We start from the raw sequence: 71864 nt of genomic DNA, 5'->3' as shown, positions 1-71864 counted from the left end.
ACATGGCATAGTTCATCAATATTCTTGTACTTATACACCACAACAGAATTCTGTTGTTGAACGCAAACATCAACATTTGCTCAATGTAGCTCGATCTCTCTTGTTTCAATCGAATATTCCTTTAGCTTATTGGAGTGACTGTTTACTAACTGCAGTTTTCTTGATTAATAGAACTCCATCTACTGTTTTGAAACATATTACTCCTTATGAACTTCTTACTAAAAAGAAACCGGATTACTCTTTTTTTAAAAACTTTGGTTGTCTTTGTTTTGTTTCCACTTTACAAAAAGATAGGCACAAATTTAGTTCTCGTGCTACTGAATGCGTTTTTCTAGGATACTCTTTTGGTTATAAAGGCTATAAAGTTTTGCATCTTGATACTAATATTGTTTCTGTGTCTCGAAATGTTATTTTTCATGAAACAATTTTCCCTTTTCAAAATGTCAAGCATGCTACTCATGATGTGGACTTGTTTGGTGATGTTATTTTGCCATTATCTGTTCCGATTAATGTTTCTGTTCCTGCATTATCTGCACCATCTCATGCATCCACATCTGCTTCGTCACATGCTTCTCCACCCGATACACACTCTAGTGTCATTGTTCCGGTAACAGAGACTGTTACTGCGGATACTGGTGAGGTCTCATTACCAAGTGCCGGACCACAACGGACTACTAAGGCTCCAGGTTACTTATCTGACTATCATCACTCTCTTAACAAAATTTCAACTTCTTCTCCTTTGAAACTCTCTACCACTCCTTACCCACTTTGTTCTGTTTTATCCTATTCTACTATCAATCCTTCCTATCAGTCGTATGTTCTTTCTATAACTCTTGAAACAGAACCCAAATCTTTTAAACAAGCTATACTATCTCTGAAATGGACCAAAGCTATGGATGTGGAATTGGATGCTATGGAGCAGACAGGGACTCTTTCTGTTGTTTCATTGCCACCGGGTAAGAACGTTGTTGGCTGCAAATGGGTTTATACTATTAAGTATAACTCGGATGGCTCTATTGAGCGGTAGAAGGCCTGTCTCGTTGCCAAAGGATATACACAGCAAGAAGGTGTCGACTATATTGATACATTTTCACCTGTTCCTAAACTTGCTAGTGTCAAGCTTGTTTTAGGTTTGGCTGCCAAGAAGGGTTGGAACTTAACTCAGATGGATGTTACTAATGCATTTCTGCATAGTGACTTGGAGGAGGAGATTTACATGAGTTTGCCTGAAGGATATACACCGACATCTGGCGTTCTACCACCAAATCCAGTTTGTAGACTTCACAAGTCTCCTTATGGTTTGAAGCAAGCCTCTCGCCAATGGTACAAATGTTTATCTAAGGCGCTTCTTGATGAGGGGTTTGAACAATCTCCTGCTGATAATACGCTGTTCGTTAAGGAAACTAATGTCTTCTACACTGCAGTGTTAGTTTATGTTGATGATATACTCATTGTCAGCAATAATGATGCGGCTGTTATGAGCATCAAATCGGCTCTTGCTCGACAATTCAAGACTAAGGATCTAGGTCCAGCGTGTTTCTTTCTAGGCTTGGAGATTGCTCGTAACTCAGAAGGAATCTCTGTTTGTCAGAGGAAGTATTGTTTGGACTTACTGGCTGATTCTGGTCTTCTTGGTTGTAAGCCAAGATCAACCCCAATGGACTACAAGAAGGTCTTGACTAAAGGTTCATGTACGCTTCTCTTTGATGGTCGGCCTTATTGGGAACTTGTTGGTCGCCTGTTATATTTGTGCATCACACGCCCCGATATTACATTTGCTGTGAATCGCTTGAGTCAGTACTTGTCTTGTCCAACTGATGTTCACTACAAAGCTGCTCTTCGTATTCTGAAGTATCTCAAGAACAATCCTGGACAAGGTTTATTCTTCTCTGCTCATACGGATATATGTCTCAATGGTTTTTCTGATGCTGATTGGGGAACCTAATTGGAGAGTAGGCTTTCTATCACTGGTATGTGTGTGTTTCTGGGTACTTCTCTTATTTCTTGGAAGTCAAAGAAACATGATGTTTGCAGTAGCAGTAGCACATAAGCAGAGTACAGAAGCATGGCAGTCACCACGAAAGAACTTCTCTGGCTTGATCAGATGTTGAAGGACTTGCATATCAAGGTTGATTGTCCTGCAAAGCTGTTCTGTGACAACAAATCAGCAACGCACATTGCCAATAACCCAGTTTTTGACGAGCGCACCAAACATGTTGAGATTGATTGTCACATCACTCGTGATCGGATTAAGAGTGGTTTTCTGAAGGTTCTACATGTCTCTACTGAAAACCAGCTGGCTGACATCCTCACCAAACCGTTGCAGCCGGCTCCGTTCTACTCTATTCTCAACCGTTTATCAGTTTCAAGCCTCTTCCTTCCACGGGAAGCTTCGGCTTGAGGGGGGTATACTAACATATATATATTGTATAGAATTAGAAGAGTACTAAGCTTCCTTTTACTTAGTACTTATACTTGTATATATACTCTTGTAAGTGTACACTTCTACGGTTAATGAGAAATCTCTTTTACAATCTTAAAGTGTTAATAAATATGGGTCTCTAATGTCTCTAAAGTTTGGATATGTCTCTGCTGTTGTGGCTTTAACTCCCGATACGGTGAAAGATGTCTTAAATTCGTTTGATGCTGATTGTTGTTCGAGACCTTACATGACATATCCTGCAAGAATTACATACAACTTAAAAGATCTTGCATTTTCTTTCTATAGCAAATATTGGAGAGAAGTACGAAAGATGACGGTTGTTGAACTCTACACCGCAAAAAGGATATAATCATTTCAACATATAAGACAAGAAGAAGTTGCCTCTTTTGTCCAATTCATGATACATCTGCTTCATTGGAGAGACCGGTCAACTTGAATCGCAAGTTAGTGAAACTCTCTGGGAGTGTGATTTGTAAAGTTGGATTTGGGATATGTCTAGAAGGAAGCAAACTTGAGAATGCTTATGAGGAAGTCATTTAAGGAACCATGGAGGTGCTAGGGAGCTTCGCAGCAGAGGATTACTTCCAAGTTGTTGGTAAAATCATTGATAGGATCACAGGGTTACACAGCAAATGTGAGAAGGTTTTTAAGGCAATGGATTCATTTTTTGATCAATCTATACAAAATCACCTAGAGGATCCTAGTATTAAAGATGATATCATTGATTTGCTCCTAAAGATGGAACGGGAGAGACTGGACTTGGAGAATTTCAACTTACCCGAGACCACACCAAAGGAATTCTATTGGTAAGTTATTTTAACCTCTCTTTCAATAAATTTGTTTCTTCACATAAATTTGAAATCTTTTGTATTTAATTATTTCAGAACCTTTTTATTGCTGGAGTAGACACTTCTGACAATACTGTGACATGGGCGATGACGCATATGATTACAAACCCAAGAGTTCTAAAGAAAGCGCAAGCTGAGGTCAGAGAAGTAATAAAAAACAAAGACAGTATCACAGAAGAAGATATAGAAAGACTCGAGTATTTGAAAATGGTGATCAAAGAAACATTAAGGATAAACCCACTTGTGCCACTACTAATTCCAAGAGAGGCTTCAAAAGATATAAAGATCGGAGGTTATGACATTCCAAAGAAAACATGGATCTATGTCAACATATGGGCTGTTCATAGGAATCCAAACCTTTGGAAAGATCCAGAATCTTTCATCCCAGAGAGGTTTATGGATAGCGAGATTGACTATAAAGGTTTAAACTTTGAGCTCTTGCCATTTGGTAGCGAAAGGAGAATGTGCCCATGTTTAGGAATGGGTATGGCTTTGGTACATGTGACTCTCATCAATATTCTCTACCGTTTTGATCGCTTCCACAAGGAATGGAGGTAAAAGATGTTGATCTTGAAGAACCATATGGACTTGTGAGTCCTAAGAAAACTCCGCTTCAGCTTATCCCCATCCTTACCCAATGGACTTGACTTCACTTCACTTTATAGTTTCATCGTTCAAACTAAATAATGTGAAGTTCTTATACCATATTACTGTATCATAAATAATGCAAAGATCTTATACCATAACCATATCAATAAAATGTTTCTTCAATCCGATATCTTGTAGCGTGAAGACAAACCGCTATAAAATAAGAAAACAAAATCTGTATAAATCATTGAAAAATAAAAAACTCAAACCGTTATTTTATAAACTAAACCGGCATATAATTTTGTTTTAACTATAAAATCTAAACCCTGACAACTTCATTTGTAAACCCAAATCGACATATAATTTTTTTTAATTATAAAATATAAACTCTAACCATCTCATTTGTAAACCCAAGCCGACACATATTTTTGTTTTAATTGTAAAAACTAAACCCTAATCACATCACTTGTAAACTCATACTGACACATAATTTTGTTCTAATTATAAAATCTAAATCATAATTCTCATTTATAAACTCAAACCGATATATAACCTCGTTTAATTATAAAATCTAAAGCAAACCAATAATTTTTTTTTTAGTTAAAGGTATACAGAATTTTGTTCCTTAATTTGTTTACTTTTTAATTTAATTTTGATTAAATTTTAAAATAAAATATTATATAAAAAAATATAATTGGTAAAAAATTGAAGAGGCGAACAAAAGATTCACCCTAAATATGTCAAAATCAAATCATAGATACAATGACTTTTTTTTTTCGGAGTCTTTACAGAACTTAGGACAACAATACGGGACACTTCTCATTTTCTCTCAGAATTTAATATGATAGCGCTTGTCACAATCATGCTATCATATTAGTCATCTCCATTTAACCAATTTTCCCTCTCTGGAATTTGGGCCGTCTATAGATACCACCAAGTAATGTAGATTATTGGATATGAAATGTCGTAGAGCCGTGTGGGGTTTAATGTATCAGATTTGAAATCATGGTATTTCAACTATTTCGTAGCATCAACCCATAAATTTCAATCTTTTCGTAGAAAATTCTAATAAGAATTGGGTGGACTTTTCCCGGGGAGAAAAATCCTATTCAAATTTAGATATGTTGAATAAAATTGTGGTGGTAAAAATAAGTTCATTAAACATATTTGAGGAATAATTTCAGTAGATATTTATTCAGCTTCGCTATAAAATGAACGTATCTTCAAAGCATTCCAATTAGGCACATACATAAAAAGAAGCAAACCACACAGCCACATATCCTAATTCATTTTATCCGTAGAAGCAAACAAATTTTCTCTCTTTCTCTCTCCTTCGACCCACAAACTTTTAAGTTTAAGGTAATTTGTGGATATCTCTCTCCATATGTTTTTGATTATATTCTCTTATATATAAATTCTAAGATTTAATTGGTGATACACATCAGAACCATTTTTATTTTACATATATAGATTTTACGGTTTCCTAATTTAGTATTCAAGTTATATAATTTATATATTTAGAATATTCTTTATATTTGATACAGTAAAAATATTAGAATTGAACTACAACAAAAATCAATGTAAATTTAAGAAAAAACAACAACATAAGAGCCATATTTCCCCAAATTTTCTTTATACATATATATACATTAATAATTTATACAATTATAAAATTTTAGTATTGAACATGCAATCTTATTATTTTATAGAATTGTTTTGTTGTATTAATGGTATCATTCCAAATGTGAAATGTTTAGAAATACCCCTTTTGGTTTACCTCTTTTCAAAAATTCCACTTTTATCTATCGACTTTCAAAAATAGTTTTTATTAAATTAAAAATTTTATAAAGTTTTATAAGGTTTATAAGGTACTTATGGATAGTAATTACTACTCAAAGACTCAATTCAAATATTTATAAGATTTTATAAATTTAAAGTTTTTATAAAGTTTTAAAAAATATTTATACGATATTAATAAAAATATATAAAATTTTACACACATATAATGAACCATAAAAGAGGACATCAGGTACACAGCTCGGAGAGCGCCGGAAGTCCCTACTAGAATCCAGGGACTGTGCCCCTTGAACAGAGGAGAGGTAAATGGGGCAGGTCCCGGTCAGTCTGTGTTAACATCAACACCAATGTGATTCCCATGAGCTTCTGAGCCGAAAGCCCCCGAATCTTCGCCCGCCCGTTTCACTTCCGCGCCGGAGGAAATGGGATTCGAACCACTTTCTTGTTCCTATTAACAAAATATCCCCTACTCATTGTGCATATTATCTGCATATTCTATATCATATAGTTGTGTATATTTTTTATAAGGTTACACATATTTTGATAAATATCATATATGTGTATAAAGTTTTAGGGATTGGACATTTTTGAAAAGTGGTATTGGAAAAATGTGTTTTTTAAATTCCCCATTACAACTTACTTTTATAGTTTTGTTAGAATTGTTTTGTGATGAAATTTTTTTACAGTATTTACATAATAAGATAGTGTTCAAAATTACATTAATCTAACTAAGGACCATAACATTTTTTATTAATTTATAGAGATTAGTAGTTTATTAAATATTAATTTATAGAGATTTTACTGTAATTAGGGTGCTTCTGTGGTTTTGGTTAGCGCCGTTTTTCTTTTGTGGTTAGTCGTCCACTTGACATGCTATCCTATTTATTTTTCTCTAAAGGTTATGAAATATTCAATTAACTATAAACTATTCACTTTTTATAAACTATTCATTTGTGTGTAGGAAGCAAAATGAGTTTTTGGTGGTATATCATTGTTGCCTTCTTCTTCTTTTTATCTATGTTCATTGTAAAGAACACGAGAGCAAAAAGGAAGAATCTACCTCCCGGACCACCAAGACTTCCTATAATTGGCAACTTGCACCAACTGGGATCAAAACCTCATCGTTCGATGTTCAAATTATCCAAAAAATATGGACCCCTAATGTCTCTTAAGTTTGGAAGCGTGTCTACTGTTGTGGCATCTACACCAGAGACAGTGAAGGAAGTCTTAAAAACGTTTGATCTAGAATGTTGTTCGCGACCTTATATGACTTATCCTGCAAGAATTACACACGATTATAAAGATCTTGCCTTTTCTTTCTACAACAACTATTGGAGGGAAGTACGAAAGATGACAGTTGTTGAGCTCTACACTGCAAAAAGGGTAAAATCATTTCAATATATAAGAGAAGAAGAAGTTTCATCCTTTGTCCAATTCCTTAAAGAGTCTGCTTCGTTGGAAAAACCAGTTGACTTCAACCAAAAGTTAGTGAAACTCTCTGGGAATGTGATTTGTAAAGTTGCATTTGGGATAACTCTAACAGGGAGCAAACTTGAGAATACTTTTGAGGAAGTCGTTCAAAGAACCATGGAGGTGGTAGGGAGCTTTGCCGCAGCAGATTACTTCCCAGTTGTTGGTAAAATCATCGATAGGATCACAGGATTACATAGCAAATGTGAGAAGGTTTTTAAGGCACTAGATTCATTTTTCGATCAATCTATAAAGCATCACCAAGAAGATGAAAGTATCGATGATGATATCATTGCTTTGCTCCTCAAGATGGAAAGGGGAGAAACTGTGCTGGGAGAGTTTCAACTAACTCGAAACCACGTCAAAGGAATTATTCTGGTAAGTATTGGGAACCTCTCTATCTGAAAATTGTATCGTTCACATGTTGCCTAAAGTTTAAATATTGTGTCCTCTACTCCTCTTGATTATTACAGAACCTTCTTCTTGCGGGAACAGACACTGCTGCCAATATCGTGACATGGGCGATGACACATTTGATTACTAACCCAAGAGTTCTGAAGAAAGTGCAAGCAGAGATGAGAGAAGTGATCAAAAACAAAGATGATATCACCGAAGATGCTATAGAACGACTCGAGTATTTGAAAATGGTGATCAAAGAAACATTTAGGATAAACCCAGTTGTGCCACTACTAATTCCAAGAGAGGCTTCAAAAGATCTAAAGATTGGAGGTTATGACATTCCAAAGAAAACTTGGATCCATGTCAACGTATGGGCTGTTCATAGGAATCCAGACGTTTGGAAAGATCCGGAAGCTTTCATCCCTGAGAGGTTTATGGATAGCGAGATTGACTATAAAGGTCTAAATTTTGAGTTGTTGGCGTTTGGTAGCGGAAGGAGAGTGTGCCCAGGTATAGGAATGGGTATGACTTTGGTACACTTGGCTCTTATCAATCTTCTTTACCGTTTCGATTGGAAGCTTCCTGAAGGAATGAAGATTGAAGATGTTGATCTTGAAGAATCTTATGGACTTGTTAGTCCTAAGAAAATTCCACTTGAGCTTGTCCCCATCCTTACCCAATGGACTTGACTTCACTTCACTTTTTAATTTCATAGTTCAAAATAAATAATGTGAAGATCTTATACCAATATTACCATATCATAAATAATGTGAAGATATTATACCAATATTACCATATATCAATAAAATGTTTGTTCAATCCGAGATCTTGTAGCGTAAATAGAACTTCTTCGGGACCATTACTACTGAATCAAATGACAGAAACAAAAAGGTCGTGTATAAAATTTAACTAAAACAAGAGCTCAGCACTCACAGTTGGATGACGACATTGTCTTCTCCTTTCGCCTCTACTGCATCGGTTTAAAGAATTAACATTCTCCGAACTCCGAAGTACCTTCTTGTCTGCTTCCGGAATCTTCTCTTCCTTTGATCTCACCTGCCTGCCTGCCTCACCTTTGTCTCGTTTAGGCCGGGCCTGCAATTAGCTCAGCCGACAGAACACAGTTGCAAAAGAAACCTAACTTATGAGCTTTTACTGTAACAGAGTAAAAGTCAGTATTCTGTTCGTAGCTTCTTACCGAAGCGAGCAAGACGGTTAACCCAACTAGGGAAGGGATATCAACAATTCCACTAATTACCAAACAAAACCTAACTTTCGCCAGTAATGTCTCCACACTTTTAAGTTTTATCCCATGCACACCCAACGTGTTTAATTTTTTTTAAAAAATATGTGAATATTCATTAAACTTGAAGTTTTCAGAAAATTACAAAAAGCTTGATACTTAACTCGTCCATTGCCAAAAAAGATAAAAACAAGGAAGGAATTTGAATGTCAAATTTTAACCAAATCAATAGCAGGTCTTTAAAATTCTTTCTCTTCTTGTTTGCCAAAATGGCGTCCCTGATTTGTCTATCCAGCCCCTTGAACAGGGTTTGGACAGCTGTAGCAATGTTGTTGTGATATTTGGTGTTTCGTTCCCTCCATATAGCATAGAGAGTGTCTTGGGCAGAGCAAGTCGACGCAAGCATCTCGGCGCTATATGATCGTTGACGTCCATCCAGGATGTAAAAGCTTCCCAAGTGTGAAATGAGAAACGCCTGCATCCTAATCGCCTTGTCACTTCAACCTAAAGCTCCTCACTAACCTCACAACGGAGGAACAGGTGTTCTCTTGTTTCCAGATACATACCACAAAGACAACAGTTAGGATCAGTATTCAGACCCCACCTAACCAATCTTGCCCTTGTTGGTAGTCGATCTTGGTGCATTAGCCACAACATGAAAGCTTGTGGAGGGATTCCTCCCTTTGAGCCAAACTTGAGCAGTCCACGAAGGCAGGATCTTGTCTTGGCCTTAAGATATCCCACGTCTTTTTTGTGGAGAATTTTGTAAGTTCCTCTGTACCACACATCCAGAAATACTCATCAGACTCATGAGTGGGAAGAGGCGAACTTACAGTTGTGAGAAAAATATGGAGATCCTCCGCCTGGGGTGACCTTGCTGGACGGAGTTTCCAGCCCGTAGGCAACGATGCCTGAGCAACTTTCCCATGGATTGGGATGCTTGTTTGAGCGGGTCCTGTAGGACCTAAATACGTAATTAATAGTCCATGAGTCATGCCAGAAACTAATTTGCTGCCCATTACCCAATCTTACTTTAATTCTAAAAATTAATTTAACTTATTATTGTAATTTTGTAAAACAGAGTAAAAATAAATGTATTCAAAAATATATTTTTGAAAAGGGATATTTTTAAGAGGATATTTCTAACGAATTCTCAATAATTTTAGTCAGCTATTTGATATATAGTTTTAGTCAGCTATTTGATAGAGTTTTAGTCAGACAATTTTCAATATCACAACTCATATTAATCTATATATATCTTTTTGAACTACATTTTGGATTCTACCCTTTTATTTGTACTATTTAAAAAATTATTTACAAATTTAATCCCTAAATATTTTTCAAAAATAGTATTACTTCAGATTTTGTTTATTAAATATTTTACATTCCATTCCAACTAACAAAAAATTACAGTAAAATTAATATGGAAACATAAACTATGATATATTTAACCACACTTTCTATTGTGTTTTGAAGATATTATATCTCCGAATCATTTGCAAACAAAGAAAACAACAATTTGATTCCCATTTTGTTTTCTAATACCTGTGAGCTTTGATTTTTAACGTAAGAAGAACTTCCATTCACATTAATTTAATTCTTATAATTAATATATATAAACTTGATAAAATTTTAAAGTATTACGAATAAGTAAAATTTAAAAGTTTAAAATACTATATAATATGGTTATATAGTAGATGAGTTATAAAGATGATGTTCATATATTTTACCATGTTTTCCCTTAGTTTATTCACATCTTTTGCATCTTTTGCTAGCCATTTTCACCATGATTGAATAGCTTTAGGACTAATCATGCATTAGAGTTTAGTTGCATTGCATTTGCATCTTTTCATGCATAATCAGGTGATTTTGGAGCTTAAGGAGCATGGAAGCAATGCTAAGGAGAAGTGAAGCAATCATGAAGGGAAAGCAAGAGAGTTAAGGCTGAAGAACCAAGGTCCAGAGTCCAACTCGATCGCACACTCGACCAGACACTCGACCGTGTGCTGAGGAGAACTCGACCGAGTGGATGATGCATGAGAGAAGCCAGCTCGACCTGCCACTCGACCGAGCACGGGTCGAGTTGACCGAGCCGTTGACTATTTTGTCTTTTAGTATTTTAAGGGCTTCCACTCCCTTTCCTATATAAAGCCTTGTACCTGCAGTCACCAAAAGAGTCCAGCTTTTTAGATATTCTCTAAACCTAGTTTTTACCTTTTTGGGAATTATTCCTTTTGCACTTTTATTTTTCTTAGATCTTGTACTTGTTTTTAAGGAGAAAAGACTAAATTCTTCAATATTGTTGGTTCCATAACTTTCTTAATATTGAGAATTCGAGTTTGATTCTTTCTCCAATATTATAGATCTTTGTTTCATCTTTCTAATGATGCAAGTTTCGTATTTTTTTGGGTTTTTGACTTTGTTCATCATGTGTTCTTGTGAGTAGTTCTCTAGGATCTTGAGGATGGGTTAGGCTGGATTGATCTTGTCGTTTGTTTGATTTGGTCAAGCTTGATTGTTGTAGATCTCTTCTAGGCTAGATGTTCTTAATGCTGATCCTATATCTGAGAATGTAGGGTTTGATTTTAAGCATCTTAGCATCACACCAATGTTTAAGAAGCATAGATAAGGCTAGATCTAGAGCTTACCATTAGGATTGCTAAGAGATTAGAGGTCTTGTTTGGTTTGAGATGTATTGCTTAATGCCTGCTTGTGTAGACTCTTTACTATGTGAGAACAAGTCTAGAGATGCATAAGTTTGATTGTTTCTTGCCATGAGAGTGGATGAAACTTGTCTTAGATTTATATGTCTAGAGATTGGCTCATAGTTTGCTTGAGATTTGTTGACCAAGTTAGATAACCACAATGATTAGTTCAGCCCATGAATCCCTCCTCAGGCCCTTCTTTGTTTATTAATTTTTAAGTCTTAATCCTGTTGCTTGCTTGTTGTTTGATTCGTTTTTGCATTTCTCTGTTTTTATTGTGTTGCTCTGTTTTTGCGTTTAGTCCAGCTCGACCCTGCACTCGATCTACACTCGATCGAGTGCTTGCTCGAGTTCTTCCCCAGAACATTGGTTTATGATTTGTAGTTGTCCTGTCTTATCTCTAGTCTCATTCTATTTGCATTTCTGTTGCATTTACTTATTGTCCTGTTCATTATTGTCTTGCATTAGTTTATTTATTGTAGTTTCTATTTCTGTTCTAGCTTCATATAAGTCATAATCATTCTGTTCCATTTACATTTAGCATCTAGTTCTTGTAGTTTACTTTCTGCATTTTGCATTTTCATCATAGGATTGTTAATGACAAACAACCCTTACATTTGGCTTGACTTAGTCTCATATGCATGTCTTAATCGTTCACAAACACTCAGATAGGATTGACACCTCTTATACTGCAACTGCATAAGGGGAATTGAAACACCTTACCATCCATTCATTCATAACTCACCATTAAATATATTCATCATAAATCACCCACACATACAAACCTTGTTTCAATTTGGCGCCGTTGCCCATTTGAGTGTGTTTTTGTGACATTTAGGATCCATATTAGTCTAAGATTAAGTTCGTTTATACACTTGTGAAGTTGCTGGATTCGAATCTTCTGTTGCTGGGTTGTCTTGAGTTTCAGGTACCCATTCGACCAACCACTCGACCACCACTCGACCGAGCAGTGATCGAGCACCTGATCTAGTCAGAAGCCATCTCTATTTCGACACCACTTCCCAGTCGCCTTAACCGCCTACACGAGCCTGAGCTCAACTGTGTACCTGTTCGAGTCTGTACTCGTGTCTGTTGATGCACACAAGGTCTAAGGGGAAAGACAATCTTCAAAAGCCTCTTGACAACATCCATAGGCTGCAAAAGGGTTTGGGAAATCATAGAAGAAGAGTAGTTCAAGTTCAGCAAGAGGATCAAGTCATCATGGAGCAACAAGCTAACCATGAGCAGAGACCTAGGCACATTGGTGCTGGAGATGCACCCAACACACACAACCAAAGAGCTGGTATTGTGCCTCCTACAGTTCCTAATAATAATTTTGAGATCAAGAGTGGATTGATCTCCATGATTCAAGCCAACAAGTTCCATGGGTTGCCAATGGAGGATCCACTAGATCACCTTGATGAGTTTGACAGAATCTGTGGTCTTACCAAGATTAATGGAGTGAGTGAAGATGGATTCAAGTTGAGGCTCTTCCCATTATCACTTGGAGACAATGCACACCTTTGGGAGAAGACTCTTCCTACTGGAGCAATAACCACATGGGATGCTTGCAAGAAGGCTTTCTTAGCAAAATTCTTCTCAAATGCAAGGACGGCTAGATTGAGGAATGAAATTTCTGGGTTTGCTCAAAGAAACAATGAAAGCTTTTGTGAAGCTTGGGAGAGGTTCAAAGGATTTCAGACTCAGTGTCCTCACCATGGCTTCAGCAATGAGTCCCTACTTAGCACATTGTATAGAGGAGTGCTTCCCAAGATCATGATGCTTCTTGACACAGCCTCTAATGGCAACTTCCTTAACAAGAATGTGGAAGAAGGCTGGGAATTAGTTGAGAATCTTGCTCAGTCAGATGGCAAATATAATGAGGACTATGACAGAACCATAAGGTCATCATCAACTGATCAAGAGGACAAGTACAAGAAGGACTTGAAGATGGTCAATGAGAAGCTTGACAAGATCCTTCTTAGCCAACAAAAGTCTATTCACTTCATTTCACTTCATTGGTGAAGAAGAGGTTCCAGTTCAAGAGGGGGAGACTGAATTTGCTGAGCTATGTTACATGCAAAACCAGGGTGGATTCAAAGGCTACAACCAAGGAGGGTTCAAGAACAACAACCTCTCCTATAGGAGAACCAATGTAGCTAATCCACAAGACCAAGTGTATCCACCTCAACAGCCTCAACAACAACAAAACTATGTCCCCAAACAACAACATCAAGTGTTCCAGCCTCAGTTGTGTCCCCCACCAGGGTTTCAGACTAACCAAGGCCAAGAACAAGACTTAAGAGCTATGATGCAACAGTTGTTGATTGGGCAAACACAAGGAAAGATTGAGGAAGCCAAACAGTTTGCTGAGTTGAATCAAAGGCTCACATCCCAGTATAATGACCTTAACATGAAGTTTGAAGGTCTCAACTCAAGAGTGAAGTATATGGAGAGCAACATTGCCTCTACTTCTGCTCCTAAACCCAACCAACTCCCTGGAAAAGCTGTTCAAAATCCAAGGGAGTTCACTGCAAAAGCCATCCATATCTCTGATGAGGAAGTCACTGAGGACAGTGATGTTCAAGATGGGGAGGATTGGTCAATTATTGAAGCTTTGAGTGAAGTTTGTGCAGAGAAATCTGAATTCGACATTGCACTCGACCAGGTACTCGAGCTAGCACTCGACCGAGTGCCTAATCGAGTGGTCGATCGAGCTGAAGGATCAGGAGCTGTTAAACCTGCTAAGTACATTCCTCCTGCTTACAAACCACCTCTACCATTCCCAGTATGTTTCAAAGCACAAAGGATCAAGGAATTAAGGGAAATAATTGAGAAAAAGGAGATGTTGGCTAAGCAACAAAAGGATGAGGAAGCTTTGAAGGAAGAAGCTGTGGTTGAGAAACAAAAGGAAGTGATGGCTATACAAGAGATCATCATTGCTTATCAAGAAGAGGAGAGATGACCTGCCTTGGAACAGTATGAACCTTATCCTCTCTATAAAGATTTTTTGCTTGATATGTCAAAGAAGAAGGATCAAGCTCAAGATGAGAAGGATCTTGAGAACCTTGGAGGAGTGATCATCCCAATTAAGCTTAAGGATCCAGGACCATTCTATCTGCCTTGCACAATCAGTTACCTCCACTACAACCAATGCCTTTGTGATTTGGGAGCTTCAACTAGTGTGATGTCATACTCCATAGCTCAAAAGCTTGGGAGAACTGATTTCAAATCCACCAACCTCCATGTATGCCTAGCTGATGGGTCAAACAGAGAAGTAGTTGGAAGGTTGGAGAATGTCCCACTCAAGATAGGGAAGGCAAGGGTTCATACAGATTTTGTGGTCTTAGAGATGGACAAGGAACCTGAAGATCCAATCATCCTTGGGAGGCCATTCTTAGCCATTGTTGGAGCAGTCATTGATGTCAAGGAAGGTCTTGTGACCTTGAATATTGCAGAGGGTATAGTTATGAAGTTCAACATCTATAACCCAACCAACCTTCCTACCATAGATGATAAGCCTTTTACTATCAAGGACAAAGGTGGTCAAGAGGTCTTAAGTGATAAAGCAACTCCAAAGGCTGAGCTCTCACTTCAAGAGGATTCAGTGGAGAAGCTTAAGAGGTCAGTTCAAGAGCTGACTAGTATGGTTGAGGATCTCCAAGTTAAGCTGAACAAGAGGTCTTTGAAGAAAGCAAGACCAAGGCTCAAAATTAAGAAGAAATATGGTTTGTGTGCTAAGGGTGAGGTGATCAAGGATCAACTTCACAGTGACCAAGAGGTTCCAGGGAGGATTTCATCACCTCCTTGGTATCTAGACCAAGTCTAAGAAGGAAACTAAAGTCAAGCTTAGTGACTCTAAACAAGCTCACTAGGGAGGAAGTCCCTAAGGTATCCTTTGTAAATATGGTTTAATTTCCTTGTAGTTTTGATGTGTTTTCTTTTATATTTGTGTTGGACAGGCTTTTTAATATAAGTGTAGATGGGTAAAGAGAGATTTGGACTTGGAGAAGGAGAAATGCAAGCCCACTCGACCAGCCCACGAGAGGTACTCGACCGAGCTGGAAAAGAAGTAAGGCCCATTTGATCATCAATTCTCTAGAACGATCAAGTGGAGGGAAAACAAAGAAGAAAAATTTTGAAATTTCAAAATTTGGTCAAGGTGCTCGACTGTGTACAGTCGAGTGTGGGGTCGAGTGGCAGCAAAAAGTAGGTCAAAGATTCTCAATTCAAATTTGAATGGTATGGACGCTCCACCCTTGTCTCCTTGTCCCCTTAGCTTCTTTATATAGAGCTTGCACGAGATTATACCTCTCACACTCTCTCATTTGCTCAAAACAACTAAATTCAAGTTTTAAAATCTCTCTCAAGTTCATCTTTTGCTCAAGCTTTGTTCTTTCAAGTTTTTGGGTCACTAACCTATTAACTTTGAGCTTTGAGTCTATTCCCTTCAGTTCTTTTTGAAAATGTCTTCAAAGATCACCAGGAAGTCTCAACAAACCGCTGCAAGTGCCATGGAACGTCGTGATGCTGGCCTTGAATCAAGAGGAGAAGCTGGAAAGACAACTCGACGCCCCACTCGATCATGCACTCGACCGAGTGGTGGTTCAAGCAGTCAGTCGAGCCAGATGCCGTGTCCAAGGAGAGAGTCAGTTGAGGAAGATCCTGAGAGGACTGAAAGTGAGGAAGAAAGGGAGCCAACTCTCAATGAGTTCATGAGGAGACACAAGGCCAAAGGGAAGAGGCCAGCAGTTGAGGTTGAGCAAGAGGAGAGTGAAAATGTGAGTGAGGAAGAAAGTGAAGAAGAAGAGTTAGGGGATGATGGAGAAGCAGAATCTTGTGGGTTGTCAAAGAGGCAGCTTTATGATGTTTTCATGAGAATGGAATTCCTGGGGACTAGATATCCTCACAAGGAAACCATGGAGAAGCTTGTCATTGATGAAGATGTGGAGTTTCTCTTTGAGAAGAGTAACTTAACCAAGTTCATGGGGCTTTGCATGGAGGACTACAAGGAAGGAAGTTGTGAGTTCCTAGCCACTGTCAAGCTGACTACATATGCAAGGAAAGATGCTGAGTTTGGAGCTGGTCACATTGCTTTCACAATCAAGGGGAAGAGGTATGATCTTTCAATGAAGAAGATAGCAAATGTGTTTGGATTTGAGGTTGGGAGCAATAGAAGTTTGATGATTCCAAGAGAAGAACTATATGCTGTTTGGGAAACCATTGGGGACCATAAAATCTACTCATCCTCCAATTCCAAGAGCTCAAGGATAAGGAGTCCAGTCCTAAGGTACTTCCACAAAGCTCTTGCCAACACCTTCTTTGCAAGGAAGGAAACTGGGAATATCAATGAGGGAGAGCTTAAGATGATTGATATGGCTCTCAATGGGATCATCCTCAAGGCAAGAGATGGGACCATTATCCTTGGGAGCACTGTGGAGACTGACCTTGCAATGTTGCTCATAGACCATATGATATATTTGAGAAGTTGGGTAGGCAAGTTGGAGAACAAAGGCTCAAGAGGAGCACTAACCATTGGAGGCATCATTACTCCAATTCTACAAGCAGCTAAGGTCCCACTTAGAGGAGAAAGGGTCTCACCAAGATGGATTGACTCAAGCTACCTCACCTCTACTCTCATCCTGGCCAAAAAGATGCATCAAGGAAATCACATTTTCAATTTTGAGCTTCCAACACCTGGGAAGAAACAATTGATCTTGCCTAACCAAGAGTTCACCACCATTCAAGAAGGAGCCAACATTGACTTTTGGCCAGCTGAGGAGCACTTGTTTGATAGAGTAGTTCAAGCTAGAGTTGAGGAAGCTGGGAATGCACAAGTGGCTGATGGGGAGGAGCAGTTTTATTTTGAGGATTATGAGCCCAACCCAAGGGATAGTAGAGGAGTGAGGGAGACTGCCAAGAGGTTGACTCTTTTGCAAAAGTGGAGCAAGTGGCATGGGAAGAGGTTTGATAAGCTGAAGAAGAAGGTGACCAACATGGCTAAGTCTATCAAAGGCTTAAAGAAGGAGATTGCTGAGCTGAAGAGTGGAAACTCATCTCCAAGCCATTCAAGCCCTTTGAGGAGAAGTAGCTCAACTAGAGCACTTTCAAGAGTTGCAAACCCTTTGGAACCAGCTAGGGCTTCAATGTATGAGCCAAATCAGAGGAAGAGGAGCTCAAGTACCTGCGAACAACAGTCTTCGAGGCACTCGACCGGGTCACTCGAGTGCCCACTCGACCGAGCACCCTCGACGTACTCGACCGAGTACCAGTCCAGATCACCCTATGGTTTCCCACCACCAGCTGCTTATCCAGGCTATCCAGGTTACCCTCCCATCCCACCTCAATACTTCATGGATCCAGCTCTCTACTAGCAGTTTTGCCAGCAGCAGGCTCAACATTTTGACACACGCGGTCCAGCTCGACCCCCCCACTCGAGCATGCACTCGACCGAGTGCCGGTCGATCGCCGTCGTCGAGCTGCCCCAATCTCCATCTCCAAGTCACCAACAAGACCCCAACTACTCCTTTGACATCATGCAAGAGGATGTGGACAACTTCTTCCACAACCCTTGAGGTACCACTATCACTTTCACTTGTAAATACCATTGCATCTCATATTATGTTTTGTTTTTGATCTTGAATCCTCTTACAAATTTCTTTCAAATAGAGGACTGTGTGATTTAAGTTTGGGGGAGGTTTTGAGATAGCATTTGACATTGTGTTTTGTGTTCTTATTTCAAATTTTTAGCATCCTCATATTAGTATTTGCATAGCATCTAAGGCATAGAAAAACCCTAAAAATTTGAAATTTTTTTGCAAAAATCTTTATAAAAAAAAGAGTGTTCATGTAGTTTGCATTGCATATTAGGATCTTGTTTAGCATGTTTCATATAGGATTGTGTAATATTTGCATTAGGGATCTATGATGAGTTTTTCTTGTTAGCTTGCTTATTCACTAGACTAGGATCAATGCCCAAGTTAATAGTACTTTGATGCTAGTTGAGTAGTTAGAAGCATAAGATTGAACCAAGCCTTGAATTCCTGCATTGCATTTGGTCTATATTGAAGCATGTTGTGACTTGATACCATTTCCTATTTATACGAACCTAATATTGAATTTTAATTATCAATGTGTGCATTGCTTTAAGCTCATGGATACCATATACATATTTGGATCATCTTTCTCCTTTTTACCACTCTTGTTGATCCAAGTAGCTGATTAAACCTTTAAAATCAGTTCCCCTACCCCTTAACCAACCCTTCTTTCAAGCCATGTTTATTCTTGTGTGTGTGAGGCCTATTTTTGGGATTGAGCTTGGTAGAAAGTGTTAGGTTTGAACTGAAAAGAGTAAAACCTTGTGTAGTTCTAGTTTGCATTTTTCAAACTAGATAGGACTAGGTGGTTCACTTGTTGGGTTTGGGACTTGGCTGTTTTGAAAGGAAAAGAGGAAAAAAGGAAAGAAAAAGGGTAGAGTCTTTAAGAGGAGAATGTGTTTAAGCAAAGTCTAGTGAAAGGATGGGAAGTAAAAAATTGTTGAAGATGGTTCTAGTTAAAGAAAAGAAAAGAAAGAAAAGAAAAGTCTAGCAAAAAGCTTGTATGTCTTAAGAATAAGAAGAAAAGAGAACCATAGCAAATAAGTAAGAATCCCCCATCCCACTAGAAAGATCAAATAAGAAATCTCTCCTAAGACTTGAAAACCAAAAGAGAAAAGGGTGAAAGAGAAAAGAAGAAGTTAAAGGGTAGCACTAGGATCATTTGGGTTTAGATTGATAGGATAAACACTTTGGGTACCTTTGGGTAGACAAGGTTTTGTTCTTGTATGTGTCTAAGTGTTCTTACCTTTAGCATTCTTCTAAAGCTCAATCCATTTTATGAGAGAACCTTGATATTGACAAGCCCCACTCTAAAAAGAGACCATCATTGTCTCAAAACCTTTATCTCCAAGCCAAATGAGTTTTAAGCATTGCATAGAATTGATTCATGTTCTTGATTAATGTTAAAGGAAATTGTTGATTTGAATGCATGTGGATATCCTAGGCTCAAATCAGTAAAGGTTGTGATATGCTTGTCTAAAGTCTTTAAGTACAACTCATTCAACTTGCATCATAGTACTAGTAACTTGGACATTAATTCTAGATGGTCTATTTGCAAGCTTTAGGAGCTGAGATCCCACTTTCAAACCTCACATACCTTCTTATGTCTTGTTTATTTGCTTGAGGGCAAGCAAAGACTAAGTTTGGGGGTGTTGATGTTCATATATTTTACCATGTTTTCCCTTAGTTTATTCACATCTTTTGCATCTTTTGCTAGCCATTTTCACTAGTATTGCATAGCTTTAGGACTAATCATGCATTAGAGTTTAGTTGCATTGCATTTGCATCTTTTCATGCATAATCAGGTGATTTTGGAGCTTAAGGAGCATGGAAGCAATGCTAAGGAGAAGTGAAGCAATCATGAAGGAAAAGCAAGAGAGTTAAGGCTGAAGAACCAAGGTCCAGAGTCCAACTCGACCGCACACTCGACCAGACACTCGACCGTGTGCTGAGGAGGACTCGACCGAGTGGAGGATGCACGAGAGAAGCCAGCTCGACCTGCCACTCGACCGAGCACAGGTCGAGTTGACCGAGCCGTTGACTATTTTGTCTTTTAGTATTTTTAGGGCTTCCACTCCCTCTCCTATATAAAGCCTTGTACCTGCAACCACCAAAAGAGTCCAGCTTTTTAGATATTCTCTAAACCTAGTTTTTACCCTTTTGGGAATTATTCCTTTTGCATTTTTATTTTTCTTAAATCTTGTACTTGTTTTTAAGGAGAAAAGACTAAATTCTTCAATATTGTTGGTTCCATAACTTTCTTAATATTGAGAATTCGAGTTTGATTCTTTCTCCAATATTATAGATCTTTGTTTCATCTTTCTAATGATGCAAGTTTCGTATTTTTCTGGGTTTTTGACTTTGTTCATCATGTGTTCTTGTGAGTAGTTCTCTAGGATCTTGAGGATGGGTTAGGCTGGATTGATCTTGTGGTTTGTTTGATTTGGTCAAGCTTGATTGTTGTAGATCTCTTCTAGGCTAGATGTTCTTAATGCTGATCCTATATCTGAGAAGGTAGGGTTTGATTTCAAGCATCTTAGTATCACACCAATGTTTAAGAAGCATAGATAAGGCTAGATCTAGAGCTTACCATTAGGCTTGCTAAGAGATTAGAGGTCTTGTTTGGTTTGAGATGTATTGCTTAATGCCTGCTTGTGTAGACTCTTTACTATGTGAGAACAAGTCTAGAGATGCATAGGTTTGATTGTTTCTTGCCATGAGAGTGGATGAAACTTGTCTTAGATTTATATGTCTAGAGATTAGCTCATAGTTTGCTTGAGATTTGTTGACCAAGTTAGATAACCACAATGATTAGTTCAGCCCATGAATCCCTCCTCAGGACCTTCTTTGTTTATTGATTTTTAAGTCTTAATCCTGTTGCTTGCTTGTTGTTTGATTCGTTTTTGCATTGCTCTGTTTTTATTGTGTTGCTCTGTTTTTGCGTTTAGTCCAGCTCGACCCTGCACTCGATCTACACTCGATCGAGTGCTTGCTCGAGTTCTTCCCCAGAACTTTGGTTTATGATTTGTAGTTGTCCTGTCTTATCTCTAGTCTCATTCTATTTGCATTTCTGTTGCATTTACTTATTGTTCTGTTTATTATTGTCTTGCATTAGTTTATTTATTGTAGTTTCTATTTCTGTTCTAGCTTCATATAAGTCATAATCGTTTTGTTCCATTTACATTTAGCATCTAGTTCTTGTAGTTTACTTTCTGCATTTTGCATTTTCATCATAGGATTGTTAGTGACAAACAACCCTTACATTTGGCTTGACTTAGTCTCATATTCATGTCTGAATTGTTCTTAGACACTCAGATAGGATTGACACCTCTTATACTGCAACTGCATAAGGGGAATTGAAACACCTTACCATCCATTCATTCATATCTCACCATTACATACATTCATCATAAATCACCCACACATACAAACGTTGTTTCAAAAGTGGACATGTTGGAATTAATAAAATATCATTAAATTTGTGCTAACATGGGTTAAATCCTCATTGTATTATTTTCCAACACTTTTAATATTAGAATATATGACATATAAAATCAAGTTGATTTAAGTAAGATTGTGTAAAATAATTAAATTATTAGGAACAATGTGACTTAATCATAGCGTATGAATGACTTATTATGTGTTTAGATCCCTTATTTTCTGTAAAAATAATTAAAAATCAAAATAGAATCTCAAACAATAAACAAAAAAACTAAATATAACAAACAAATGGTCATGAAGTATATTACGGGTTAAAAAAAAAAACATTTAGTCATACAAATGGCCGAAAAATTTAGTTATTCCTCTATTTACAAAATATCCAATATTTAAAAAACAAATACAATATAAAACATAAATAATAATAAAAATTATATGCACACGGTGTACCGTAAATTATAATCTAGTAGTAATTAGTAACCATGTGACATACTAATCAATACAATAAAAGATGGAGTGTTTCTCTCCAGAGCTTGACACCTCAGCTTCAACATTGAAGCAGAGACTGACACATCAGTAAAAAAACTCTACCTTATCAAATTATAACATTAATACAGCACATCATATACTGCCAATAAAAATTGAATTATGTTCCACACATGTCGAACCATCAAGACAGCCTTTCCTACTGGGTTTCGATATTCATATGGCCCAAATAAATTAAATAAAGTGATACAATGTCGTTTAACAGTTAGCAGCCTAACGTACAACCAAATTATATGAACATCTTCATCGCTTTCCCTGATTTACCGATTTATGAGAGAAATATTTCTAAAGCAATGGCTCATAATCATAGACGTTTAATAAAATGAGGTAGACTTACTCTAAAATTTTCATTTTCTTTTGCGTGTTGGTTAAGGAATTTTTTCTTCTAAATAATTTTTTAACCCAAATTAAAAAATATTCACAACCCAATTAAAAAAAATCAATATTAACATATATTTTTCAAGTCGTATATCTTCTCAAATAATTTTTTTTTAAAAAGACATAAGAGCATGGCCAATGGTAGTTTCTTTTAGGAGTACTAATAGATTTTAACCCGCGGGATAATATTTTATAACAAAAAAAAAAACTAAATTTTTTAAAAATTGTATTTGTTTTGTTTCTTTTGTTTAATTTTTAAGATTGTATAATTGTATTTTGATTGTTAATTCTAAAATTTGATCAGTTGTATATATGCTAACATGACAGAACAACTATTTAATTTTATTTATAATAATGTTACATTTTTACCGTATTGAATTTTTTATGGCTATTAAAATTTATATTTTTAGTATTTTTTAGATTTAACCCGTGAAAGAACTATTTTTATATTATTATATTTTTCAATTTTTAATATTTTTAAATTTAATCCTTAAGTTTAATGTTTTTTAGATTTAACCCGTGAAAGAATTATATCCGTAAAAATTATTATGCAGTATCAAGATATCATTTAAATTTGAGAGATTATATCATCTCTAAATATAATTTTGGAAATTTTATGGGAATAAACTTTAATGGTTAGAGATATTTTTGGAAAAATCGAAATGTATAGATGTTGCCAAGATTTTATGGCAATAAAGATAATAAATTTTGGTCGATTTAAGAAGTTTTAGTAATTGAGTTTATGTGCAATGCTATTTTTGGAAATTTTTTAGGGGTTAATGTTGTAAAAAACTTTTTAAATAAATAGAACTAAAAGGGCATAACACAAAATGTACTTAAAAAATGTTAATATAGATAATTTGGATTATAATTTTTTCATTATGGAAGCAAACTTTAAACAGCTTCCAAAGATATTGAATAATTATCGGTTCTATTTATATGGCATGTAGAATTAATTTTTGATTTCCTTATATATATATCAAACGAAATTGATTAAAATTTGTTTTTTAAAAATTCTGTTCGGATATGCATTTATAACTGTAATCTGTTTGGCTCTAATTAATTTTAAATTTAATCTGTTTGGCTTCAAGGATTATACATATTCTTATTCCAATTTGAGTGGCATTTCATTATAATAATCTCTAACCCTATGTCTTTTTATTAAAAATACATCCCTTTTAATAATATAGATTAATTAAAAAATAAAAAATAATAATAAAGAAAGATAAAAATTGAGAAGCGTTTCTTCTTCTAGAATCGTAAAAATCGACTCTGTGGACAAAGAGGACATGTGTCAGTTTCTAATAGGTTTATTATTTTCTTTTTTCAAATTTATTACTTAAATATATAATAATATTAAAAAAATAATTAAAATGTATTATTTGAGAGAACGATGAGATGTAGATGGTCTAATAAATCTAAATAAAAAAATTCCCCCTTCTAGCAGCTGCCTCTTTCTATTTTTTTTATTCGAATTCTATCGAGTTAAGCAAAAGCCGAGACTGTAGATCATGTGGAAAATAAAATGTGCTGTTATCTTCGAAACTAAGACTTTTTATGAGTTTTTTTTTTCTGATTTATCTTTGTGTTTGTGGTTTTGGGTAGAAGAGAAATTTTGAGTTTTTCCGACTGAATCTCGTTACGAATTCGGTATTTGCCATGATTCGAGGGTAGAAGGGAAATTTGACACTTTCGGAGTAATTATTTGTTAGGTGATTGAAGATTATGAATAAAGTTGGAAACTTTATAATGTAAACAAGTTCTGGCTTGTGAACATTGTCCAAATTGATATGGAATTATAGGATTTAGCTCAATGGTGTTTGCTTTAGATCTATTACTGAGTTATTTTATGAACTAAACTGCGAATTGAATATGTGAGCTCATATTCATGGCATAGTTACTTTTGTTTTGTTTTATCTGGAATTAAGATTTTGGAAGGTTTATTTTTGAGATTGCAGTTTAAGAATGTTAAACCATTGTAATAAATTGTGCTTGATAATAAATTTGTTAACCATAAAAAACACAATATAAAAAGAGAATTTTTTATAAATGCCCTTTTCAGATGCCCTCTTTTTAAAATACTCCTTTTCTAAGCTATTTTTAATTTCACCCTCTTTTAATTTACAATGCCTATTCTACCCTTATGTCTATTTTGTGAATCCTTCTTTTTCTCAGATCTCACCATCACCGATTTAATCTTATTCTCAGATGTTGCCGTCGTCAATCTCCCTGTCGTTAAAATCGGGAACTCGCCATCACCGTTTCTTTCTTTCTTTCTTTATTTCTTCTTCTCCTTCTTAGATCTAAAAACGTCGTTGTGATTTGTCGATCTCATCGTTATTAAAATCGAGCAAATCGTTACTCGTCGTTGCTAGAATTGGGAAGCGATCATGTTTAGCTTCGTGTTTATCATATGATGGTTTGTAAATATTGTCCTCCTCAGACTTATAGGTGATAGATCTTGCTGGAATTTGTTGAATTTTCTGGGAACTGAATTGGTTGTTGGAAGTACTTTGATTGCTTAATTTTTGTAATTTGTTGATTATGTTTCTAATATTACCAATCTTTTATGTTCACTGGAAACTGGAAAGTAAGTTTTATTCATGAACTGTTAGTGTGTATAGATTGAGAAGTCCATTGATAGTATTTGATCCTAAATTATTTATTCCTCTATTTCCTATAATAAACACAAAAGCGAGAATCCACATGCGTCTTTGTGTATGTGTGTTGAAAAACACACTTCTTCTTGATAAATATAAGGTACGTTAAGGAAGCCCAAGTGAGGAATATGCTCAAGGTGATTCATTGATGGGAATATCAACTTCACATTTGGCCATTACAAAGAAGCTATATATGAAACAGGTTTGGATATCTAAGTAGTTTAGTATATTTATTTTTTGAGTTCCTTCTTTGAATCGATAAAGTTACAGTTTTGTGGATGGTGAAGGGATGAGTGAAGGCCAGACTTGCAGTGGAGTTGACACGTGGAGGTGAAAAGAAAAAAACAGAGCTAAGAAATGGAGTAATGGAGTGCAAGGAGAAGAGCATGTTTTGAATTGTGGTGTTGTTTTTAATATATAATCAAAACTAGCTTTCAGTTATTGGTTTAACGCTATTTCTATATAATCTGGTTTTGTTTCTTGTTTTGTCGAGCAGTTCTTAAGAGTTAAGACTAATTGAAGTTATGTATTAACACAAGTTTTGTTGAGAGTAAGGCCTTGAAGTGTTCATGAATGGATGCGTTAGGAATCCTTATTTCTGATAATCACTTTGTGCAAAATTTGCTTTCTTTGCAAGCCCTCTTTTGCTTTTGTGGCATCTCGATCTGCTTCCATTGTGTACTTAAAGATTTGCATTCTATATGATTGTTGAAATGCCTCATATGATGGTCATGTTTGTATTCTTAAGCTTACACTTATTGTCGCTTTAGTATAAATTGGATTGGTGGGAGAAGAGACTTAATGAGATGTCAGAAAAGAAAGAGGATGAGGAATTGACACTACAAAAATTGGAGGAAGAGTTGAAAGAAATTTGAGCTGAAGTGCTTAGAATTGGAACCTCTAGTGGAGGAAGAGAGAGAAGTTTTCTGGCTGCAAAAGCTCATCTCTTCTCTGATGAGGTTGTTTAATGTTCTTGCGTTCTTAGAAGACTTGGAGGAGTTGAACTAAATTGAATTGTTTATTTTGTATTGATGTTGATAGAGTGGAATTGACGAAGGTGAGGATCTAAGAGCTGCAATCATGAGAGAGCTTAAAGAGGAACTGCAGTTCATGATAATACTTGCACGTATATTTGTAAAAGACAGAACAAGTATTTGTGTGTTGTGTGTATTCGTTGAACTTAAAATATTAACTGTAGAACGTAATTACATTATGAGAGAGAACATTCCTTCTGTATATGTTTTACAATATTTATAAAAACCTTTAACAACATTTTACAAAGTTTTTAAAAGATTTTAAAAGGTTTTTTTTTTTTAATTACAAGGTTTCTACAAAGTTTCTATAAGGGTTTAAATCTTTATAATTTTTAAAAGGATTTTACAATCTTTTGAAAACCTTTTAAAAGATTTTACAAGGTTTTTCAAAGATTTTAAAAGGTTTTTAAAAAGCTTTTAAATGGTTTTTAAAAAGGTTTTAAAAAGTTTTACATTGATTTTTAAAAGGTTTTTAAAAGTTTTATATTGGTTTTTAAAAGGTTTTTTAAAAGGTTTTACAATCCTTATAAAAACCTTTTAAAAAAGATTTTAAAAGGTTTTACAATCTTTATTAAAAGATTTTAAAAGGTTTTTAAAAAACAAATTTCAAGGTTTCTACAAAGTTTCTATAAGGATTTAAATCTTTATAATTTTTAAAAGGACTTTACAGTCTTTTGAAAACCTTTTAAAAGATTTTACAAGGTTTTCAAAGATTTTAAAAGGTTTTTAAAAGGCTTTAAAAAGTTTTACATTGGTTTTTAAAAAGGTTTTTGAAAAGGTTTTTAAAAGTTTTATATTGGTTTTTAAAAGGTTTTACAATCCTTATAAAAACCTTTTAAAAGATTTCACAAGGTTTTAAAAGGTTTCTAAAAAAGATGTTAAAAGGTTTTATAATCTTTATAAAAAGATTTTAAAAGGCTTTTTTAAAAAAAATTACAAGGTTTCTACAAAGTTTCTATAAGGATTTAAATCTTTATAAATTTTAAAAGGATTTTACAATCTTTTGAAAACCTTTTAAAAGATTTTACAAGGCTTTTAAAAGATTTTAAAAGGTTTTTAAAAAGGTTTTTAAAAAGGTTTTAAAAAATTTTACATTGGTTTTTAAAAGTCTTATATTGGTTTTTAAAAAGGTTTTAAAAAGTTCTTAAAAGGTTTTACAATCCTTATAAAAAGCTTTTAAAAGATTTCACAAGGTTTTAAAAGGTTTCTAATTTTCTTTTAAAAAGTTTTACAATCTTTTTAAAACCTTCTAAAAACTTCATGGTTTTATTGTATATGACAATAACTTCTTGCTTGAACCATGAACTCCAATTATTTCCCGACTCTAGACATTAAAACAACCATGAATTATATCTAAAAATTGTATTCAGGAAGACATGAATCCCAAAACTAATTTCCAGATTTTGTTTTAAAACTTAATTAGTAAGACCAAAAGTATTAATTCAGAAGCTAGATGTGTAGTTTACATATCAAAAATAGATGAGAAACAAAGCCAAGGTCAAAAGTAGAAAAAATTGTTGTGTGGGTACATGATATCCTTAATAGGGGTCAAAACTTTGTTCAAAATTGACAATTTGGGTATCTGCAAAATCACCCACAACAAGAAAAGTCACTGTTACATATCTTCTCTCTTACACGATGCACAAATCCGGCTTGTGACGTCTAATTCAAAGGAACTTTATTAGATCCAACCATTGCTCCTTGCTTCACCAGTCACCACAGTCCTCTTCAATCTATATCCTTGTAACTTCTTACCTTAAAAGAATGAAGCACAACTGAAGTTTCAGTAATCTCATCATCACATGTCTTCACATAGCCTTTAATATGTGATGAACTTATCCTACAAAAAAATCATAATCTAGAATTCAACACTATAAATTAAGAACATAATCTGCAAATGATGTAATGATCCCATGATCAATTCAAAAGCAGAGACATCCCAACGAAGCAACAAATCATATTTTTAAGCACCAATCAATGGATCCCAAACTTAATTACTCGAAGACAGAGACCGCATGGTATTATAGTGTTGGAATCGCACCTTAAGGAATAGAACGAGTCATGACTTGGATTTAGGGATTCGAGTTTTAAATTGGAATTTGTACCTTCATCTTCTTCGCAATATCAATCGAATATGGAAAAAAATAGGGATCTGAACTGGTAACGAAGTGACCTTCCAGCACAGACAACGATTCATCGGCTTCTATGGACGAATCTGGGCGACATACAAAGAGGAGGATCGCAGAGAAGCAGAGATTGCGCAAAGAGGAAGAGAGATCGAAGAAGAAAGATATTGAAGAAGGAGTTTGAAGACGCCGAATAGAAGGAGAGTGAGGCAAAAAATTAGGTTTAGAATCATTAAGGATAAAATTGTCATTTTATATTAAGATAGGGGTAGTTTTAAAAATGGTTTCTTCAAGAGGGTAGTTTTAAAAAGAAGCTCACTAAAAGGGGCATTTTTAAGAATATCCCAAAAATTTACAGCACACCTTCTATTGTGTTTTGAAGATATTTTATCTCGGAATTCTTTGCAAACAAAGAAAACAATAATTTGATTCTCAGTTTGTTTTCCAAAACATTTGAGCTTTGATTCTTACTGTAAGAAGAACTTCAATCCACATTTATTTAAATATTATAATTAATATATATAAACTTAATAAAATTTTAAAATTTTACGAATATGTAAAATTTAAAAAAGTTTAAAATACTATATAATATGGTTATATAGTAGATGAGTTATAAAAAAGACATGTTAGAATTAATAATATATCATTAAATTTGTTCTAACACGGGTTAATTCTTGAAACAACCCCACCCATTTAAAAAAAAAATAATAATATAACTAAATACCCTATAATACTTAATTATAACCAACCTACAAACCAACAACAAATCAACATGCACAGCAGAAGACAAATCAAACCAAAACCAATTTAATATAAATACCATATCAATTATAACCAATTAAAACCATCATCCTAACATGCTTCTCAAAAGGTTCCAACAACAAAATAACATAAATACAACACAATAACTGAGACCCTAGATCATCCTCCTCCTCATTGCCATGATTCCACACTACACATGTAACTACACCACAAACACAATGAGATATATGAGTTTTACCAGAAATATCCAATGAGGCGATCCTCCCATCTACGCGCTATACACACAAGCAAATCAAGAGTACAACCACAAATAAAACATAACAAACCAGTCATTATAATAAAACACCCAAGAACACATTCACCACACCTACACATATCATCACACAACAATTCATAAAACCCAATCGCTTAGATAAGCTCATGGTCACGCACTCACCTTATCAAGCTGATTCTAACAACAAAAACAACAAGGAGAAACTCTCCTTGCGTCTGCAACAGCCTACCAACATCCTACAACAAGTCACACAACCAAAGGCAACCTTAAAGCACACTGGACAGAAACATCAGAAAAGAACAGTCTTAAAGACGAAATCATAAAATGAAAACCAACTGTTAACTATCAAATCTCTCCGGTGAAAAGCTAACCCTAGACGTCACGAACATTCCCACAAAATATCGCGCCGATCGGAAAGCAGACGAGACTACGATCTCAGTTACAATCCCCGATGGTCCCAACTCGCGTCTGAGAAAACGTGTCTCACGAAACTGCCAATAACTCATCGAGATTAAATCCAAATCCACTTCTGTAAAAATGATAATGACGATGAAATACTTGAGAATAACTCTACCAAATTTCGTTACCTTTGACAACGATTTAATATGTCGAAATTATTTCCTCCCAAATCCTAACAATTCTGCTCCTTCTCCTTCTCTGTAAGATAAAACTTTGTTGATTTCGCTTTCCTTCTCCTTCACACCAAATCGACCAAAGCTCTCTCTTTCTCTGAGACTCTAGTGTCGACAATCCACAAAAAGGAGAAGGAGGCGACACTTTCAAAAAAATCTAGGGCTTTCGGTTTAATTAAATTAAACTAAGATTTAATTAAATCGATAATTAAACCAAAATTAATTAAATTCCACTCCTTCGATTTATTCAACACAACCCAAAATATAATCGCGGAACACGGATGTTGCAAATTCTCATTTTATTATCTGTTAACACTATTAATATTAGAATATTTGACATATAAAATTAAGTTGATTTAACTAAGATTGTGTAAAATAATTAAATCATTAGAAAAATGTGACTTAATCTTAGCGTATAAGTAACTTATTATATATTTAGATCTCTTATTTTTTGTTATAATAATTAAAAATCAAAATAGAATCTCAAAAAATAAACAAAACGAACTAAATATAACAAAGAAATGGTCATCAATATTGCGAATTAAAAAATTAATATAAAAATTTAGCCATACAAACGGCCGAAAAATTTAGTTATTTTTCTATTTGCAAAACATCCAATATTTAACAAATAAATATAATATAAAATATAAATAATAAAGCGGGTTAAAATCTAGTTTATTCTAAAAATATAAAACGCACCCGTTTTCTTTTTATTTTATAACAGTATGTTTACATTCAGATCGTATTAGTTATGGTATTTTTAAGTTACAATCTTTTCATAGAAAATTTTAACAAGAATTGAGTGGACAAGAAAGATTTTGTGGTTGACATCTAAATAAAATGAAAATATGTTTTAGAATCAGAGTACTTTATGTTGAATAAAAACGTGATTGTAAAATAAGTTCATAAAATATTTTAAGAAATAATTTCATTAGATATTTTATTCGGCTTCACTACAAAGAAAAAAAAAACAACTTATCTTGGAAGCTAACTTCTTAACCACATACATACTCACTAACAACCTAACTGTGAGAACTGAGAATGAGCTTCTCCTTCCGAAGTGATTTAAATGTGGAGGAGCTTATCGCCGTAAAAAAGTTCCAAACTGAATTGAAAGAGAGTTTGAGAGTTTGAATTTGTATTGCTGTTGATGGAAAAAGTCTTCGATCCTTACAAGTGACACCCCCCTTACATATTTATACCGACCAATTAATTACCCAATTAATGCATAATTAATAAGACACGATTTGCGCGGACTAATTAATCCTCTTGAATGTAGGAATCTTTGACCGGGCCCGAGCTGCGAGCTGGCCAGCATGAAGCGTCTCCGCGCTCTCTTTCTTTCTCCGGGCCTGATGGGCCGATCGGTAACATGCTTTCGGCCCATTAGACAAGCCCGGCCTAGGCCCTCTTGCCTATTACCCGAGATGGCAGATCGTGGGTACAACAGTTGCCCCCAAGTCTCCCGAGCTGAACAGTTCGGGGGACTTTTAACCTTCGAGCGATCAATTTCGGGAAACTGAATATTCCCCCATATCTCCACGATTTGATTGAGGTAATGATGGGATTTGCCTTCCCGAACAAGCCTCGGGGCCCACTAGGTGGCGTGTTGGTTATAAGAGAGAAAAGAAACTGTGCGAGACCTTTCACTTCCCCAGGCAATCATTGCTTTCTGGTGCCGTGTATAAAGGTAATCCTCGACTTCTCTCTCACCCTTAATCTTCAATCGTGTTTATGTTTTTGTGCTCTTAGATTTTCTCTCTTTTCTCCCGTAATCCTCTCTACTTTCGCCGGAAAAAACCTTTACTCTTCCTTCGTTCTTCACTAACTTCCCGGAAAAGAATGTCTCCTCCGAAATCCTCGTCGGGTAAACCCACAAAACCCCTGATTCCAGGCGTTTTTGGCCCTCACCCGCCATCAATTCTCTCGGCGGAGAATATAGCCGAGATTAGGGGATCCACTGGGATTCCCTCGGAGATCGAGATTAGGTTCCCGAAGGTTCACGAGTCTCCGGAGAATCCTCCCCCGGGGTACTATTGCGCGTTCAAGATATTTTTCTCCGCGTGTGGTCTGTCGTTTCCCCTTCCCGAACTCATCGTGAAGATGATGTTCGAACTGGGCTTTACTCTCCCCCAGATGTGCCCGAACTTTGTCCGAACCGTCATGTGTCTTCAAACTCTGGGGGAAGAGTTTGACTACAAACTATCCCTGGCCGACTTTCTTCAAGTGTACACGGTGAAGATAGGTCGCACCAAGGGCACGCTCTACGTAAGTCCGCTTTCCGGACTGAAGGTCTTCGACGACCTTCCTGAGAAAGATGAGAAGTGGCGGAAGTCTTACTTTTTCTTCCCGGTCAACGAGCTCACTTTTGACCACCTCGCAAATTCACACATATCGAAGTGGACTTCGAAAATTGGTAGAACGGTGCTCTTAGTTTGGTGTCCTTAATACATTACTATTCTTTCTGTTACTTACTCCTTGTCGTTCCTGTCTCAGACCACTTCGAGCGCGGGTTGCTTTGCCCTACTTTCGTGGAGTTTTTCTCGCGGTTCTGCAGCCAGGGTCAGATCGCCTGGGACTCATTTTCGTGTGAAAGGATTAGAGAATCCACAGCGCGGCTCAGGGGACGTTCTCTCGTTTGCTCCGACCCCATAAGCACTTCGGAGATGAATTATAGAGAGGAAAGGGCCTGCCGACTTGCCGAGAGGAATGCGAAGTTGAACATGGCGGCAGCGCTTGCCGAGGGCAAAGCTCGCCTCCCTAAGAAGTCTGGTCCCTCTTCCTCTGAGGTAGACGGGACTTCAGCACCCCCTGCTGGCCCTTCCGAGCCTCTTACGGGGGCTTCCGGGCTCCTGCCTAGTTCGCCCGGGCCTGCCGTAATTGTCGTAGCGGACTCTAGTGATGAGCCGCGAGAGGTTATTACTCCCTCCGTCGAGGTCAGCTCCCAGCGGGCGGACTCGTCCAAAAAGAGGAAGGAACCTGAGACTTCCTCGCCTCTTCGCGAGAAGAGCCGAGCTCGGACTGGTTCGTCAGGGGACGAGCGAGGTAAGTCTAGTTCGAAAGATAGGGGTCCTTCCTCATAGAGGAGGTCTAAGGAGTCCGGGGATTCCTCTGGCAGGCCGCTTTCAAAGGAACGTCGTTCCTCCCCCCGAGGTAATAACAACTCGAGGTGTTTTTTTTTTGTTTGTTGGGTCTCGGGGACCAAGTAGAATAACATCGTTTGTTCATTTCAGTTCCCCCTGTATCCCCAGCTGATCTGATGAGGAGTTACACTCGGCCAGGAGTTCGGGTTCCGGCGTTTGCAGACATGTCCAAACTCAACCGTGCGAACTTCTTCCGCTTCGCGGACAAGATTGGCGAGGTTAGTGACACATGCTTCCTTAGCTTTTGTTTTTCTTTACCACCTTTGCCGTTTTTTAACGAGCTGCGCTTTCCCAGCTAATGATCGAGTTCAACTCCTCGGTAGCGTCTTACGAAGATCAGCTGTTTGCCTCTCCTTCCTCTTCCGAAGTGAGCCATCTCCGGGAAAAGATTGCTGATCTGGAAGCCCAGGTGAAGGAGTACGCCAGATTAGAGGCCGAGAACGCTGCTACCGTGGAGAAAGCCGAACAAATCCGGGCTCGGATGAAGAGAGCCGAGGTACAGGTGCTCGACCTCGGAATTGCCAACGAAGACCTCCGAGACAAGCTAAAGAAGGCGGGAGACCTCTACTACGAGGCCGCGGAGGATGCGAAGGCGGCAAGGAGTAGGTTGCACGAGGTCGAGCTCCGCAACCAGTTGCTCGAAGCTGGAAATAGCTGCGAGATTGAAAGGGTGCGGAGAGAAGAAAGGCAGGCAATGAGACGAACTCTCCGCCCATTAGTCGAGGAGATGAAAGTCACTTTCGAAGAGAGGGAGAAACTGGCCCCAGCCAAGATCCGAGCCGCCGAGATCAGGGCTAACCGGATGCTTATCGAGGAGATCTCGAGGGGAGAAATCTAAGACATGGAAGCTGAGCTCGGGCTCCTGAAAGCCGACGAGGAGGAGGCCGACGAAAAGGTTTCGAAGGTAACTCTCCGTGACCTCGACCTCTCTGGATTTTCAGACCTTTTGGCGGATACGCCCGATCTTTTATGCAGCGAACACCCTTTGAGCATTACAATCGACGAGTCCGGCACTAATCTCGGGCAAATGTCGAATCAGGGGATCGACGACTTTCTAGCGAACACCAAGTCGGTAGAGGAGCTTGAAGAGATGGGACTGGCCCTTTCCGAAGCGGCATCGGACCCCGCTCCCCATACTCAGTAGTTTCTATATCGGGGTTGTTTTGGCACGGGTTGCCACCCTGTTTTGTCGTATTTATTTTTAGACGTACTTCGGAGTGTTTTGGTCGTGGTGACCACTCCGTATTAACTATTCTTTTTTTGCCATCTTTTGTTTAATTTCCACAATACGAACTAAATTTCCAAAACCTGTTGTTTGAAAAGATGGTACGAGCAGAAATGAACGCGAAGTGAGTACTTCGGTTAAATAGTTCGAAAAAATGACATCCCAACTTTCATAAGTAAAGCTGAGTACGAAGTGAGGACTTCGGTTTAGAGTTTTGCGAAACTAAGCTTTGACTTTAAGTTAAGCGGAGGACGAAGTAAAGACTTCGGTTTAGAGTTTTCGCAATATTGAGCTCTAAAGTAAAACTGAATACGAAGTGAGAACTTCGGTTTAGGCTCGCGAAGTTAGACCTCGGCTTTATATGATAGATGCGAAGTCAGACTTCGGCTTTTTTTTTTTTTTTTTTTTTTTTTTTTTTTGAGGAACCATTATTAATAAAAAAGTTTAAGAAAACTTTAAATTTTATTAATATGGATAGCTGGACCCGAAGTGGGCTGCCTACGTACCCTTATCGGGATCAAGCTGAATCGTAGTTCGATACAAAGAAATTAGCTGTAAAAAAGTTTAAGGTGTAGAGAATTCCAAGACCTCGGGACTGGTTTTCCCTCTGAATCCTCGAGCTGATAAACTCCATTTCGGACTTCGCGAGTAATTCTGTATGGTCCTTCCCAATTAATTCCCAGCTTTCCTGCATTGAGCTCCTCGGTATTTTCATAGACTTTCCGGAGGACGAGGTCGCCCACTGCCAAGGGTCTGCCTCGGATTTTGGAGTTATAGTATCGAGCTACCGCGTTCTGGTAGTTCTGGATCCGGACTAACGCCTGGTCCCGACGCTCGTTGACTGTATCAAGAGTATCCTGTAAGAACTCCTCATTTTCCTCAGCTCGGAGTGGGTTCAGCGAGGTACGGACTCCAGGGACCTCTATGTCAGCTGGGACTACGGCATCGACTCCATAGACCAGGGAGAAAGGTGTTTCACTAGTGGCCCGGCGAGGTGTTGTTCGAATTGCCCAAAGAACGCCTTGCAGCTCGTCTGGCCAGCGCCCTTTGCGAGAGTCGAGCCGTTTCTTTAAGTTAGCCAGAATAACCTTATTCATCGCCTCGGCCTGCCCATTACCTTGCGGGTAACGCGGAGTTGACTTATTGAGTCGAATCTTCCACTTCGCGCAGAACTCTTCGAACTTCGAGGAGATGAACTGCGGACCATTGTCTGTGACGATTTCGTGGGGGACCCCGTAGCGATAGATTATACTTTTTAGTACGAACTGCTCCACTTCGTCACTTGTTACTTTCGTGTAGGCTGCCGCTTCTACCCACTTGGAGAAATTGTCGGTAAGAGCGAGCACGTACTGAACTCCTCCTGGTCCTCGATGTAATGGACCGATGATATCCATAGACCACCTCATGAATGGTTAAGGTGCGGACACCGAAGACAGGAGCTCGGTAGGTTGATGAATTGACGGGGCGTGCTTCTGACACTTCTCACAAGTTCGAGAATATTTTTCGCAGTCCGTGATCATGGTAGGCCAGAAGTAACCTTGCCGTTTAATTTTGAAAGCCAGAGTCCGACCTCCGGAATGATTCCCATTGGGACCGTCGTGAACAGCTCGCATTAGCATCGCGGGCTCTCTACCAGCCACGCAAGTTAGATAAGGACCAGCTACACTTTGGCGTAGAAGTATTCCCTTGTGAACGCAGTACCGCGCACTGACGATCTTAAGCTTCCTAGCTGCCCATTTGTCGGCTGGGAGTTCCCCTTTTTCCAGGTAAGCCCAGATCGGGCTCCGCCAGTCATCTGCCCCCCAGCTGTTAGAATTCGTGCCGCTCGAAGCAGCATGTGGGATAACAGCTTGACTGTCAACTGGTGAGTTTGATGATTTCGGAGTGGAACTCGCGTTTAGCTCAGCTGGAGGTGGGTGAACTTCCATTGGAGTAGGTATAACGGGAGCTGGATCCTCCAAGGGTAAAGAGTCCGCAGCCGCTTTACGAGCTGCTTCCTCAGCAGCCAACTGTTTTTTCATCGCCCGGGTGACAACGTTTGAGCTCTCTAGTCGAATACTTGGAAACTGAATAACTTCAACGGGGATAATTCTTGTCATTGCGGGATCCGAAGTGGATGCCAAAGATGCTAAAGCGTCCGCAGCGGAGTTCTCACTTCGTGGGATCTTAGTGATTTCGAACTCCTCGAACCTAGCGACTAACTCCCGAGCTGTGGACAAATAAGCCTCCATACGACCATCCTTTGTCTCGTACTCCCCCAAAAACTGGTTGGTGACCAGCTGCGAATCGCAAAAAGCTCGAAGTTTTCGGACACCAATCCCCACTGCGAGGCGTAAGCCAGCAAGGAAGGATTCGTACTCGGCTTCATTGTTGGACGCACTGAAAGCCAAGCGAAATGACTGCTCGATCACTTCGCCTGTAGGAGAAGTGAGGTGGACCCCAATTCCTGCTCCCGATTTGGAAGAAGCACCATCAACATACAACGTCCACGGGGCTTCGACATTGTCGCTAACCGAAGAGGCTAGTGGGAGTTCGATCAAGAAATCCGCCAGCACCTGCGCCTTAGCACAGGTTCGAGTCTGGAACTCGATGTCGTATTCGCTCAGCTCGACAGACCATTTAGCTAGCCGTCCGGATTGGCTCGGACTATGTAATACCGTCCGGAGTGGCTGCGTTGTCAGGATTATGATTGTATGGGACTGGAAGTAAGGCCGTAGCTTTCTTGCTGAAGTGACCACTGCTAGGGCCAATTTTTCCATCATAGGGTACCTGGATTCCGCCCCAGTAAATGACTTGCTGACATAGAAAATTGGTCGCTGCTCCCCCCTTTCTTCACGAACCAAAACTCCGCTGACCGCACTATCCGAAACGGCTACGTAAAGAAAGAGCGGCTCTCCGAACTCAGGCTTCGCCAAGACCGGCGGTTCAGATAGATAAGCTTTGAGTTGGGCGAACGCCTCCTCACACTTCGCATCCCACAAGAAATTTTTTCCCCCTTTCTGTAACAGCTGGTAGAAAGGGAGGCATTTGTCCGTAGATCGAGAAATGAAGCGGTTGAGAGCTGCGATCCGTCCGATAAGACGTTGCACCTCGCGCAAGGTTCTAGGAGAACTCATAGACAGGAAAGCATTAATTTGCCTCGGGTTCACTTCAATTCCTCTTTCTATGACGATATACCCCAGAAATTCTCCTGATGGGACTGCAAAGGTGCACTTCGTGGGGTTGAGTTTCATCCCGAACTGATCCAGGATGTCGAAGCAGACTTTCAGATCGGCGAGATGCGAGCTGGCTTCCATTGATTTCACCAGCATGTCATCGATGTAGACTTCCATGGTTTTTCCGAGTTGATGCTCGAACATTCGATTCACCAGTCTTTGGTAAGTTGCTCCCGCATTTTTTAACCCAAAAGGCATCACCTTGTAGCAATAGATCCCGCGGTCCGTAATGAATGCAGTCTTCTCCTGGTCGTCCGGGTTCATTAGGATTTGGTTGTAGCCAGAGAATGCATCCATGAAAGACATCAGCTCGTGACCCGACGTGGACTCAACTAACCGGTCGATATGCGGAAGTGGAAAGCTGTCTTTGGGGCACGCCTTATTCAGGTCGGTGAAATCAACGCAGACTCGCGACTTTCCGTTCTTCTTTTTGACTACCACTGTGTTTGCGAGCCACTCAGGGTATTTTACTTCGCGTATCTGTCCTGCCTTCAGCAAACGTTCAACCTCTTTGTTAACGATTTCAGCTAGCTCAGGACCCAGCTTCCTTCGCTTCTGCTTTACAGGTCGGAACGTAGGGTCCACATTCAGCTCGTGCGAGATAACTTCCGGACTGATGCCGGGCATCTCTTCTACATTTCCTGATCCGGAAACTTGTCATTGATGAAAATGGACTCAGTGAGGTCACCTTTTAGCTGCTTCCGAACTGTATTCTTCGGGACCTCGAGCTGTGGTTGCTATTGGATCAGGAGCTTGTGACTTGCGAGGTAACAGCTCCTGGCCGTCCTTTGGCTTCCTAGAACCTCCCGGACTCCTTGTGGGGTCGGAAATTTGACGCACTGATGGTACGTCGAGGCCACCGCCTTCATCTGATAGAGCCAGGGAGTTCCCAAAATAACATTATAGGCCGCAGGTCGGTCGAAAACCGTGAACTCCACCATTTTGACCACTCCTTGAGTGGACACCGGTAATGTGATCGTGCCCAAAGACATTGATGTCTCGCTAGTGAACGAGACCAAAGGTGAGGGCGGTCCTGAGATGTGCTCTTTCCCGATACCCATTCTGGTGAGCGTCTCAAGGAAAATCAAGTCTACCGAACTCCCAGTGTCAATTAGGATTTGGCAGACTTCATGGTTTGCTACGTCGAGCGAGATGACGAGCGCGTCGTCGTGCGGAGTGTCCAGCCCCTCAGTTTCCTTCTCGGAGAAAGAAATTTCAGGTAGATCACTTGCTACCAACTTAGCTCGCTTCGGCTGGGGGCTAGTGAGCTTCCGCTGATGGTCTTTGATCGCAGTGATGGAGTTCCGAAATAGACGCGATCCTCCCATTATCACGTCGATTCTTTTCTTGGGAGCTTCACTTCCATCGGACTGCTTCGGTTTCTTTGAAGGTGGAGCGTCCTCGTCCAATTCGGGAATCGCTTTTTGCTCCAATTCCTCAATTGTGACGTTCGGCATTTCTCCCGCCACATATTTTTCTGCGAGGAGATGCATCAGCTTCTTACAGTCACAAGTAGAATGACTGTTGGTTTTATGGAGCTCGCAGTACGTGTCCTCATCTCGGACCCATTTGTTACTTGGGAGTACACCACTCTTGGAGCGCGGTGAAAATGGAGGTTTGGACGGTGAATTCTTTGGAGAATTCTTTTTGGGAGATTGAGTGACTGCAAAAGTGCTCGGCCTGGACTTCGGAGTCGTAGACGGAGTCTTTTTGGCAGGTGCTTCGAACCGTGGTTTCCCTGCAGGCGGAGCGTTTTGTTTTTGCGCAGCAGCGAGTTTGTCCTCCTCTGCGACTATCCAGTTCGAAGCCCGGTGTAATGCGTCCTGAATAGTTGGGAAACGATTCACGGACAGCTCTTCGCGGAAGCGAGATTCATGCCAGAGGCCGTTCTTAAGCGCGGCCAAGGCAGTGGAGTCCGAGAGTCCGGGAATCTTGACCTGGATCTCCTTGAACTTTGTTATGTAAGACCGCAGGGACTCTCCAGCCTTTTGGCTTAAGTTCCAAAGCTGAGCGTCCGTCACCGCAGTTTCGATTAGGCTAGAATACTGCTTGACGAACGAGGTCGACAGCTCGGTAAAGTTTGTTATGGAGCCAGCTGCTAAAGATGCGAACCAAAGCAGTACCGGTCTACTAAACGTTTCTGTGAACAGCTTGCAGTACCCAGCGTCTGCTTCGTGGGGCTTGAGGTCCACCCGGCTAGCTGTTAGCAAGAAAGTCTTGAGATGATTGGTAGGATCTCCTTTTCCTTCGTAGCTCAAGAACTTAATTTTGCCGGTATCTTTGATGCGGACTCGAGCTATTTGATCGGAAAAGGGAGTTCGCCTCGATTCCTCGATCACCCGAAAAATATCCGGAGCCGAAGTGGTTGCACTATGCATCACAGACCGCATATCCTGGATTTCGCTCTGCATACGGAAGATCTCGGGATTGGTGACATACCCCGGAGTCGAAGTGTTTCCTTCTACAGGGAGAGGAAGACGGACTGGGACCTCAGAAGATCGGAGGACACCAGGCTGAACCGGAGTATGGCCATCGCCAGTCAGCGGTGGCGCTGTTTGTGTGTTGGTTTGGGGCGGGAACGAATCTCCCGGAGTGACATTTGTTGCTGCCACTTGCGAGGTGGAAGGTGGAGTCACACCGGAGAAATCCAAAGCACGTCGACGCGGGTTTTGGTCGGAGGACAGGAGGTCGACCCGGTCGGCGTACGCGCGGTGGGAGGCCGAGAGATCGGCTACAGACGTCGTGATTTCCTCTAGACGAGTGGAAATCTGGCCCTCTAAGCTGTCGAAGCGTTCAGTAAGAGCGGCGGAGGCGGCTTGCTGACGGTCGGACTTCTCGGACAAGTCCTGCAGGAGCTTCTGGATCACCTCCAAGGATGCCTGATTGAGAGAGCCGGTTGCCATAGCGGTGGTTGTGTGGAGTGTACTTGTGTATGAAGTCGGAACTAACGAGAGTCAGGCGATAACTCCCCTCCTTCTAGCGCCAAATGTGAGAACTGAGAATGAGCTTCTCCTTCCGAAGTGATTTAAATGTGGAGGAGCTTATCGCCGTAAAAAAGTTCCGAACTGAATTGAGAGAGAGTTTGAGAGTTTAAATTTGTATTGCTGTTGCTGGAAAAAGTCTTCGATCCTTACAAGTGACACCCCCCTTACATATTTATACCGACCAATTAATTACCCAATTAATGCACAATTAATAAGACACGATTTGCGCGGACTAATTAATCCTCTTGAATGCAGGAATCTTTGACCGGGCCCGAGCTGCGAGCTGACCAGCATGAAGCGTCTCCGCGCTCTCTTTCTTTCTCCGGGCCTGATGGGCCGATCGGTAACATGCTTTCGGCTCATTAGACAAGCCCGGCCTAGGCCCTCTTGCCTATTACCCGAGATGGCAGATCATGGGTACAACACTAACCTTAATCAAACAACAGCGGATAACATAAACGATACCATTAAACCAATAATCAGTTCCTCACAAACAATAATAAACCATCTAACATAGTCATAAAACATTAAACCAGAAACCTAGCAATATTCTAACAACTCGACACTAGCAACCTAGCAGAAGCTAGACAATACATCAACGAACCACTAGAACATACTCTTCTTAATTGCATTGATTCCACGATCACACTTTGCCTTTACCTGCACCACAACACATATGAAATGCGTGAGTATCAATACAATAAAAGTTGAATGCGTTGCTCTCCTTATCTGACACATCAGCCTCAACATTGAAGCTGGTGTTGACACCTCAGATAAAATCAGTAACCTATCAAATTAAAACAATTAATACAGATCAGCTTTATTTTTATTACGTGGACAAAGCAAAATGAAAAACGAAAACGTTTAATCAATTGCTCGATTTCTTTTCTTCGTCGCCGTGACACCTATGTTGAATGTTCGCCGCAAAACCAATCTTCTACTTCAGCGCCTTTATACCATCGACCGACTGTGCTGCTCCTCGTCCCAGTTCTCGCTAAGGGGTATTAATTTAACTTCCCTTCTGATTACAAACTTGATTGCTTTTTAGGTAGTGCTTTTGTGGGTTTATGTTTTGAGCTGTATGTGTCTTAGTTACAGAGATAAGCTTAGAGATGGATCACATATTGTTTAGTTTTGATTTGATTATTTAGTTTTGTTAGAACATATGACATGATAACACCGTGCTATTGAGAGCAGAGATATTAACACCCGTACAACGCCAAATGAGCTAGAAAGTAGCAGTTTTAACTCATCAGATTCTTCTGATTCTGAGGAAGAGTAGAAGGAAGGTATAACGCCAGTCTCGTTGTTTAATTTGTAGTGAACAATGTGACAAATTTAGTTAACTTGAGTTAAATTGTGCAGTGTTCTCTTTATACTCATCTTGTTCCTCTAATTTGCTTTTTAGACTAAGAAAAACCTTGCAAAGGAATCTCCATCTAATCTGAAGGATGACTATTCTTCTGAACAGGAGGGTGATTCTTCTTTGGATGAAGTAGGAATTGTATCATAAACATTCTTCTAATGTTAGAGTATTGCAGAACTTGTTCTTTTCGAAATTGATTTGTTACTTAAGTAGGAACTTGCCCCTGCAAAGAAGAGACCAGAACCTCTTGAGAAAGACAAGGAATAGAGCAGCTCATGTTTTCCCAACCAAATGAGTTAAAATTAGATAAGCGGATCAATCAACAATTAAAACTTTTATATTCATTTCATGTTTCTGATTTTGAAATTGTCCAGACGTATTAACGAATCATATGATGACAAAAGAAGAATTGACTCGATATCTACTGATGCAGGAAAAAACAATCTTCGAAGCCTTATTATTTGATTGATTTAAGAAACAAATACAAAGAGACCAACTCTCTTTTTTTACTAATAAAAGAAGATGAAGACAATGATTTTTTTTGGTAGAGAGGAAGAGAAAGAGTGGATTGTGAAGAAGGAGGACAATTTTTGAATTCACACTTTCTCAGGAATGAGGAACCGGTTATCAAAATTGCATGTCCCGGTTTGTTGTTTGCGTTCGGATAATAATCTTGGTTCGTTAATTTTGGTATTTCTTGGTTCGTTAGACAAAAGTAATAATAATGTTGTTTGTCCATGTAACTTATGATTGTTTAACTAAAATACAAAAAAAAAAAAACGAAGGCTGAATCATAATTGTTTTGTTTAAATTTAGAATGTAAGTCTTATACATTAGTTGTTCTGCCAAAATATTCGTCCCAATCCAAAGTTGAGAGAAAGGGAGTAGGCACATTACGTTTTTTAATCCAATTTTTAAATTAATTTTATTTTCATAAATTTATGTATACAATACAATTATGTGCATAAAACATAATCAACATTTTACTTGAATTTTTCTAATAACTTTGATTACTAAAAAATTAATGTGTAACTAAGTTATACTAATGTATATATTATAAAATTTATAAAAATTCATAAATGATGTTTTTATTAAAATTGAATGAAGTCATAGAGGTTTAAAGAAACATATAGTTATAACTTAATTCTATGTTGATCTAATATAGTATAACATATACGTGTTCTTAAAAACTGATATATATTTATTACAAAAAATAATTAGTGATATGTGAGATAATTTTGTATTATTAAGCTATTATTCAACTTTTATTGTATTGATATACTTATTTAGCTTTACACAAGTAAATATTTATAAATATGAAATATATAAAAATTATGAAATTAATAAATAGTTGACCAATACCATAAATTAAATAAATAATTAGGATAAGCATTTTATTGAATATTTAAGATTTATTTAACATATCACTATGGGAACTAATTTTGTGATTCTCTAAGTTTTTGTAAGGTTTATTGACTCACTGTTGGACTTCCATCCAATGATCCCAATGAAGGCATGTAGAATTGGTTTTGATCACTAATCCTCTTGCTTTTTTAGAAGGAAACATGTGTAATGGAGCATGATTTTAAACTATAAGATTAGCTTTTTAAGTTTTTTTTTGTTTGGTATGAATTGATTTTAAAATATAATTTAGAAAAAATATCCCGCGGCGTAGTGCGGGTGTTAACCTAGTTATCATAAATATTCTATGAGGCAATCTTCCCATCTACTGGGCTATACACACAAGCGAAAAGACAAGCACATCAAGTACACAAAGAAACAAGTAAACCAGAAAATTCTAAACACACGCGTAACTCCGTGACATTGCGTCGACTGACGCACACCTTGCGTCGATTGATGCACTCATTGCATCGTTACATCGACCGATGCACTCATTGCATCGAACGATGGAACGTCTCCTGTGTCGACTAATGCACTCCTTGTATCGTTCGATGCAACATCCATCGTCTCCATCAAATCCCTGACTACATCAATCGATGCACTCCTTGCATCGATCGATGCAGTCGTGCGACAAATCGCTGAACGCGATCTCCTCTGTCTCCTCTCGGCTCTGTGATGCCAAAAACAATCTCCAAAGGCCACAAAACTCACAACCAACACTCATATACGACCACATAAGCACTCAACAACCAAAAATCAGATAAAACAATTATCAATTCGCTTAGATCAGCCATGGTCACGCACTCACCTTTGAGAATGACGAAAACTATATCTAAACTCATGAAAATAGCCTCCTAACAAGCTCCTAACACGTCCCCAGCCCAAATCTTCACTCCAGATGAACAAATCTCGGAAACAATGACCAAAACTCTCAAGAACTCTCAAAGGAACCTTTTTCTCTTTTATTTTCTCTGGAAAACGACCAAAATAGGCCAAAATCGTTGAGCTTTCCTCTTAAATACCTGACCTTAGGGTTTTCCCAAACCAAAACACAACAAAACGAACGTTTAACTTACGTCGTCTCGCAAAAACCGACCTTACATCGACTGATGCATCACCTGCATCGATCGATGCATATTCCAAACCGGGATTTTGGTTCTCGGGCATTACAATATCTCCTACGTCTCTTCTCAGTTCTCACAAGCCAAAAATAAATAATATTACTGATTAAGTAATTCACTTCTTCTTTGTTGCTCTATATCTCCCCTTTCCTTCTTCTCACAGTGTAAACTCTTCCGCCACAAACTTTAAGTTTAAGGTAGTTTTGCGTCTTTCTCTCTTTAATGTTTCTGATTATATCCTCTGTTGGTGCTGGATTTGACACCCACGACATACTGACCTAAACCGAAAGTAAACCGAGTAAATCTAAAGTTCAACTAAACCGGGGAACTCCCCCTCCTTTGGGCCAGCTAAACAGGCCTATAAGCAGAAGCCCGACGAAGTCATTTGACCGACCTCCAAGACCGTCTCCGAGTCCGACCTGATCAGCAAAAAGAGAAATTTAACTTATGTTCGGTCCGAGATTTAAGGAAAAGTAGACTTATCTTGTAATCTAGGCTCATATAAATAGGGGAATTCCTCCCCCATATTAGACATCCAAAATTTAATACAAAAACCTTAATTCTTCAATTGTTCTGGAGAGAAACCTAGCTTGCTCCTCAAGAGATCTCAACCCCTTTTCTAATTTGAGCTTTGATCCAGTTTTCAAGAGAGTTTGTCAAGTGAATTGTTTCCTCCTCAAAACAAATTTCATTGTGTGAATCTTTGATTCTACGTCCTCTTATACTAGTAAAATGTTATCTCTACTTCTATAGTATTTTTGTCTTGGCTTACGGAGTTATGTCTCTTCATTGTTTTAGACTTTTAGTTTTGTTCTTATAATGGAGTGAACACTCTTAATGAGAAATTCAAAAATTTTTATTGTTGCGTATTATTCACCATTTTGAGAATGGTCAGTTGTACTAACCTTCGATGAAGGTACGTAGTCCGTGTCACGGAATTCCCTGCAAACAAGCAAAGTTTTATTTATTCTGAAATCAACCATTTACTTCTTTCAACTAAAGATGAATCGAGTTCTTTGATTTATATTCATGAGGCAGGCGTTGTATGTATTGATCTAGAATGCCATCTTTTTCTTGTGGATCAAGAATCTCAAATCTACATTATAAAATAGCTCTATTTATAATAAAATATATACATTTGATAAATTAATTCATACTTAATAGTAAAAGATATTTGATATATTTAAAAAAACCATAAGAATTTTTTAGAAATGCTTCTTTTGGTATGTTTTTCTCAAAAATGCCTCGTTTATCTGTTCTTTTTTAAAAATACTACTCGTTAAATCTGAAAATTTTATAAAGTTTTATAAATTTTATAATATGGTTACTACTAGCCGGAAACTCGAGCAATGTATTTATAAAGGTTTATAAGCTATCTTATAAGATCTTATAAGGTTTTACAAGATATTTATAAACTATTTATAAGGTATTTATAAAGTATTTATAAAATTTTACACATGTATTAAAGTAATTTGTACATGTTTTTCTAAGAATACAGACGTTACACGTACTTTGATAAATATTGTATTCTTAGAAACATTTTTGATAAGATTTGTGGAGGACATTTTTGAAAAGTGGTATCGCAAAAATAATATTTTTGAAATCCTCCCTAAAATCATTGTTCCTGTCTCGGTTTAAGAAATCACTAGGCGCTAGTCGGATGGTGAGCACGGGCCTAGCGATTAATCGAAAAATCAGATTTAAATCAGAGAGGAATCAGAGATTTGTTTTTGTACTTTTAGCTATTGGTCAGGTGGACAGTCTAATAGTTGCAGGACTCAAGTTTGAGTCATGAATCAACCATTTTTGTTATTTTCCATTTTTAGATTTAATGAATCTGGAAATCACGAAAATACCCTCGTCTTTTACCTCCAACCCTTGCGGCTGAAAACCCTAATTTTTCGCTGCCTCACTTTTTTTTCACGATTTAAGTAAATTTTTTTGGATTCTCTTGTGGGTTTGACTCAATTATTTTAGATCTATAATTCAACATCCGATTTCGAACTTAAAAACCTATAAAAGTGAGTTATATTGATGGTCTCGATTTCTTGGCTGATTATACTAAAATCGTGGCAGCTCCCATTCGACGAACGCCTATTTGCCGATTAAGCGGCCGCGGAGGCCACGTTTTTGAACAGGGGTTCTAGTTAGATGGAAAGTGTAAAAACGCGTTCTAATAAAATTATAAAAAGTAAAATTTTGTCGAAATGGAACATAATTAATCGTATATTTATATGAAAATGACTATACAAATTTTAGGCCATGTATATATATATATATATTTATAGGTTTCAATCATTTTAATGATAAGGAAATATTTGTTTTCACTTGAAAAACTCAATTACTGCATTTGATATAGGAGAAATCTTTGTATATAGATTTACAATTTTTTTTTTTGAAATTTTAAATATATAAATATATATATATTTGTGTTCAGTATATTTAATATTTTTTATCTGTTTAACCCCTAAAATTAAATGTTGAAAGATACTAGAATTAAATTAAAATCATATATATAAAGGTAAGCTTTCAATCTCTCCTTATTGGTTGATTGATTGGTTTATAAATTTATTGTCTCTCTTAAATTGCTCCACGATCCTCTTAATTACACGGTCAACAATTTATTGTCTCTCTTAAATTGCTCTACGATCCTCTTAATTACACAGTCAACATTTTATTCTCTCTCTTAAATTGCTCCACGATCCTCTTAATTACACGGTCAACAATTCTCATTAATTCCCATATAAACAAAATTAACACAAAATACTATAAATTTATTGTCTCTCTTAAATTGCTCCATGATCTCCTTAAACCTTAAAAAAACCGTAAGTCATTAATTTTCATATAAACGAAATCAGCACTATAAATTATAAATTAAATCTTAGATTCCTAAAATCCAAAATCGCTCATTCTATATATGATTCAAATTTTCATATTCTAAAATAACCACCTTTAAACTCTAATAGCCTCCATTACCAATTATGAGTATTACTCCGTTAAAAAACCTTCAGCCAGGACGTGTTCCTCAAATTATTTCTGGCCGGCTTCTAAGTAAATGGCATGCAAAAGCTTTCCATCAAAATGGCAAGATTATCAGCCTAGATTTCCTCCTACTTGATGAACATGTATACAACTTCCATATATTTATATACATCCTTCCATCTTCTTTATTTTTATATTTTTTTTTTCTATCTGCAGTCTACCTTGATTCAAGTTTCAATACCCCAATACCGAGTTTACCGCTTCAGGGATGACCTTCACGAAGGGAGTATCTACAATATTTCTGAATTTCAAGTGGATACTAGCTATCCACAATACAAACTAACAGATCATCCCTACGTTATTAAGTTCTTGGATGGCACCATCCTTACATCCATAAAAGGAAACACATCTGTAATTCCACATGAGATATTTAGGTTTTTCCAACAAAACGAATTATGGACTCTTGCTGGAACTAATCAACATTTACCTGGTAGTGTTCTCTCAATATTTATGTTTATATTATCTGCTCATATATTTATCTGTTCACCCCTTTAACAAGTATTCACCTTCGAGATGTTGTTGGGGAACTAACAAAGATTCAAAGGACCAGTTTAGATGGCACATCCTCAGAAGACAAAATTACTTTATATTTGCGACTAGCTGAGTAAGTTTTTCATTCATCCCATCTAACTTTTACAAGTTTTCCCCCACCTACTAGAACTTAATTTATCCATATATATGCAGTGGTAACAATGTCTGCATCATGGTATGGGATGGATGTGCAGCCGAATTCCGGAAGTTATATGCTTCTATTGTTGGCAAATCAACAATACTAATAATCACTGCTGTCAATCCAAAGTCCTATGGAGGTACACTATCTATATTTTCCCCAATTAAGAGTTTGATTATATTTTTTGAGACAAAGCAAGAAGGCCCGGGTTGCTGATGATTAAATTCCTTTAAAGATTAATGATTTCCAATTTCTAGAATTGTTTACCTACGCCTCTGTTTTGCGTTTCATCCCTGGTTGTTGTTTCTTTAAGCTTCTATATGATTCCCGCATTTTCCACTCATCAAATACAACAATGTCAAACTCAGGCTCACCAACAGCCCTGTAAAAGAGGGCATTTCAGTCAGTCACAGGTTTCACAAAATGAGAACCTTTAAAGCAATTAGCAGAACCGATTGTCATCTTCACCGTTTCACCTTTTCTTTAAATTATATGTCAGGTTAGATTTATCCCGTTTTGATAAAGCATTGCATTGTCGCATCTCTAGGTCCTGGCTATAAACACCGAAAAGAAAACAATGATTACTCGAAATCATCTTAATACTAACCAAAACATATGTGATCACAAACATTAGAAAGAATATAAAACAAACCTGTTTTAGGGAAACATGGAATGTGATTTTGCCAAAGAGCTCAGGACTTTGAACAATGTCTTTGCACATATTTCTCCAACACTTGAACACGAAAGCACAAGCAAACACGTGTCTTCGAGCAGGCCACACGCTTTCGCTATCTTTAAGCCTTTTGATCACATCTCGCAATAGCTCTGGAGGCAGATTCGCCCAAGGGGTTTCTTGAACCGTTACCATAAATTGTTCCTCGTGAGAATCTTGAACCGAACCACGAGATTTCCCACCTTCTTTGTTTAAGCTGCTTAACTTAAAGTCGAAACTACACCTGGACAGACTTCCAATACTATCTCTCACATCACGAACTATGCTGCGGAACAACATTTCTCTCTACCTCTCTCTCTTCTCTTTCTCTCAAGGTTCTGAAAAACAACATAAGCAGAGTTTGATTCAAATTCTGAATGATACTTAATAACAAAGCAATGATAGAAAAGAAGATTCTCATCAATGGACCAAAAGCAGCAACCATCAGAGGCAAAAGAGAACATAAAAAGACAGAAACTGATAATTTAAAATGAAGAATCTTCAAACAAAAAAAAAACAAAAGGGAAATACAACAGTCTCTGCTCCCAAGAACAAAGTCTCGATTGATATATGATTTGTCTCAATTCTCCCCAAATAATTGATATCTGATTCCAAGTATAAACCTATTATTATTCTTTGGATTTAATTGACAAAAGATAAGTCTTTACACTACTTCACGAGGAGAAAAAGAAAAAAAAAAACTTTGGTTGATTAAATTGGTCTATAAAGAAGATAGATCTAGAATCTGATACAGTAAAAGAGGTATTTGGCGCATGTGGTGTTTAAGGTTTTGGATAAGAGAGTGACGGGTGCGTGAAGAAAGAATAATCAAGCTGGCAGAGAGTGCGAGGATAAGGTTGCAGGCTGTCAACATCAAGTAACGGTTAACACTGTTAGTGTGTTGGCATTATATATGAGCATTGTTAGCTCACTTTACTTTTTATGCTTTTTCGGAGTTGTAAACATATCTAGAACTTTCTAGAGCTTTCTCCCTCATCGTTTTGCTAAGAGATTCTCTTCCGAGACTCTTGCAGGTGAGAAGTGATTCTGCGTTTCTTTGTGAACGTTGTTTCATTATCAGTTTATTCAATAATACTCAACTCTGTTTTTATTCCTCTGTTGCTACCGTTAGATCATGTTTTGATTAAACGTTATCATTGGTATCAGAGCAAAGTCAAACCTCGGAACGATGGGCGTGGAGACGAGATCTCAGATTATACGGCAAGATCTGGTTGGTGAAGAAGCTCGTGAAGGTGAAAGCGAGACGATCGGAGACGCGAGAACTATTCTTGATCGGACTCATGCGATTGAACGTGCAATCGAAGCTCAAGATAAGAGGATGGAGCAGAATATGGCTGACATGATGCACTTGATCAAGTTGATACCGGGTCCACCTGCTTCTTTGAGCAAATCACATGAAGAGTGTAGTCCTTTGGTGGTGTCGGCGAGGCCAGAGGGAAGTGGTGGTGGTTAAGGTCAACAACGTGGTGGAGGATCTTTTGGATCTGGTCATTACGCAGGAGTTACTCGCCTTGGACGTGTAGACTTTACCGCTTTGATGGAGAACATTTTTCAGAGTGGATCTGTAAGGTAGAAGATTATTTCGTTCTTGATGCTACACCAGATGATTCAAAGGTGCGAATGGCTACTATGCATTTTGATAGTCATGCATCTGTTTGGCATCATGCGTTGGTACAAACTCCTTTTGGTCAAAGTTTGTTGAATGATTGGCCGTCGTATAAGCTTTTGATGAAGGAGAGGTTCGTTGATGTGTTGGAGGACCCGATTGTTGAGTTGAAAGCCTTGCAGGAAACTGATGGAATAGTGGACTATAACCAGAAGTTTGATTTGATCCGATAGAGAGTTAGTCTTTCAGAGGATTATCTGGTGCGTTCTTATCTTGCAGGTCTTCGTTTGGATACGCAGATGCATATCAGAATGTTTTCACCGCAAACTGTTCGCCAGTGTTTTGTACTTGGTCGCCTCTACGAGAAAGCTCATCCTATGTCGAAGGGAAATGCTTCAGGGGGATCGAATAACAAGCAGCTACAGGGTGGTGTCGCAACGAAACAATTCACTCAAAGTAAGAAGGAGAGTTTTTCAGAGATTGGGGATCTAATTTCCAGAAACCAGCTAGAAAGTTTTTATCTCAAGAGGAAATGAGTGCTAGGAGGGCGAAGGGGTTGTGTTACATTTGTGATGAAAAGTATACACCAGATCATTATCTTAAGCATAAGAAGTCACAAGTTTTCATGATCGAAGTTGAGGAAGAGGAAGAGGAGGATACAAAAAATGGAGATTTGGTGATGACAGAGGTAGATAAAGACATGCCTATGGTGTCGATTAGTGCCGTAGCTGGGATTTCTGATTACAGGACTCTGAAGGTGAAGGGAGTTCACAAGAAAAAGGTGCTGTTCATACTCCTTGACACGGGGTCTACTCACAATTTCATGGATCCGAGTACAGCAAAGAAACTAGGGGTGGACGTGCAAACTGCAGGTATTTCAAGAGTTGCAGTAGCTGATGGTAGTAAGTTGGGGGTGCAAGGGAAAGTTTCACAGTTTCAGTGGTCCTTTCAGGGTACTAAATTTCAAGATGACTTTATGATCATACCACTTGGGGGTTGTGATGTGGTGTTAAGAGCTCAGTGGTTAGCACCATTAGGTTACACAACTTGGAACATGCAGAAGTTGGAAATGGGTTTTTGGTGGAAAAATCAGAAAATACTACTTCATGGAGTTAAACAGGGCTCAGTAAGAACAATCAAAGCCATCAAGTTTAACAAGAAACATGAGGAGGCAGTACAAATCTCGATGATTTGTGCTCAAGAAGTAGTTGAGCAAGAGGAGGCTATGGTTTATGCAGTGGAGTTAAGCCAACAAAACAATACTGAAAATGCAGCCATTACAGAATTAAAGACTACTTATGCGGATTTGTTTGAGGAACCTAAAGCATTACCACCTTTTCGTAAAGGACACAACCACAAGATCGTTTTAAAGGAGGGTAGTGATCCGGTTAACCACTGTCCATATAGATATGCGGTGTATCAGAAGGATGAGATTGAAAAAATGGTGAAAGAGTTGCTGTCGGCTGGTACTATTCGAGTCAGTGCTAGCCCTTTTTCATCACCGGTGGTACTGGTCAAGAAGAAGGATGACACTTGGAGATTATGTGTGGATTACAGGGGACTCAATACCCTTACCATCAAAAACAAATTCCCTATCCCACTCATTGAGGATTTAATGGACCAGTTAGGGGGTTCTTTTGTGTTCTCTAAGATCGATTTGAGAGCAGGGTACCACCAAGTCCGTATGGAGCCAGAGGATGTTCACAAAACTGCTTTCAAAACGCACAGTGGACATTATGAATACCTGGTAATGCCATTTGGCCTAACTAACGCACCGGCTACGTTCCAAGGATTGATGAATGATGTTTTCAGGGAATTTTTGCGCAAGTTCGTCCTTATATTCTTCGATGACATCTTAATCTATAGTTCCAAGCTGAAAGATCACATCAATCACTTGCAGCAAGTCTTTCAGACAATGAGGCAAAATAAACTCTTTGCCAAAGAAAGCAAGTGTGCGTTTGCAACAGATAGAGTTGAGTATTTGAGGCATTTCATTGCTGCTGTTGGGGTATCTACAGACCCTGCCAAGGTCAACACTGTTGCAAATTGGCCAGTTCCTGCAAGTTTGAAACAATTACGTGGGTTTCTCGGTCTAGCAGGGTATTACCGATGTTTCGTCAAGAGTTTTGGTACCATTTCTCGTCCCTTGACCGCCATGACAAAGAAGGATTCGTTCTTATGGTCTCACGAAGCACTGGAAGCCTTTGATCATTTGAAAAAAGCATTGTGTCAAGCTTCGTTTCTAGCATTTCCCGTGTTTAGTAAGCCGTTTTTAGTGGAGACAGATGCGTGTTCCACAGGTATTGGTGCAGTATTGATGCAGGATGGTCATCCCTTGGCCTTTATCAGTCGACATTTGAAAGGTAAACAGTTGAACTTGTCGATATATGAGAAGGAGCTGCTTGCGATGGTTTTTGCGGTTCAAAAATGGCGACATTACCTCTTGCCCAATCACTTTGTTATCAAAACAGATCAGAGGAGCTTAAAGTATCTCTTGGAGCAGAGGTTGAACACGCCCATTCAGCAACAATGGTTGCCTAAGTTGGAGTTTGACTACAAAATCCAATACAAGCAAGGAAAAGATAATGTAGCAGCTGATGCTCTGTCTCGAGTGGAAGGGTCCGAAGTGTTACATATGGCCATGTCAGTCTTGGAGTGTGATCTCATGAAGGAAATACAAGCTCATTATGAATCAGACCCTGAACTGAAGCAGTTGATAGAAGAACTGCAGGCGGATCCAGCAGCAAAACGTCATTACTCGTGGATACTGTCAGTTTTACGCATGAAGAACAAAATTGTAGTTCCTAATGACGATCAACTAAGGAAGACCATATTGCAATGGATGCATTGCTCGGGAGTAGGCGGACATTCGGGAAGAGATATGACCTATAAGAAAGTCAGAGGGTTGTTTTACTGGAAGAACATGACTGTGGACATTCAGATGTTTATACGGAGTTGTGCGGTGTGTCAGCGGTGCAAGTACGATACAGCCGCTTATCCAGGGTTGCTACAACCACTCCCTATCCCAGACACTATTTGGACCAACTTATCTATGGACTTTATTGATAGTCTCCCGGACTCTTTTGGTAAGACAGTGATATTTGTTGTAGTGGACAGATTGACTAAAGCAGCCCATTTCATGGCTCTCTCGCATCCATATACCGCAGTGTCAGTGGTTCAGTCATTTATGGACAGTGTGTTTTGACTTCACGGGTGTCCTCGTTCTATCGTGAGTGACAGAGACCCAGTATTTGTCAGCAACTTTTGGCGGGAATTGTTTTCTCTGCAGGGGGTTGAGCTTAAGTTCTCAAGTGCCTATCATCCTCAAAGTGATGGACAGACAGAGGTTGTTAACAGGTGTTTGGAGACTTACCTACGTTGCATGTGTAGTGACCGTCCTCAGTTGTGGAGTCGTTGGTTACCGTTGGCTGAATTTTGGTATAATAACAACTTTCACTCATCCACTCAGCTCAGTCCATTTGAGGCGGTCTATTGTCAAGCTCCACCAGTGCATCTTCCCTATCTTCTTGGTGAGTCCAAGGTTGCGGTTATGGCCCGAAGTTTACAGGAACGTGAAGCTATGTTATTGGTCCTCAAATTTCATTTGATGAGAGCTCAACATCGTATGAAGCAAGTAGCGACAAGCATCGTTCGAAGCGTAACTTTGAGATTGGTGAGTCTGTGTTTGTCAAGTTGCAGCCCTATCGTCAAGGCTTGGTGGTTGTGCGTTCTTCTCAGAAACTTGCTCCGAAGTACTATGATCCTTACAAGATTGCTGACCGTTGCGGTAAGGTGGCTTACAAGCTGCAACTTCCTGATAACTCTTTGATCTATCCGGTCTTCCATGTGTCACAACTCAAGGCAGCGGTAGGAGATGTTCCCACTTCGTCTCAGCTTCCAGTTGTTGTTTCAGATCTTTGTGTCAAGGAACCAGTGCAGATTTTGGCTCGTCAAATGGTTAAGAGGCAAGGAAGGGCAGTAACGAAAGTTTTAGTTCAGTGGACTAATGAAACGGAGGACGAAGCTACTTGGGAGTTCTTGTTTGACTTACAGCGCAAGTTTCCGGCCTTTGAACCTTGTGGTCAAGGTTCTTCGACAGGGGAGCTTTGATATAGTAAAAGACGTATTTGGCGCACGTGGTGTTTAAGGTTTCGGATAAGAGAGTGACGGGCGCGTGAAGAAAGAATAATCAAGCTGGCAGAGAGTGCGAGGATAAGGTTGCAGGCTGTCAATGTCAAGTAACGGTTAACACTGTTAGTGTGTTGGCATTATATATGAGCATTGTTAGCTCACTTTACTTTTTATGCTTTTTCAGAGTTGTAAACATATCTATAACTTTCTAGAGCTTTCTCCCATCTCGTTTTGCTAAGAGATTCTCTTCCGAGACTCTTGCAGGTGAGAAGTGATTCTGCGTTTCTTTGTGAACGTTGTTTCATTATCAGTTTATTCAATAATACTCAACTCTGTTTTTATTCCTCTGTTGTTACCGTTAGATCATGTTTTGATTAAACGTTATCAGAATCACAGCTTTAAAAGCAAATCAACCAAACTTACAAGAAACACACAAACAGCCTCCATCAACTGGAAACGTCGGTCCCTGATTGTCATCTTCACCGTTTCATTATCTCCAAAAACATCTCCGATCCGCAGCCTCCATCTTAACATTGTCTAACATTGTCTTTATTGTCTCCAATCTCGACCAAATTTCTTCGACTCGTTTGATTTTCTCTCACAAATTCTCGTCTGAAAAGTAGATTCTAGACGAAGAAGAAGATATACATATATGTATATGTATGTATAGTTTCAGCTTACCAAACAAATGAAAAAAAGAGGCACACAAAATTATTTTTGGATTGTATTATAAGTGGCCTATAAAATAGTTTGGGTTTTTCCAAAATTGGCCAACACAAAAAACAAACCAAATATTCTATTGGACGTGTCCAATGTTACATGTTAGAACAATCACATTTTATGGTTTTAGAATGGTATTTGAGATTGTCCAAAAAAAAGAAAGAATGGTATTTGAAATATGTAGTAAACCTTCTTGACAAAAAGTTATAAATATTTCGATTTTACTTGTACAGATGAAATATATTTAAAAACAATTATGTCAATATTAATTATTGTATTTTAATAGTCTATCAAAATGATGCATATCTAAAAATTGAAAACTTTTAAAAAAGTTTTAGCTATTTTTATGACATGTTCTAAAATATTTTATATTATTATAGTTTGAAAATAGAAAACAAAAATTGTTTAATAAATATGAGTTTTAGGAGAAGCATACATTATTATATCATCATATATATTATATACATATAATAACATAATTATTAATTTATGATATTTTTGGACCATAAATACATAGAATTCCAGAAAACTATTATCTTATTATCTTATCATCATCATTTACAAAAATTATTATTTTATTGGATTTAATTATTTATAGAGTATTGATTTATATTGGTTTAATTGTATTGTTATAGCATCTTTACATATTTTGATGTCAAATATTAGCAAATGAGGGGGGAAAAACCCAACACAATGTTTTATCACTATTTAACTCAAATATAACTCCTGTCCAATAATTCTACATTCATTCCTCCCACAAATTTATTTACTTTTTTTTGAAAAAAGATGTTGAAGGTTATATTTAAATATTATAAAATAGTGTAGTTAGCTAAACTTATAGTCACATATATATAATATATATACATATGAAATTATATTACTCAAAATTTTACATCCATACTTCGCTCCGTCATTTCCTTAACTCAAAACCATATATTACATAAGCAGTCAATGAGAAAATATAAAATACAGTAAATGTATTGGGAAGGATATCATTGAATGATTGGATCCTCAATAGCAAAAAACAACATCCTCATCATTCTTCAGACAACAATACTTGAAACATAATTTAAACTCAGACACAACAGCAACTATTTTCCACATTAAAAAAGAAACATTAACTAAAATATAACCTCCACAATTGTACATATCTAAACAAATGGTATAAAGATATGGTATATATATACAGGTGACTTGGTAGCCCATATATGCCTACTTAAAACAAAAAAATACAAAAAAGAGAACAAGGAAGACGAAAAAAAAATAGACTACACCACAACCCACGCGTTGGGTGGGCCAACACTTAGTAAATAATAAAAATTTGATAATAATTGCAGGAAGACATAAGACACACAGATGACTCTTTGTAAATAACTGGGTCTAGGCCGTTTTCTTTAATTAATCGATCAAATACTACAAGATCAATATATTATGTCAAACTAAAAACTAGGCCTAGGCAAAATAAAAGGACCCTTGTACTTTTTTTGTTGCCTTATAAGTTATAACAATCATGGTGGTTTGTGTTAGCGCGGTTCTATATTTTCAAGATGGCATTTTTTTTTGGGTCAATCGTCCACTTGTTTTCAAATATTGAGATAACTAGAAAATATTGACTACTTATATATATAAACTATCCCTTTTCCTGTAGGAAGCAGAATGATTTTGTGGTATATCATTGTTGCATTTGTGAAGAACACGAAAAAGGCAAAAAAGATATGCCTCCCAGACCACCTAGACTTCCTATAATTGGTAACTTGCACAGTTGCACTAATTGGGATCGAACCCTCAACGTTCGATGTTCAAATTATCTGAAAAATATGGATCGCTTATGTCCCTAAAGTTTGGAAATGTGTTTGCGGTTGTGGTGTCAACTCCAGAGATGGTGAAGGGTAAAAACGTTTGACACGGATTGTGTTTCCCGGCCTTATATGACTTATGCTGCAAGACACTCATACAATATAAAAGATCTCACATTTTCTCCATATAGCAAATACTGGAGGGAAGTACGAAAGATGACGGTCATTGAACTCTACATCGCGAAAAGGGTAAAATCATTTCCACATATAAGACAAGAAGAAGTTGCCTCTTTTGTCCAATTCATTAAACAATCCGCTTCAATGGAGAAACTGGTTAACTTGAATTGGAAGTTAGTGAATACTCGAGTATTTGAAAATGGTGATCAAAGAAACATTAAGGATAAACCCGCTTGTGCCATTACTAATTCCAAGAGAGGTTTCAAAAGATATAAATATTGGAGGTTATGACATTCCAAAGAAAACAAGGATCTATGTAAACATATGGGCTGTTCATAAGAATCCAAAAATTTGGAAAGATTCGGAAGCTTTCATCCCGGAAAGGTTTATGGTTAGCGACATTGACTATAAAGGTCTAAACTTTGAGCTCTTGCCATTTGGTAGCGGAAGGAGAATGTGCCCAGGTATAGAAATGGGTATGGCTTTGGTACATTTGACTCTTATCAATCTTCTTTATCGTTTCGATTGGAAGCTTCTGGAAGGAATGGAGGTAGAAGATATTGATCTTGAAGAATCGTATGGACTTGTCAGTCCTAAGAAAACTCCGCTTCAGCTTATCCCCGTTCTTACTCAATGGACTTGACTTTAGTTTTTAATTTCATAGTACAGAATAAAGAATGTGAAGATCTTACTATATCATTACTATATTAAGGAAATGTTTGTTCAATCCGATATCTTGTAGCGTAAAGACAACTTTTTGGGATTATTACTACCGAATCAAATGACGGAAACAAAAAATGTCGGGTATAAAATTTTACTACGGCTAGAGCTTAGCAGTAACTCAACAGTTGTCGAGTGCTCGTGAGCTCCAAAACCGTATTTCAATCCCATGAACTTATCCAAACAATTGATAACACAAATATCATCAATCTAACAACTTTGTTTCATTTATTTTAAGAAGCAAGCAATAACTACACAACTATATAGATCTCCATATTAAACATCATTTACTTTTGGACAGACATGGTACAACTATTATTATCTCCATATAAAATAACTAGATTTGGACCCGTGCTAAAGCACGGGTTGAAATTTATTTTATCTGTATTATAATTTCAAAATAAAATATAATTATAAGACGGTTTAGCATTGTAAACTGAGAAATGATTGTTATTATTATTTTTTTTTTGGTATGAATTTGAGAGATGTGTTTTAGTGAATGGAGATCTGAATGATTTATATCATTTTTTATAACCAGGACCAGACCGGCCAGTCTGTTCGATTCAACCACAACCCGATAGGTATTCGGTCCGGGTAACCTTTAAAAACCTAACAAATAAAATCCGCAAAAAACCATAAAAACTCGCTAAAAACCCGTGAACCAGTGGTTGAACCGGCGGATCGGACCGGGTTGTCGGTCTCAAATTAAAATATTTTATTTTGGTCACACTTTAAACTCAAACCAAATTATAAATAAATGTTGTTATTTATAAAAGAATCGGTTAGTTATTTTATCTAATCATTTAAATGTTTAATTTTAGTTGTTTAGTACTTAACTATGTATGTTTTGTTCATATATTTATAGAAAAGTAGATGATATTCATAAAATGTAATCAAACTAATAAACTAATTGACCCGTAATTCAATCGGTCCGACTTGTTGACCCAGTGACCCGAAAGACTTCCGGTTCACCTTCCAGTCCGGTTTTAAAGACATTGATTTATATTTAAAGCTTGGAAGGGTGTTAGGTTAGATTTTATTTTGAAATCCACAATAAAATCTCGGAAATCATGATTAAGTGTGATTAATTGCCAAGATTTTATTTCTTTTACGCCTAACAGTATATTTTTATGCCTAACACTATATATGGTGTAACAATATATGGAATAATTAAGATTTTTTTTGGAAATTGTATAAATCATTGGAATATTATCTTTAAAAGGATTCTTTGAGATATTCTTAAGTGTATTCGTAATTTCATATAGCCCACGGATTTCATCTATAACTTTTTTTTGTAATCAACCTATACTGAATATATTATCTATTTTGTAATCAACTTATAAAAATTATATATTCTACAAAAAAAAGTTGTTTACTTCCGTTTTATTATACAAAAGAAAAAAAAGATTGTGTACTTTCTTTTTATGATTGAGAGTATATTTTTATCCCCTTTAATAACTTGGTTAACGTTGTGGTCTATCAATAAAATCTCAGCAAAATAAATTGGTAATATTGTGATTGGAGATCTTTGGAAACAACGTGATCTTCCTAAAATAAAGTTTGGAATATCCATGAACTATCAATTTAGAATATCCCGTTTAAGATTTTCGGTTACAATTAAGGTTTTATTTGTTATCATTAATATATGAACTATCAACTTGTAACCAATTAATATATGAATTAATCTATAACCTATTTGTAACCATTTATTAAAATTATAAAGTCTACCAAAACAATGTTGTGTACTTCCTTTTTATTAAAAACAGATACACTATTCACTTTAGACTTTAGTAAAAGTCATATAAACCGGGTTCTGGTAGTCATAGAGATAGAGCTGATCAAACTTGGTTAATAAATTTTCATTTATTTGTCTTAATAACGTTAATCTGCCATTCAACCAGTTTTTGTCATACACGTCTCGACACTTTAAAGTTTTGTACCATACATGTTTCAACCAATTTGTTTAAATTTCTTGTTATTATTATTACTAGGTTAGATCCGCGCCATGCCGCGGGATGTTTTTTATTTATTTTTAAATATATTTGATATTAAAAATATATATTTTATTTTATTTTTTGAAATTAGATTAACTATGAAAATTATGGTTTTGAAAACGATAAGATATAGAAATGCAATGAAACAATAAAATAATGACAAACCTACAATGATTTGTAACTCCGTAATATTTGTTATTACAAGCGTTTACATTTGAGTCGACTACAGATAATTTTACAATTAACTAATGTATTCTATGTTTATTGAGATGTTTTTTTTTTCCTATAACTTGTTGTGGGAGATATATTGGTCTAGTTTAATTTTGAGGTGTTTTTTTGTAGTTTAAAATTTAATCATCTATAATTATATAGTTTTGATTAATCGTATACTCGTCAACTCATGTTCACAATAATCAATATTGCCATTGAAAATTTGTGACCGTAATAAGCCTCTTTTCATTTCTTTTGTTGGTTTTATATGGACCTGTCCATTTAAACACATTTTTGTGGACGGTAATAATTTGTTCAGTTAGATCCCCTTTTTCCTATATTACACACCACCAAAAGGGAAGACGGTAATAATTTGTTCATTTCTAATCTTGACCTTCAAATGTGTTCTTTAAATATTTGAAGAGAACTACATTTGGAGAAAACTACGAAGGCTAAGAGATATATAATTTTCTAATGAGATGAAAACCTAAATGTGGGGTAAATGGTTCAGCCGCATTGGTTTAGCTCATTTATTAAAATCCTTGATTTCTACCGAAAGCAAAACTATGTCACAGTCCGTCTACATTCTTAAATAAAACCTGTGCACCACAAGTGAGAGAGAAGATCTTCAATTGTATTTAGATAAGTACATGTTTAGTTGAACTAATCAAAGAAATAAACAAATTAAATCCTGGCAGCTAGGGTCAGCATATTGATGAATAGAAGCACATGCTACTAATCTAAAGTAGAAGATCTTAAACTCACACGTATGTAGAGAAATCTACAAGTTAATATCACAGTTACAAAACATTAGCTACATACAGTATTTTCTATCTTCTTGGTTTCTCTTATCTCTTTAACTTAAGCTTATCAAAAAGTGATCTCTTAACAAGATGATTTTGAGAGGAATTGATCATAGCTGATACAAATAGAATCCAAGAAGAAAAGTAAACATATGTATCATGTGCCACACAATTGACATTTGTCAAGTGCTTTCCATCTCCTATCATAAAAGCAGTTCAATTGTAGAAGATGTGATTGACTCATAAACAACCTGTAAGCGAGAAAAGTGGAATTTATCATTAAAAAAACTTGCCTTATAGTGTTAGTAAATTGTCTTTCCTTCTGCCATGGCCCATGGGAGGGAGTAATCAGGTCCAATATCAGTGCAATGAACCTGGAAAAACCCATGAGGCTGAAGAATGAAGAAGCAAGCAGGGTAACTAAAGAAGAAGCAATTCATTTGGAAATATAAGAGATGTAGAAGTTTAACCTTGACAAGACTTTAAAGAAGGATGCATCGCGAATCTTGCCTGGATAATTCTGCTATGGAAAAGGCATTGATACAAAATAGGAGTGTTAGAATATTGAGAAGAGAAAGAACAAAACTGAGTAAGAGACGTCGTCTCTTCGAGAAATAGAAACTCTTTTATATATTTGAAACTTGTTACCTTATTACATCATCACACACGCTTATAGTTATATACATGTGTTATGGTCGTAACCGTTCATCACTGGATCTGATGAATAGATTATGGTGGATCGAAAAAGAAGAAATCCACCACAACCGATCGATCATCCATGGCTCAGATTGGTAGAGAGAGCCATGGCTAGGATCAGCAGCACAGTCAGTCGATAGTTTAAAGAAGCCGAAGAAGAAGATTGGTATTACAGCGAGCATTTTATATAGGTTTCACGGCAACGAAGAAAAGAAACTGAGCAATCGATTAAACGTAATTAAAAAAATTGCTGATCTGTATTAATTGACTTAATTTGATAGGTTACTCATTTTTTCTGAAGTGTCAGCACATGCTTCAAAGTTGAAGCTGAAATATCATGCTCTGGAGAGAAACACTTTCCTTTTTATTATATTGATACTTCTTGAAAAATTTTAACGCTGCCTTCATTAATAATTTGCACCTTCAGTTTTAGCACCATGCATGCTAATATAATAGTTTGTACCTTTCCTTGTACATATATATCTGTACAATTATATATGTCAAAATCAAATGATCATTCTAGATACAATGACTTTTTTTTAATATCACTTTTAGTCTTTACGTATACAGAACATAGGACAATAAGGGATACTTGTCATTTTCTCTCAGAATTTAAAGAGCGAGAAAAGTCATGCTATCATATTAGTCATCTCCATACCATTTTCCCTCTCTGAAATTTGGGCCATCCATAGTTACGAAGTAATGTATTAGAGCCGTGTGGGGTTCAATGTATCTTGTTTGAAATCATGGTACTTTGAACTATTTCGTAGCATTAACCTATATGAGTTTCAATCTTATCGTAGAAAATTCTAACAAAAATTGGGTGGACTTTTGCCCGCGAGAAAAATCTTATTCAAATTTGGATATGTTGAATTTAAAATAAGTTCACAAAATATTTTTAGGAATAGTTTCAGTAGATATTTATTCGGCTTCACTATAAAATGAACGTATCTTCAAAGCATTCCAATTACCCACGTACATAGAAGCAAACCACACAGTCATATATCCTACGCCTCTTCTCAATTCTCACAAGCCACACATACTAATTCACTTCTTCATTCGTAGAAGCAGACAAATTCTCTCCCTCCCTCGCCCAACAGTGTTAACTCCTCCGCCACAAACTTTAAGTTTAAGGTAATTTGTGGATCTCTCTTCAGATATTTTTGATTATATTCTCCTATACTAAGTTTTCACTCGCAATGTATCCCATGACAAATTTTTAGTTATTTTATATTAGATAATAATTTTCAGTTTATTTGGTTTTAGTTTTTAGTTATATAATTTTGTGTCTAATTAATTTATCATTTTGTTTGGAGCAGTGCTACAGCATGAAACATATGTTTTTATTTTTATTTTTTATAATTATAGTTTATAACTTAAAATGTGTTCATTTTTTATATCAAATTTCTTATTGGATAATATATAAAATTTTAGATTTGTTTTTGTTTTGTAGAACAACATATCGATGTATGGTAGAGTTAGGGTATTTTGGTTTCTTAAATGTATATACAAATTAAATATTTTTTGTTTAGAAAATTATTAATCAAAATATGTATACTATTTTGTAGTTTATATAATAAATAAGGATATAATTTGTAACTTAATTAATTTCAAACTATACTCGATATAATATGACATAAATTAATAGTTTTAGTGTTGGTTTAATAATCAAACCCGCCATGCTAGGCCCGTCTCTCAACGGTTTAAAGATTTTAATCCGCAAAAAAACCATCATACGGAATTGCAGAAGTATATAGCATGCCCGCATTCGCCCGACTTGAGTTCACATGACTTGCAACAATTTACTAAATCAATTTTCATATTTGTTATAACGGCATCATCCTTGTAATTTATAAAACTTTTAGAGAAAAAATAATAATGAATATAAATAACAAATAATTTTAAACATCAATACATATATTTTTTAAGAAAAACTTAAATGTTGATAATTGGTTTATATATTTTAAAAATATATTTTAGAATTATAATACTATATATGAGATAGATATGTAATTATACACTATTTATTTTTTCAAAGTATGTGAAGTCCGCAAGATTTACTGAAACACTTTATGATTTTTGGAACCATCTTGTAAAAACTATTTCTTTTAATTGAAACATTTAGATACGCTCTCGCTAGCATTGATTATATTGACTGGCCTCCTAATAATTAATCCGAGATATACCGCATGATAATATTTTTTGTTTAAATATTATTATTTTTAATGTATTTTCAAAAACAAAAATGATCAAATATTTTGTTTTAACTATATTTAATGTCGTTTATAGATTTTACATTATTTTAAGTAATTAAATTGATTTAGATATGAGAAATCTCAGACTATCTTTTATTTGTTATTGATTCACATTAATTTGTTCGTTTTACATATTAGTAAAAATAATAAAATTGATATTTTAAGATTTTAATATAATAAGAAACATCTCATTAATTCTCATTAATATTATTCATTTTTATTATAAGATTTCTTTATTTGTGCTTCTATATATATTTTAAATCTTATTTTAAGCTTTTATAAAATATTTGATTAATTCTAGCAAATAGACATATATTATTAAATTATAACTATTAGACATATAAAATTGAATTTATCATATAAATAAATAATATTCATTTGATGGGGTAGAAAATTTATCATTATTTATGTATTTTATTTAGAATTACAAAGATATTTTTATAATAAAAGAAATATTATTTTTTAAGTTTGTGCAATTTGTTTTTTTATAAAATATTTTCTAATCACAAAATTAAGTATTTTATTAAAGTAATTCATAATTAAATTTCCTTTTAATTATTTAAAATAATTCTTAGTTATTATTGGTAAGATCCATATTAAATGCAGTCGGATATTGGATACTCTAATTGAGTGATCCAATTGAATTTTCATCAATACCAAATTGCTCTTATTAATTTAAAAATTCTTTTTACTGCAATAACTGAATGATAATTAATATAATCTATATTAATATTTTTGAAGTATATTTTGGTTTACGACCTTTAAGTTTTGCTTATTTAGTTTGTTTTATTTATAACATTAACCCCTAACGATTTTTTTAAAATAACATTTCGTAGAAACTCAATTAATTGAACTATTTAAATCGACCTAATTTGATATGTTTATTGCCATAAATAGCTTGATAACATCTATACATTTTGATTTTCCAAAAACAATTATACGCATTAAATTTTTAATCCCAGAAAAATCTTCAAAACTAACTTAATAGATCTTTAGGTACTGTATAATCTCTTAAATTTAAATGACACAGCCGAATTTGAGTAACAAATGATTACAATCACAATAATTATTATAACGTTAATAAAGTTCATAAAAACGGAAACCCAAATTTAGAAACTCAATAATCGGGTATATTTAACTTTAGCATCAAAAAATACATTTAATATAGTATATATCGCGTTAAGAAACTGAATATTATTCTGCGATAATGTTATCGACTCAAATAGGAAAATACTAAAATCTCTCTTTTATTGCTATGGATCGTAAACTCCTTGCTCATCAAACATTTTCAATGTATGAATATCAACTTCACAAACGAAACACAACACCCACAACCAAAACCACTAATATGACGTATTTGAAACACGGGTTAAACTACTAATATGACGATTTATTGTTATATGGCGAGACATGTTATTAACATAACGGTTTGAATTAATATTAGTATAACTATAAAATATTATTAATTCGGTTTTGAAACATGGGTTAAATCTTCATTTAATTATTTGGTCAATACCACTAATATTAGAATATTAGACATATTAAATCAGGTTAATTTAACTAAAATTTTATAAAACAATTAAATCATTGGTAAAATTGTGACTTAATCCGACAATAGCTTATAAATTACATATTTATGTATTTATTGCCCCTATTTTTTTCTAATAATTGACAATTGACAATCCAAACAAAATTATTATTTAACTAAACAAAACAAACTAAATATAAAAAACAAATAAAAATTAAAATGTTATTATTTTAAAAAAAATTGTCTCGCAGTGTACCGCGGGTTAAAATCTAGTTAGATTCATAATTTTGGACAGGTTCTAATTTGTACTTCTTTTTTAATATTATGAAGATATAAATACTAAGATTTACGCCGTAATACACACTAGAACGATTTTAGAGATATAATATTTTAGAGATGACATCCTATTAGTGGCATTTTAAATAAAATTTTATAGATGAAATATTTTTGAAAAGTGGTATCGGAAAAAATGCATTTTTGAAATTCCTCCAAATTTATTTTTATAATATTTTTGGAATTTTTTAGTGATGAAATTGTTTTATAGTGTTTACATAATAATATAGTGTTAGGACCAGAAAAATAAAAAAATTTAGAGTGATTATTAGTTTATCAAATATTTTTTGACAGAGGTTTTACTTGATGTTAGTTAGCCCGGTTCTATATTTTCCATCCATTTAGCATGCTTTTCTTTTGTGGTTAATTGTCCACTTGACATGCTATACTATTTTTTTTTCTCTCAGAAATATAAACATTTCACTTTTTGTGTAGGAAGCAAAATGAGTTTCTGGTGGTATATCATTGCGTTCTTCCTTTCATCTATGTTGATTATAAAGAAGACGAGAGCGAACAAGAAGAATCTACCTCCCGGACCACCAAGACTTCCTATAATTGGCAACTTGCACCAACTAGGATCAAAACCTCATCGTTCGATGTTCAAATTATCCGAAAAATATGGACCCCTAATGTCTCTTAAGTTTGGAAGCGTGTCTACTGTTGTGGCATCTACACCAGAGACTGTGAAGGAAGTCTTAAAAACGTTTGATCTAGAATGTTGTTCGCGACCTTATATGACTTATCCTGCAAGAATGACACACAATTACAAAGATCTTGCCTTTTCTTTCTATAACAAATATTGGAGAGAAGTACGAAAGATGACAGTTGTTGAGCTCTTCACTGCAAGAAGGGTAAAATCATTTCAATATATAAGAGAAGAAGAAGTTTCATCCTTTGTCCAATTCCTCAAAGAGTCTGCTTCGTTGGACAAACCAGTTGACTTCAACCAAAAGTTAGTGAAACTTTCTGGGAATGTGATTTGTAAAGTTGCATTTGGGATAACTCTCACAGAAGGCAAACTTGAGAATACTTTTGAGGAAGTCGTTCAAGGAACCATGGAGGTGCTAGGGAGCTTTGCAGCAGCGGATTACTTCCCAGTTATTGGTAAAATCATCGATAGGGTCACAGGATTACATAGCAAATGTGAGAATGTTTTTAAGGCACTGGATTCATTTTTCGATCAATCTATAAAGCATCACCAAGAAGATGAAAGTATCGATGATGATATCATTGCTTTGCTCCTCAAGATGGAAAGGGGAGAAACTGGGCTGGGAGAGTTTCAACTAACTCGAAACCACCTGAAAGGGATTCTTCTGGTAAGTATTGGGAACCTCTCTATATATCTGATACTTCATTGTTCACATGTTGCCTTAAGTTTAAACTTTGTGTCCTTGATTATTTCAGAACCTTCTTCTTGCGGGAACAGACACTGCTGCCAACACCGTGACATGGGCAATGACACATTTGATTACAAACCCAAGAGTTATGAAGAAGGTGCAAGCGGAAATGAGAGAAGTGATCAAAGACAAAGATGATATCACCGAAGAGGCTATAGAACGACTCGAGTATTTGAAAATGGTCATTAAAGAAACATTTAGGATAAACCCACTTGTGCCAATACTAATCCCAAGAGAGGCTTCAAAAGATCTAAAGATTGGAGGTTATGACATTCCAAAGAAAACATGGATCCATGTCAACATATGGGCTGTTCATCGGAATCCAAATGTTTGGAAAGATCCGGAAGCTTTCATCCCTGAGAGGTTTATGGATAGCGAGATTGACTATAAAGGTCTAAATTTTGAGTTGTTGGCGTTTGGTAGCGGAAGGAGAGTGTGCCCAGGTATAGGAATGGGTATGACTTTGGTACACTTGGCTCTTATCAATCTTCTTTACCGTTTCGACTGGAAGCTTCCTGAAGGAATGAAGATTGAAGATGTTGATCTTGAAGAATCGTATGGACTTGTTAGTCCGAAGAAAACTCCACTTGAGCTTGTCCCCGTCCTTACCCAATGGACTTGAGCTTCACTTCACTTTTTAATTTCATAGTTCAAAATAAATAATGTGAAGATCTTATACCATTACCATATCATAAATAATGTGAAGATCTTATACAATTCCCATATCAATAAAATGTTTCTTCAATCCGAAATCTTGTAGCGTAAACACAACTTCTTTGGGACCATTACTACCGAATCAAATGACAGTACCAAAAAGGTCGGGTATAACTATAGAACACAAGAAAAACAAGAAAAACTCTCAAGAAATATCTCTTCTTATTAATCTCTCTCTTAAGGTAAAAATAACTCAAAACCTTAATCTCCAAATCTCATAAGTTGTGCTACAACCCTAAACATAATTTCCAAAACCTTTTAGGAAAACTAACAAAAGATATGTATATTTAGATTCTCCTAAATATACTTAGCTTGATCCCCAAGCTACTTCAAGCTTTAACAACAATAACAAACCCAAAAAAACAGACATCAACTTATGAGCTTTTACTATAACAGAGTAAAAGTCAGTGTTCTGTTTTGTAGCTTCTTACCGAAGCTAGCAAGACGGTTAACCGAACTAGCCAACTAGGGATATCATAGCAACACAGGATAGAGACGATATCAACAATTCCACTAATTACCAAACAAAACATAACTTTCGCCAGTAACGTCTCCACACTTTTGAGTTTTGAGTTTTATCCATGCACACCCAACGTGTTTAATTAAATTCCATGCTATTGTTTTGTCTTGAAAATTTATATCGCTGCCTTAATTAATACTAGGATTTAACCCACGCAATATTTTTAATTTTAAATTTTATATTGTATTTATTTATTATTTTATTATTGTTTTATTAATTTTAAAAATATAAAATTTTGCAGGTATTTGATATAAGTATTCAAAGTATAAGATTTTTGTAGTGTTTTCAGGGTTTAACCCGTGTGATATATGTATAGTCTAGTAATACATTTATCTCCTGGTACACATCTAAAAGTGTTTAAAAAAAAAACAATTCCACTTAACTCCCTATATGGGATTCATGTCAACCCGTCTCACCAAAATCAAAATAAGTTTTTACGTAAAAAAAATAATCAAGTTTAATTATGTTAATTGTTTTACCAAATTAGTATATTTTTATAGTTTATAATTTTTCATGTCAATATATATAGTTTATGATAATTAATAGAATTTTAATTTTTTTTGGTAATTCCTCAAAAAATAAAAGATAAACCAAATTATATTGGGGGTTTTCAACATATTTAATGTGACATTTTATAATTAGATTTTCAGTTTAGGAAATTTATTAATGTTAATATAATTATGGAGATTGTAAACTTTTGTTATGGAAAATCTGTTGTATATTATTTAAATTTGAGGATTCTAACATCTATGAAAATAGTTTTGGAGATTTAATGGGTTAAAACTTTAATGGGTAGAGTTGCTTTTGGAAAAATTGGAATATATAGATGTTGTTAAGATTTTATGGCAATAAATGTAACAAATGTTGGTCAATTTAAGAAAGTTTAGTATTTGAGTTTCTCTGCAATGTTATTTATGGAATTATTTTAGGGGTTAATATTGTAAAAAAAAATTAAATAAGTAAAACTTAAAGGGAAAATTGATTTTAAAGGACATTTTTTCTACAATTTGTCCCATTATGCCTTCTACGCTAAATTTGCCACTATGCCTATATTACCCTTTTAAAAAATGAAACTAACTTTTAAGCAATTTTAAAATTTCAATCACCTAAAAACAAATTCTAGAAATAAGAAAGAGGTTGCCATAAGGTGTTTTTGATGAAAATTTGGTGTTTTAACATTGAAAAAAATTATTCTGCAACATTTAGAATACATGTTCTACTAATTGTATATATTCTGAAGATATTAGAATATAAATTCTACATACTGTACATGTTCTAAATAATGTAGATTACAGATTCTTCGCACTCTACTTGTTCTGAAAACTTTAGAATAAATATATATTCTAAAACTTTTAGAAGTCGGATTTTGTATCTCTTCTACAGAAATTAGAATATAGATTCTACACATAACTCTATATTCTACAAATTTTAGAATTTGTTTTCTACACTTTATACATATTCTACTGAAGTCGGAATATGAAATTTACATTTTATCATGTGTCCTGTGAAAATTAGAACACTAATTCTACATTTTCCTCTATGTTCTTCATAATTTAGAAAGTATATTCTACACTATGTTAGACAAGGAAACTGAATCCAAAATTTAAGGAAAGAAAATATTTACGTAATCCCGAAATTATGCTAATCATATATATTCTTAAGATTACGTTCTAACATGTTTAGAAAACGTGTTCTGAAAACATTAAACACCATTTTTAATCGATTTTGTTCAAGGTTTTTCAACATTTTCCAACCTAAATTTCATTCAAGAGTTCATTTTGCAGTATGTTGCAAATCTATGTAACATGTGGTGTTTGGAGATGTATCGGCCAAAATGAATGGAGATTTATTGTTGATGAAGAAAAACGTGGGAGACTTCTTACTTTTCAAGCCAATTAAATTCTTGAAGAGCTAAAGATGATGGTTTTGGAAGACTATGAAATACAAACAAAATATGGTTTGAGAGAGAGAGAGATACTCGCCGGTGGTGTTGTGTTGGTCGATAATGTCGAGATTTTTGGTAGGTGAGTAGTAAAAAAAAGTAAAACATAAAAGAAGTAAAAATAATATAAGGAAATGGATTATTAAAAAAAAAGGAAGTATTGTTTTGATTAAATATAGGAAGTATACAAAAGAAGAAATACAGAAAAAATTTGATAAGGAAATTTGGTTTTTTCTGTATTTAGGGTATAACTGAGTTTTACTGTATTCTAATACCTATTCTACCAAACTCCAAAAAAAAAGCATAGTGGGACAAATTGAAGCAAAAATGTCCTTTTAAATCAATTTTCCCAAACTTAAAAGGCATAAACCAAAATGTACTTAATAAATGTTAATATAGATTTGCTCCCCCAAATTAAAGGAAAACGCCAAACTAAACCTGCCCCGTGTTAAGATAATAGTTTTTATGTACCTATCCTTGTATATATAATATAGGTAATATAGGTAAAATTGAAAATAAAGGATAAATAATTTAATTATTGTCCATCTATGCATTCTATAAACAAATGTAATATGTTCCTATACTACCCTTTGTTTTGAATTCAACAAATTTTTCCTAAAGAAATTAAGAACAATTCGTAGAAAAATGATGATGAAAGTATAAGGTTTCATAAAACTTTATATGTTGTTTTTGTTAATGTTTTCGATAGATAAAATTTGATCTACAAAGTTTAGAATATATATTCTAATTTTAGAATATGTATTCTACAAACTGTACATGTTCTACGAAAATTAGATTATGTATTCTACAAACTCTACATGTTCTATAAAATTTGATTTAATAATATAAATGCCTATGTCACCAATCTTGTTTATAGAATGCATAGATGGACAATAACTGATTTATTTATCCTTTATTTCCACTTTTCTCTATAATATATATATATATATGTCCAATTGTTTGTCCAAATCAAATGATCATTCTAGGTAAAAAAAATGTATATATATTTTGGGTAAAACTGTTAATTTTAAAAGCATTTTTAGACTTTTACATATAACAACGCATATCAGTTTATAGTAATTAGTAATTAATATACTTGCCATTTTTTCTCTTTATTTAATAACACCATGATGTACATCCATATAGTATTAGTCATGGTTTTTTTTTTCAGCAAAAATGATTTATATTATTAAATGATAATAATCGTTATACAACTGATCTGAAAGCCAAACAGGTGGCGAGAAACAAGCTGAATAGAAAACACCTACATTACAACTATATTTTGCTAAACAATGTGCAGAGTTATTACATTCCCTAGGAGCAAAAACAAATTTAACAGACCTAAATTTGTGAGACCACATCTTGATATCATGAACTATACTATCAATCGATACATCAAAAACTTGATCATTCAAAGCTTTAGTGAGTAGCTCATTGTCACCCTCAAAAATGACATTAGTTAATCCCCTTATCCAACTTTGTT

The 71864-nt window shown here is 36.2% G+C and overlaps 4 protein-coding genes, 2 long non-coding RNA genes, 1 other non-coding gene and 2 pseudogenes across 12 annotated transcripts; 6 read left to right on the top strand and 3 right to left on the bottom strand.

The window, feature by feature from the left end:
* The first annotated feature begins 2705 nt into the window (after positions 1 to 2705).
* Positions 2706 to 4067, top strand: LOC147918941 (cytochrome P450 71B14-like; annotated as a pseudogene).
* A 971-nt stretch (positions 4068 to 5038) lies between these two features.
* Positions 5039 to 8369, top strand: LOC104772584 (cytochrome P450 71B12). 3 transcript variants are annotated; one of them, XM_019242018.2, is made up of 3 exons: positions 5039 to 5238; positions 6638 to 7524; positions 7620 to 8369. In XM_019242018.2, the coding sequence occupies exons 2-3, from the start codon at positions 6646 to 6648 to the stop codon at positions 8232 to 8234; spliced, it is 1494 nt and encodes a 497-aa protein (XP_019097563.1). In that variant the 5' UTR covers positions 5039 to 5238; positions 6638 to 6645; the 3' UTR covers positions 8235 to 8369. The 3 variants fall into 3 exon arrangements, with proteins under 3 accessions (XP_019097563.1, XP_010495486.1, XP_087360937.1); XM_010497184.3 differs by having other exon boundaries at positions 5114 to 5238; positions 5909 to 7524; XM_087504811.1 differs by having other exon boundaries at positions 5115 to 5238; positions 6488 to 7524.
* A 4741-nt stretch (positions 8370 to 13110) lies between these two features.
* LOC147918940 (small nucleolar RNA R71) lies at positions 13111 to 13217 on the bottom strand. Its single transcript, XR_015594230.1, has one exon. It is a non-coding gene; the product is annotated as a small nucleolar RNA R71 (small nucleolar RNA).
* An 11366-nt stretch (positions 13218 to 24583) lies between these two features.
* LOC104770993 (uncharacterized) lies at positions 24584 to 26383 on the top strand. 3 transcript variants are annotated; one of them, XR_015593757.1, is made up of 3 exons: positions 24584 to 24902; positions 25212 to 25313; positions 25399 to 25716. It is a non-coding gene; the product is annotated as an uncharacterized LOC104770993 (long non-coding RNA). The 3 variants fall into 3 exon arrangements; XR_015593758.1 differs by having other exon boundaries at positions 24589 to 24870; XR_764691.3 differs by lacking the exon at positions 24584 to 24902 and adding an exon at positions 26153 to 26383 and having other exon boundaries at positions 24937 to 25313; positions 25399 to 26070.
* Positions 26384 to 27564: 1181 nt separating this feature from the next.
* Positions 27565 to 28517, bottom strand: LOC104770992 (uncharacterized). 2 transcript variants are annotated; one of them, XR_764689.3, is made up of 2 exons: positions 28187 to 28517; positions 27565 to 27985 (listed from the first exon to the last, which is right to left on the bottom strand). It is a non-coding gene; the product is annotated as an uncharacterized LOC104770992 (long non-coding RNA). The 2 variants fall into 2 exon arrangements; XR_015592064.1 differs by having other exon boundaries at positions 28251 to 28517.
* A 3264-nt stretch (positions 28518 to 31781) lies between these two features.
* On the top strand, positions 31782 to 33920 carry LOC109131202 (uncharacterized). The gene is made up of 4 exons (XM_087503790.1): positions 31782 to 32355; positions 32436 to 32984; positions 33173 to 33300; positions 33378 to 33920. The coding sequence occupies exons 1-4, from the start codon at positions 31782 to 31784 to the stop codon at positions 33918 to 33920; spliced, it is 1794 nt and encodes a 597-aa protein (XP_087359916.1).
* A 4339-nt stretch (positions 33921 to 38259) lies between these two features.
* On the bottom strand, positions 38260 to 40425 carry LOC147918939 (uncharacterized). Its single transcript, XM_087503789.1, has one exon. It carries the CDS (start codon positions 40423 to 40425, stop codon positions 38260 to 38262), a length of 2166 nt encoding a protein of 721 aa, XP_087359915.1.
* A 16527-nt stretch (positions 40426 to 56952) lies between these two features.
* LOC147918938 (cytochrome P450 71B14 pseudogene) lies at positions 56953 to 57912 on the top strand (annotated as a pseudogene).
* Positions 57913 to 62574: 4662 nt separating this feature from the next.
* Positions 62575 to 67957, top strand: LOC104772579 (cytochrome P450 71B12). The gene is made up of 3 exons (XM_010497178.3): positions 62575 to 62826; positions 66244 to 67124; positions 67213 to 67957. Exons 2-3 carry the CDS (start codon positions 66252 to 66254, stop codon positions 67825 to 67827), a joined length of 1488 nt encoding a protein of 495 aa, XP_010495480.2. The 5' UTR covers positions 62575 to 62826; positions 66244 to 66251; the 3' UTR covers positions 67828 to 67957.
* Positions 67958 to 71864: the final 3907 nt, after the last annotated feature.

Source organism: Camelina sativa, chromosome 20 (genome assembly GCF_030686135.1).
Source record: "Camelina sativa cultivar CO46 ecotype springtype chromosome 20, ASM3068613v1".
NCBI lineage: Eukaryota > Viridiplantae > Streptophyta > Magnoliopsida > Brassicales > Brassicaceae > Camelina > Camelina sativa.
This window is presented reverse-complemented; position numbering and strand designations above follow the sequence as displayed.

Bases quoted from the DNA above. Each gene is read 5' to 3' on its own strand.
- LOC104772584 (XM_019242018.2), top strand. From the start codon at position 6,646: ATGAGTTTTTGGTGGTATATCATTGTTGCCTTCTTCTTCTTTTTATCT. The intron at 7,525-7,619 runs GTAAGTATTGGG...TGATTATTACAG, and splicing joins ACGTCAAAGGAATTATTCTG to AACCTTCTTCTTGCGGGAAC.
- LOC109131202 (XM_087503790.1), top strand. From the start codon at position 31,782: ATGTCTCCTCCGAAATCCTCGTCGGGTAAACCCACAAAACCCCTGATT. The intron at 32,985-33,172 runs GTAAGTCTAGTT...TGTTCATTTCAG, and splicing joins TTCGTCAGGGGACGAGCGAG to TTCCCCCTGTATCCCCAGCT. The intron at 33,301-33,377 runs GTTAGTGACACA...GCGCTTTCCCAG, and splicing joins TCGCGGACAAGATTGGCGAG to CTAATGATCGAGTTCAACTC.
- LOC147918939 (XM_087503789.1), bottom strand. From the start codon at position 40,425: ATGGCAACCGGCTCTCTCAATCAGGCATCCTTGGAGGTGATCCAGAAG.
- LOC104772579 (XM_010497178.3), top strand. From the start codon at position 66,252: ATGAGTTTCTGGTGGTATATCATTGCGTTCTTCCTTTCATCTATGTTG. The intron at 67,125-67,212 runs GTAAGTATTGGG...TGATTATTTCAG, and splicing joins ACCTGAAAGGGATTCTTCTG to AACCTTCTTCTTGCGGGAAC.